Raw genomic sequence first — 72,089 nt, 5'->3', positions numbered from 1 at the left:
CCTCTCCGCTTTCTTCCCTCTGATCAATTAGCCCGCACTCACCTTAGTCCCAATCTGATGCTGCAGAAGCTGTGGAACGGTGATGTTCCCGCACCCCGTGCCCCCCTGTCCAATCAGAGGTCTGGATTTTCCCGCCCTCGGATCACCGCTCTGGTGACGTCACCGCAGTGGTTTATTGGACGTCCGCTTTCCGTTCTTCCCGCTATCCGCCCACTGACTCGTGTTTGTGTGTGTGTGGTTCCACTCGCGGTGGCTAAACAGCCCCTGCCATGACCATGCCATTACAATCCCAGGTCACAGCACCGCGGTGCTCTTCAGCCTCGGGGGTAGGTCGCCCAATTTCCCGGCTGCAGGAAACCATGAAGCTTGATCTCATTAGGGGCTTCTGGATAAAAACCTGTTGGCCAGGTGACCTTCCCTCCCGGCTCTACGTGGGGTGTGTGTGCATTCGTGTGATGGGCGCGCCACGTCGGCGCCGTCACTCCCCGGTGGCTGCGTCACGGCGGTGGGCACGGCCCCGATGGAGCGGCTCCGCTGCCGCGGCACCACAACCTCTGGGTCACTGAGCCGCTTCCAAACACCCCCCATGTCAAATACATAAGCAGGAACCTGTATCGTGAGCAGCAGCATTATTTGAATACTCTGCCAAAACAATTTGAATTGTGGAGTGGTGGCACAATTCCGCAATAGCTTTATCATATCTCTGGTGATAGGAAGAATTTCTACAAGACCGAGTTCTAGAGAACCCCTTTACGCGATGTTTTGGTCTACTCTTCCACACTGGGCGGATGTTTCAGTAGAGGAAGGAGTACCCACAATTTAACGCACCGCATCCACGGCCCCTCTCCTAAGTGGGCGTCCCCAGCCCGAATGCTCGCAGGAAGCCCTCCCAGCCTCCCTGCTCGACGAACCAGGCCCCGCACACGTTCACCAACAAGGCGGCCACCACGTCCGTCACGGCCAACTTCTCCGCGTCGCTCAGACGTACGCAGTCCACCAGCCTCTTCGCGAGGGAGGAGCGAGCAGAGCACCACCAGGACCACCACGCGGCCCCAGCTCGCAGAGCCATCGCGGATGACTTCCCAGGCCACGTCCATGAGCAGCCGGCGGTGCCCTCGGTGCTCCACCCACTCCGTGTGAGGAACAGGTCCCCCAGGCAGTTGACCACCTCCTGCACCAGCTGTGCTGGCTAAACCTTCTGCAGCTGCTGGACCTGCAGCTGCTCCTGCACCTGCAGCTACTCCGTCTGTGTCACCAGGTGAGCCATGTAGCCGACGATCAGATCCGCTGTCAAGACGGTCAGCAGCTGCAGCACCTCCTTTTCCTCCCCCTCATCTTCTTCCTCCTCCTGCCCGTGTCTCATTCCTCCTCCCCGTGTCCCACTCCCTCCCCCTGTCTCCCTCCACCTCCCTGTGTCTCCCTCCTACTGTAATGTTTTGCTTTTGCAAAACACGTACTAATTTGTCAGTTACTCCCGAGATATATGGTATTTTAATTGTTTTAACAATCTTATCGATTTCAGCATTGTTGCTTTGCCATCGTGATTTGGCATTCAATGCTCTGTTAATTTGAGCATTATTGTAGCCATTCTGTCGTAGTGCTTCTTTAACGTGTTTAATCTCTCTCACGAGACTTTCACCATCTGACACTGCTTTAGCCTGATATATCAGCGTCTTGATAAGAGAGGATGTCTGAGCTGGGTGATGATGTGATTCTGCATTCAAATAGCATCAGTGTGTGCGTTCGCTTTCTGTAAACGCTGTGTGCTATTTTACCATTTAGGCCATGTCCAAGCAAAATATCTAGGAATGGGAATGTGTTATTCACCTCCATTTCCATGGTGAACTGGATGGCCGGGTTTTGTGCATTGAGATGATTTAGAAAATCATTAAGTGTATCTTTACCATGTGGCCAGGCAACCAAAGTGTCATCCACATATCTAAACCAAAAACATGGTTTCAATGTGCTCGAGACAAGTGCTCTTGTTTCAGAGTTTTCCATGTGCATATTTGCTATAGCCGGAGATAAAGGAGAGCCCATTGCTGCTCCTTCCTTTTGTTTAAATAAATCACCTCCAAAAGAAGTAAGTGTTATTTAAACAATGATGAGCCAGTTTCAGAATATATTTTGGTAAACGTGTATTCTTTACTAGTGTATCAAGTAATTTAAGTGACTCGTTCACTGGAACCTTAGTGAATAGAGAAATCACATCAAAACTCACCAGAATATCATTAGGGTAAAGTTTAATATCTTTATTCACATTCACAAGATGTTCTGAATTTCTTATGTATGAAGATGTCCTCCCGATGTAGGGATGTAATTGTTTAGTTATATGTTTTGCTAATTTATATGTGGCAGAGCGAATTGTACTGACTATGGGTCGTAATGGGATGCCGATTTCATGAATCTTTGGTAGCCCATACAGTCTAGATGGTTCTGAGGCCCTTGGAATTATTCGGTATTGCTCATTCTTAGGGATTAATGAATTTGCAATTATTGCAGTAGTCTGACGTTCTAAAGTATTAATAGGATCTCGTTTAATTTTAATGTGGGTACTTTTCTCTAGTAAATCTTTAATTTTATTATCATAATTGGCTCGTGGCATCACCACAGTAGTGCGGCCTTCATCAGCTGCCAGGATTTTAAAATCTTTATTTAAATGAATCTCTCTTAAGGCTTTTGCTTCGTTCGAGCTAATATTTATTTTTGGTACTTTGCTATTTTCAATTATTTTGGCAACCTCGTGTCTAGTCATCTCTGCCTCATTATGTGGAAGGAGTCTAACTGCTGATTCTACCTCAGCAATTATCTCATCCACTGAAATTGTGCGTGGGGTAACGGCAAAGTTAAGGCCTTTAGAAAGGACAGAGATCATGTCACTGGTTAAAACAGTGTTAGTCAAGTTCATTACGGGTTTGTTTTTAAATTGTTCGTTTTAGTGGGTATTTGTTTATTATGAAGTCTAGATAATTTATTCATTTGGCTAGTTTTGGTTAGATTAAACACATTATCAGCCGATTGTTGTGTTATGGTCTCGATTATATTCCAATAATGCATTGATCTACTTGCTTATATCTAAGTGCAACTGCCTTAGAGATTCTGAAATGTAAGATAATTCACTCCTGTTGTGCTGTATTCTCTCTATTAATAATCATTTGCTAGCTTTGTGTAGTATTTGGTTAGCTTTAGCAGACTTTGTGATGTGTTATTTTAACTGCGTTTGGTATTAACTTCGAATCTCTGCACCTTTTGAGGAACGTCAGTGAAGATATCAATTCCATCCGCTTGATGTGGAGCTTCTCCAACTTTCTGGTTTTAAGAAAAGTATCCTCCCCATAGAGGTTAGTCAGTTTAACACGTAGGCTTTCGCGACCAATATTATTCATAATAAACGTGTTTGGGTTAGATCGCGTTATTAATAAATGTGTCGTAACCCTCCACCACCCGACACGGCCAATCAGTAAAAAAGTGTCATGTTGACAAAAGACAAAATAGTTCACTACTTTAGCCCACTGGTGTGTTGAAGAGTGAATCCACAACATTTACAATTTTTTAGTATGACGTTTCGCTGGTAATTACATCCAGCATCATCGGGCAATTCGCCAGAATGGTGAAGCCCTCACTCACTCGCGGTCTTAAATAGAGCAGCAGGGTGACATCATTTAACTCATTCAGGTGCAGTGATTTGAGGCGGAGTGGGGGGTATTTTAATTATATAATAGATTAGTAATCAGTCAAATGTTATGATCAGTAATAAGTTGTAGATTAGTAATTAGGTGTAATGTGTATTATTGTAATTATATACTACGTTAGTAATCAGTTAATTAGTATGTTTCCCCACAACGAGGGTATACAGCTGCTCTGACATGGGACGACCCTGTCGTACACCTCTTCTGAAGCTGACAGGGGCAGTGAGCGTACCGTTGACTTTGATTAGACACTGGACTTCAGTGTAGAGCAGGCGGTTCAGTCCCAGGAAGCTGGTCCCAAAACCAAACGCCCTCGGTGGTCCCATTAGGTACCCGTGGTCAAACGCCTTCTCTTGGTCGAGGGAGAGAAGCGCGAGTGGGAGCCCCCTTTCTCTCGAAGAGGGTGCTGAGGTCTCTGACGAGGAAGACGCCATCATGAATTGTTCTCACTGGGACCGTGTGGGCCTGGTCACTGCCCACCACCTGAGCCAATACAGTCTTCATCTTGGAGAATAGGGCTTTGGCCAGAATTCTTCTCTCCTTATAAACGTCTATGCCTGCCCAAGATGAAATCTGGAGAGACCTACCGCGCAGTCAGGGCCGCAGTCGCGACAGCAGCTCCCTGCGTCCCGGGAGCCGGTGCGGGTTGCCGGACCGCGTCACCGGCGCCGTTCGGAGCGCCGCGGGCGCTGTGTCGGGCGGAGTGGCGCAGCGCGTGCCCGTGGTGCCGTCGCCGGGCATTGCGCGCAAGCAGCATCACGTGTCGTGCAGTCAGGGCGGCATGGGTCGGTGGGTGGGTGTGTGGGTCGGTTTGGGTGGGTGGGTCGGTTTGGGTCAGTGGGTGGATGGGTGGGTCGGTGTGGGTGGGTGGGTCGGTTTGGGTCGGTGGGTGGGTTGGTCGGTCGGTGTGTGGGTCGATGGGTGGGTGGGTCGGTCGATGGGTGGGTGGCCACTCACATTGATTGACAAACATAGAAGCTGCAACCAATATCGGTGACTCTCATGTGGCCGGCCTGAGAGAGCATCACGTTGTCCTGGACGCACACGGGGAGGCAAGGGGAGGTCACGCTCAGAGGCTGCCCTGTGAGCGGTCAGCCAGCAGTGGATCGACCCACGAACAACGACAATTACAAAGGTCCCCTCGTGTAGCCGCTAGCAGGCTGTAGGGCCAAGTGCTGTTAGAAGTAGCTAGTAGCAGCACTGCCTATGCAAGCTGACAATGTGGCACACACAGAGGGAGTGGGTGGCCAGTACCACGGCCGGCCGCCTTTGTCTCCCCCATTGGGCGATGTTTACTACACACCACCGCTACAACAGGAGCGAGCGCGAGTGCGTCGTGGGGAGCGTGCGCGCCCCCAGAGTGCCCTCCGCTATCACCGGCTTTGATGACCGCGTGGACGATGCCGCGGGACTTGGTCTGGGCCAGGAAGTGGACGATTCCACTGGTGTATGACCTCAACGCGGCGTCGTTGATGCGCCAGATCACCGCTCGCTTGCTCAAGTCGTAGAGGCAATCCCGGCGGCGGCAGCAGCAGCAACGACGACGATAGCGATGATGACGGTAATGAAGATGATGATGACGATGATGATAATGACGATAATGATGACAATGACGATGGTGATAATCACGATGACGATGGTGATGATGACGATAGTGATAATGACGATAATGATGACGATAATAACAATGGTGATGATGCGTACTTCAACAGCTGCAGCACGAGGCAGTTGTGTCCGCGGAAGTGGAACGAGTGCAGGACGCGGATGACGCCGTGCAGCTCAGCACTGCCCTCCCCTGCAGCTCCGTGATCAGCTTCAGCTCCATCCTCTGCATCTCCATCTTGGTAGGGCTGCGTGCACACAGCAAGTCTGTGGGTCTCTGGGTCTCTGTGGGTCTCTGTGGGTTTCTACGTGTGTCTATGGATCTCTATGGGTGTTTGGGGGTCATAGTAGTTTTACGGAGGTTATTATTATGTTTTACTATTTTACTCATTATTTTGTAACCATGTATTTACTTCCATTATCTATTATTTTCTTCATTTATAATTATTACGACTGCGGCCGCTTTGTTAAGACCACCACCACCCACACCATTTCCAACCACACCAAAACACCACCACCCACCCACACCACCATCCCCATCACCCCTGCAACAACCCACTTGATGGGCAGTGCCAGCATCTTCACAGCCACCAGGAATCCCATCTTGTGGTCCACACACCGCAGCACTACTCCCTGCCCTTCCTCGCCAAATTATTCTCTCGCACCTCGAAGTGGTATTGGAGCTGCTCCTGGGGAATATAAAATGGAGCAGATGAGGCAGCAGCGCCGCCACAAGCCAGTCAGTCACAATCACGATGTGAATGTTTAACGCTTAGTGGTAGGAGCAGCAGTGGTAGTAGTGGTTAGTAGTAGCAGTAGTGTGTGTGTGTGTCTGTATGTGCGAGTCTCACAGGGATATAGTTGTGGGTCTCTGTGGGTGTCTCTGTGTCTGTGCGTCTCACTGGGATGTAGCTGTGGGTCTCTATTGGTGCCTCTTTGAGTCTCAATGGGTATCTGTAGATCTCTATGGGTGTCTGTGAGTCTCACAGGGATGTAGTTGTGGGTCGTTATGGGTGTATCTATGGGTGTCTCAATGGGTGTCTCAATGAGTGTGTCTATGAGTGTCTGTCTTTGTGAGCCTCACAGGGATATATTTGTGTTTTTGGTTGTCGTAGCCATCGTTGTTGATGCAACCGCGGGATTTGCCCTCGTCCATAGAGACAAAACAAACTTGACAGACGTCGGCCAGCTCCTCCTGTCGCTCGGTCAGGCGAGGCAGGAAGAGTGCCAGGATCACTGCACACCTGACAACAACTATGGGTTTTTTTTCTTTACCGACAGAACCAGAGTGTTTCTTACACACCAATAAGCCCAGTAAATTGGCACAGTAGGGGGCACAGGTGGTGCATCAGCCACTCGTCTCAGTCGGTCGACCCGTGGCACCTGTTGGGTCTGCCCCGTGACCTCCTGCCAGCGGGAGTTCGACACTTCACTTGGCTTAAAAGTGCACATAGCCTGGCACAAGCGTCGTTATGATGTCACCGCCACTTAGTGGCGAATGGCGGTTGTTGTGTGTGTGTGTATATTCAATCAGGCCAAGAATGTGTGCACCACAGAGTGAATCTCACTGCGGTACAGTGGACAGGCCATGCCGCGCCGCTGCAACTCGAAGATGCAGCGGCGGCACGTGGCAAGGTGGCCGCCGTCGCCGTGAACCAACGTGCAGCTACGCGGCTCACACTGGCACACCACGCACCCACCCACAACACCACCACTACCCACACCACAACCACCACCCACAACACCACCACCACCCACAACACCACGCACCCACCCACAAGACCACCACCATCAGCCACACCAACACCACCCACACCAACAACACCACCAACCACACTTCCAGCACCACCACCCATGCCACCACCACCTATACCAACACCCGCACCAAAACCACCCACACCACCAGCACCACCCACAACAACACCACCACCCACAACACCACCACCACCCACACCACCACCCACACCAACGCCACCCGCACCACCAACACCACCAACCACACTACCAGCAGCACTACCCAGGCCACAACCACCCATGCCACCACTACCTACATCACCACCACCCACACCACCACCACCAACCACACCACCACCACCACCCACACCACGCACCCACCCACAACACCACCACCCACACCATCACCACCACCCACACCACCACCGCTACCGGCTGGAGTGTAAGAAGGAGAGGCAGTGGTGGAGGTGGTGTTGACGCTGGCACCTGCTCGCCTGTTGTCGGCTGTCACTACGGAGAATATCTTCATGAGCAGCGCTAATACTGAGTGTCTGAGATCTCTGAGTGAGAATCCCTCCACACCAAACACCTCCCCCAGGGGGTCCCCCGCCACACCTCACCAGGTACTGCCTCTCTTCATCGTAAAGTCGCCTCCGCTTGATGTACTGTTCCACGTAGTGGAACACCTGCTCCACAGTGAATGTGTCGCCCTCGGCACCGACCGACTGCAGCAGTGGAAGCATCCGAGGCACCGGCTTCAGGAGTGTTCCTCCGAGCTTGTCAGAGACATGGACAATTCCATGCACTGTATGTGTTCTGTATTTGTACGTGGATAGTAACGACAGTGGATGTACATTCACTCCGAGTCTTTACTGGGTCGTTAAACAGCATGGGGTACACAATGACGTGAAACTTCACATCTACCCTACCTCCGTGCTCCATGCCGAAAAGCCACTGCAGTGGTAATAAAACTGCAACGTATTTTATTCATCAACCTGCATTTTCTTATTTTTCCCAAATTTTAACCCGGGTTGGGCTGTCGCCATCCTGCCCTGGAACCAATTATTCATTCGTGTCTCTAGCAGACCATTGCAAGCCTTGTGTTAGAGAATGGCTCACTGAAGCTGATATCACAGAGCTACTTCTGAGTACCCTTCAAGTGCCCTCTGGTCCACAGTAAAGAGCAGCACCCTCCCACCTGTCCTTTAAGTAGGAGTAACGTTGGTCATAACAATGTTCTTTTCGTTGAAATTTATCCAAATTAAGTGCAGAACCACATTGCAGCAATGTGATGGTTTATTTTGTGCTGTCAATGACGACAAGGCTGAGATCATTTACTCGCTATACTTGAGAACCCGTTTTAATCACTTGCGGGTGCCTGTATTCAAACCCAAGTACTCCGTGGTGCCAGTTCCGTGCTATGACCTCTTGGCCACTGGGCCGCCTCTAAACACCCCCCATGTCAAATACATAAGCAGCAACCTGTACCGTGAGCAGCAGCATTCTTTGAATACTCTGCCAAAATATTTTTTATCGTGGAGTGCTGACACAATTCCTCTCCTCAGTGGGCGTCCCCAGCCCAAATGCTCGCAGGAAGCGCCCCCAGCCTCCCTGCTCGACGAGCCAGTTCCCGCACGCGTTCACCAGCAGGGCGGCCAACGCGTCCGTCACGGCCGACGTCTCCTCCGCGTTGCTCAGACGTACGCATTCCACCAGCCTCTTCGCGAGGGAGGAGCGAGCAGACCACCACCAGGACCACCACGCGGCCCCAGCTCGCGGAGCCATCGCGGAGGACCTCCCAGGCCACGTCCACGAGCAGCCGGCGGGGCCCTCGGTGCTCCACCCGCTCCTCCGTGTAGCTCACCAAGTCCAGAACGGAGTCTCTGAACCGCGCGAGGGACAGGTCTCCCAGGCAGTTGACCACCTCCTGCACCAGCTGCGTTGGCTGAACCTCCTGCAGCTGCTGAACCTTCTGCACCTTCTGCAGCTGCTCCTGCACCTGCAGCCACTCCGTCTGTGTCGCTAGGTGAGCCATGAAGCCGGCGACCAGATTCGCTGGCAAGACGGTCAGCAGCTGCAGCGCCTCCTTCTCTTCCTCCCCCTCGTCTTCCTCCTCCACCTCATCATCTTCCTCCTCCCCCTCCTTAGACTCCTTCTCCTCTGTCTCCCTCTAACTCCCTGTGTGACCCTCCTCCCCCGGTCTCCTTCCTCGTCCCCGTGCGTCCCTCCTCCTTCCCCCGTCTCCCTCTTCCCTGTGTCTCCCTCTTTTTTCTTTTTGCTGATGAAGTTTTTTTTTTATTTCCACAAGGTGTAAACGCCGTATCCCTTATTTTGTAATTGTAATTCTGGGCCAAAGAGGTCCCACAAACGTAAACGTTTTGTATTTAAAATATAACACAACAACAATGAATGGCTTAGTGGGTAAAGTAAGACGCACGCCAAAACGGGTGAGTTAAATAAATCCAATCTCTCCTACCGGATTATAGGACGCAAACCAAACTTTGTTGTAACAAGAACATAAAAAAAACTGATTCTCTTAATCAGGTGAATACGGTAAAGGGGCTGAGTCTGTGGTTGCCGGTGTGGTGAGTCTGTGGGTCTCTGTGTGGTGACGATGTCTATGGGTCTCTGTGGTGATGGCAATGTCGGGTGGTGGCGGGTTTAACCACACAACATTTATATATTCACGCGATCTAACCCAAACAAAACCTGTACTACGGAGTCAACAACAACGACGTGAGGGCTCTCCGACGCGCGTCTCGGTTGGGGTGAGGGTGCTTTCTGTTGTATATGTAGGTTATGAAAATTTGATGTAAATAATAAAAATTAAATGAAATTTGCATAATAATCCGACATTATGCTAATTGATGTAAGTGCATAGACTATGCTAATTCGAGAGATAATCGTATTAATTTATGCTAGTGTATGTGTGATTATGCTACTGCGAGCCGTTATGATAATTAGGCCCCGCCTCGTTGACGAGGGTCGTTTATCAATCGGGATAATGCAATTAATCGTATGCAGTTATGCAGGTACTGTGAGCATGTCACATTAAACTCGGCTGTGTTGTTTAACTTCGTATTATCGATGGGTATAATACAATTATTCTCGCTTTAACATTTACTGAGTATGTGTTAGTGTGTTCAGCCAGGTCTCCAAGTTCAGATCTCAGCACAGAATACAGTTCTTATGCATAAATTTCAGGAAAGAACACACAACACTTCCGTGTTAATCAATTTTAATGACGATAGTGATAATGACGATAATGATGACGATGGTGATAATGATGACGATGGTGATAATGATGACGATAATAACAATGGTGATGATGCGTACTTCAACAGCTCCAGCACGAGACAGTTGTGTCCGCGGAAGTGGAACGAGTGCAGGACGCGGATGACGCCGTGCAGCTCAGCACTGCCCTCCCCCTGCAGCTCCGTGATCACCTTCAGCTCCATCCTCTGCATCTCCATCTTGGTAGGGCTGCGTGCACACAGCAATTCTTTGGGTCAGTTTAACACGTAGGCTTTCGCGACCAATATCATTCATAATAAAGGTTTTTGGGTTAGATCGCGTTTATTTATAAATGTGTCGCAACCCTCCACCACCCGACACGGCCAATCAGCAAAAAAGTGTCACGTTGACAAAAGACAAACAATTCACTACTTCAGCCCACCGGTGTGTTGAAGAGTCAATCCACATTTACAGTTTGAGTACGACGTTTCGCTGGTAAATACATCCAGCATCATCAATTGCTTGATGATGGTAAATACATCCAGCATCATCAATTGCTTGATGATGCTGGATGTATTTACCAGCGAAACGTCGTACTCAAACTGTAAATGTGGATTGACTCTTCAACACACCTGTGGGCTGAAGTAGTGAATTGTTTGTCTTTTGTCAACGTGACACTTTTTTGCTGATTGGCCGTGTCGGGTGGTGGAGGGTTGCGACACATTTATAAATAAACGCGATCTAACCCAAACACCTTTATTATGAATTATTTGGGTCTCTGTGGGTCTCTATGAGTGTCTAAGGGTGTCTATGGATCTCTATGGTTGTCTCTAGTTTATAGTAGTCTTAAGAGGGTTATTATTTTAGTGAGATAGTTTCAGTTTATATTTAGAGAGTTTTACGGAGGTTATTATCATTGCTGTTTACTATTATACTCATTATTTTGTAACCATGTTGTATTTACTACCATTTATGATCTATTATTATTTTATTCATGTATAATTATTACGACTGCTCCCACTGTGTTAAGACCACCACCACCCACACCATTTCCAACCACGCCACATCACCACTACCCACCCACCCCCCCACCAACCCCATCACCCCTGCCCCAACCCACTTTCCGTGCAGTACCAGCATCTTGACAGCCACCAGGAATCCCATCTTGTGGTCCACGCACTGCAGCACCACACCCTGCCCTCTCTAGCCAATCTTCTCTTGCACCTCGAAGCCCTATTGGTGCTGATCCTGGGGTATCTAAAAAGCAGCCGAAGCAGCAGCAGCGCCGCCACAGCCAGTCAGAGTCACAATCACGATGGGAATATTTAACGCTTAGTGGTAGGAGCAGCAGTGGTCGTAGTGGTTAGTAGTTAGTAGTAGCAGTAGTGCCTGTGTGTCTGTGTGCCTTTGTGTGTGTGCCTGTGTTTGTGTGTCTGTCTGTGCGAGTCTCACAGGGATATAGTTGTGGGTCTCTGTGGGTATCTCTGTGTCTGTGCATCTCACTGATATATAGCTGTGGGTCTCGATTGGTGCCTCTGTGAGTCTCTATGAGTGTCTCTGTGGATCTCTATGGGTGTCTGAATGGGCTCTGTGGGTGTCTCTGTGAGCCTCACAGGGATGTAGTTGTGGGTCGTTATGGGTGTTATCTATGGGTCTCTATAGGTGTCTCAATGGGTGTATCTATGGATGTCTGGGTCTCTGTGAGCCTCACAGGGATGTATTTGTTTTCTTGGTCGTCGTAGCCATCGTTGTAGATGCCACCGCGGGATTTGCCCTCGTCCATAGAGAAAAACCAAACTTGACAGACGTCGGCCAGCTCCTCCTCCTGGCGCTCGGTCAGGCGAGGCTCGAAGAGAGCCAGGATCGCTGCAGACGTGACAACAACAACTTAAATCATTAACTATGTTTTTTTTCTTTACCGAAACAACCAAAGAGTGTTTTTACACACACCAAAAAGCCCAGCAAGTTGGCGGTTGTTGTGTGTCTCACTCCGAATCAGTCGAGCGGCAATATCTTTTCATCGGTTGCGTAACGCTGTGTGGAAGCTACCTGGTCTGTCGCTCCGCACTAAGCTTCAGGTCTTCTCGGCCACGGTCATTCCCTCCCTTCTCTACGCTTGCGAAACGTGGACCCCCCTAATGGAACATCTTCGCCGGTTAGAAACATTTAGGCTGACCTGCCTACGATCCATCCTGGGTTTAACCAGACTGGATTGTGTGAGGAGCTCACAAATCCTTGAAAGATCTGGACAGGGTCCCATCGGTGAGCTCCTCCGGCAGGCAAGGCTGCGATGGCTGGGTCATGTAGCCCGCATGCCCAGCCACCGCATGCCGAAACAGCTTTTGTTTGGCCGGATTGAGGGGGCTAAGCGGGCGCGGCACGGGCTAGAGAAGAGATGGAGTGATGTGGTACAGGAGGATGTGGAGCTGAGTGGACTTGCCGATGACTGGTACCAGCGGTGTCAAGATCGGCCTCTGTGGAGGAGGCTCGTGAAGGATGCTACTGGGCAGTTGGAGGCAGTCGCCCTCCAACAACAACGGAGGGCGGAGGAGCGACGCTCACAACAGCGAGCGGAGCGCCGGGTGGCTAAAGCACAGCAGGTTGGCACAGTAGGGGGCACAGGTGGTGCATCAGCCAGTCATCTCAGTCAGTCGACCCGTGGCACCTGGGTCTGCCCCGTGACCTCCTGCCAGCGGGCGTTCGACACTTCACGTGGCCTCAGGGTGCACATAGCCTGGCACAAGCGTCGTGGTGACGTCACCGCCACTTAGTGGCGAATGGCGGTTGTTGTTGTTGTTGTTGTTGTGTTCTGTAGCGGTTAGCGCGCTGCGCTATGAACCTGGCGACCCGGGTTTGATTCCGGCTCACGGCCAACACCAGTGACGATTTTCTGAACCGGTCCCGGGCTTCCCCTAGGTCGACTCAGCCTCAAATGAGTACCTGGTGCGGTGTGTAAACATTGCCACTGGGGAGACAAAGGCGGTCGGGCGTGGTGCTGGCCACCCACCCCCTCGTGTACCGTTCCGGCCTTCATAGGTGCTCGCTAACAGCACTTGCCCCTACAGTCTGTTAAGGCTATATGGGGGATCTTTATCTTTGTGTTCTGTCAGACCAGGAATGTGTGCACCACAGAGTGAATCTCCCTGCGGCACAGGGGACAGGCCATGCCGCGCCGCTGCAACTCGAAGACGCAGTGGCGGCATGTGGCAAGGTTTTCGCTGTCGCCGTGAACCAACGTGCAGCTACGTGGCTCACACCGGCACACCACGCACCCACCCACAACACCACCACCACCCACAACACCACCCACAACACCACCAGCACCACCACCCATGCCACCACTACCTACACCACCACCAACCACACCACCCACACCATCACCATCCACCACCGCTACCGGCTGGAGTGTAAGAAGGAGAGGCAGTGGTGGAGGTGGTGTTGACGCTGGCACCGGCTCGCCTGTTGTCGGCCGTCACTACGGAGAATAACTTAATGAGCAGCGCTGCCACCGAGTGTCTGAGATCTCTGAGTGAGAATCCCTCCAGACAAAACACCTCCTCCAGGGGGTCCCTGCCACACCTCACCAGGTACTGCCTCTCTTCATCGTAAAGTCGCCTCCGCTTGATGTACTGTTCCACGTAGTGGAACACCTGTACCACCGTGAATGTGTCGCCCTAGGCACCGACCGAATGCAGCAGAGGAATCATCCGAGGCACCGGCTTCAGGAGAATGTTCCTGCGAGCTTGTCAGAGACATGGACAATTCCATGCACTGTATGTGTTCTGTATTTGTACGTGGATAGTAACGAGAGTGGATGTGCATTCACTCCGAGTCTTTACTGTGTCGTTAAACAGCATGGGGTACACAATGACGTGAAACTTTACATCTACCCTACCTCTGTGCTCCATGCCGAAAAGCCACTGCAGTGGTAATAAAACTGCAACGCATTTTATTCATCAACCTGCATTTTCTTATTTTTCCCAAATTTTAACCTGGGTTGGGCTGTCGCCATCCTGCCCTGGAACCAATTATTAATTCGTGTCTCTAGCAGACCATTGCAGGCCTTGTGTTAGAGAATGGCTCACTGAAGCTGATATCACAGAGCTACTTCTAATTACCCTTCAAACGCCCTCTGGTCCACAGTAAAGAGCAGCACCCTCCCACCTGTCCTTTAAGTAGGAGTAACGTTGGTCATAACAACGTTCTTTTCGATGAAATTTATCCAAATTAAGTGCAGAACCACATTGCAGCCATGTAATGGTTTATTTTGTGCTGTCAATGACGATTGGGCTGAGATCATTAGCTCGCTAGAATTGAGAACCTGCTTTGATCACAGGCGGTGTGGATTCAAACCCAAGTACTCCGTGGTGCCTGGTCAGTGCTATGACCTCTGGGTCACTTAGCCGCCTCCAAACACCCCCCATGTCAAATACATAAGCAGCAACCTGTATCGTGGGCAGCAGCATTCTTTGAATACTCTGTCAAAAAATGTTTATTGTGGAGTGGTGGCACAATTCCGCAATTGCTTTCTCATACCTCTGGTGACAGGAAGAATTTCTACAAGACGGAGTTCTAGAGAACCCCTTTACTCGATGTTTTGGTCTACTCTTCCACACTGGGCAGATGAAGAGGAAGTAGTACCTACACTTTAACACACCGCATCCGCAGCCCCTCTCCTAAGTGGGCGTCCCCAGCCCGAATGCTCGCAGGAAGCCCTCCTAGCCTCCCTGCTCGACGAGCCAGGCCCGCACGCGTTCACCAGCAGGGCGTCCACCGCGTCCATCACGGCCGCCGTCTTCTCCGCGTCGCGCAGACGTATGCAGTCGACCAGCCTCTTTGCGAGGGAGGAGCGAGCAGAGCACCACCAGGACCACCACGCGGCTCCGGCTCGCAGAGCCGTCGTGGAGGACTTCCCAGGCCACGTCCACGAGCAGCCGGCGGGACCCTCGGTGCTCCACCCGCTCCTCCGCGTGGCTCACCAGAACGGAGTTTCTGAACCGCGCGAGGAACAGGTCTCCCAGGCAGTTGACCACCTCCTGCGCCAGCTGTGCTGGCTGAACCTTCTACAGCTGCTGGAGCTGCAGCTGCTCCTGCACCTGCAGCTACTCCTGCACCTACATCTACTCCGTCTGTGTCGCCATGTGAGCCATGTAGCCGGCGATCAGATTCGCTATCAAGACGCTCAACAGCTGCAGCGCCTCCTTCTTTTCCTCACCTTCCTCCTCCCCCTCGTTTTCCTCCTCCCCCTCCTCCTCCTCCTCCCCCTCCTCCTCCACTTTCAAAACAAAGAGTGAGGACATAATATCAATAACCCGGGAATTTTATAGTGACCTCTTCTTTCCTGATAAAACGTCTATGCCTGCCCAGAATTTCCTAAAGAGCTCGGTGAAAGTACTGTCCTCCAGCAGGGCGTTGTTGAAGTGCCAGTAGGCCTCACCACTTGGTGTTCCACGCAGCCTGAGGTCCAGCAGGATCAGGCTGTGGTCTGTTAGTGATGCAGCCCCTGATGTCAGCAGTCAGAATGCTCGAGACAAGACTTCTGGAGATGTAGAAACGGTCGATCCTGGACTGTGTAGCTGGTTCATTGCCCCGTGTCCGCGTGAAGGTGAAGCTTCGCCGCCTAGGGTGGTGAAGCCGCCACACGTCCACCAGATCGGAGGCGTCCAGAAGGGCTTGGAGCTCTCCCCGGAGATTGGCGTTGCAGTGCCCCTTCCCTGTGTGGTCGAGAGCATCCAGCGTGCAGTTGTAGTCACCTCCCGTGACCACAAACTCGTCCCCTGGAATGCCACCGAGGTGGTTCCGCAGAAGTTGCAGGAACCCGGGTCTCTCACTGTCAGTGGTGGGAGCGTACACGTTGACGAGGTGGATGGCGGTGACGCCGACCTGCACCGTGAGGTCCAGGATCCTCCCCTTGATCACCTCCACCTGGCTGACGGTGTCGGGGGAAAAGTTTGGTGACAGCACGGTTGCTACTCCTGAGGAGGTGTTGCTGAAGTGGCTGATGAAGGGCTTCGCTCTCCACTCCGTCCTCCAGGCAACGTCATTGTCCATGGCGAGATGGGTCTCCTGCACGAATAGCACGGAGACCTTATGCTGCTTTGCAAGGTATCCTACGTAGTATATTCTCAGCGCCCCTCTGCACCCATTCATGTTCAGGGAGGCGTTGCGCAACGTCATTGTGAGTGAGTCGCCCGCCTGTTCCAATGAGTCACCTTGCTGAGGAGACTCCTTACCCTGGACGTCTCCAGGTCTCTCGATTGTTTTCCTTCCTGCTGGAGCTCTGTGAGGATGCGTCAGAGGGAGACCTCTATGGCGTCTGGCTCGCCATCTTGTCAAGGCCTCCATCACCTTGTTTGGTTTCCTGGGGGTCTCTTTGAAGAATCTCCACAGGTCTTCCTGGCAGAAGATGGGTGCCCGCGAAGATGACCTCTTTGAGACCTGGTTGGTTTCGCTACCCACACGGAGGTCATCATCCGAGTCCCCCTTCTTGCTTCCATGCCCTGCATGTGGGGGCCAAGAGTCGGGGGCCCATGGTTGGCTCCATGTGGCCTCCCCCAGGGGCCGTGGCAGGTGGAATGCCACCGCACGCCTCTTCCACATTAGCAGGGCACTCTGCGAGGCTTGCAGGGTGTCCTTATTCTGTCTTTTTAATTCTGGGCCAAAGAGGTCCCATAAACGTAAACGTGTTGTATTTAAAATATAACACAAACAACAGCAATGAATGGCTTAGTGGGTAAAGTAAGACGCACCCCAAAACCGGTGAGTTAAATAAATCTGATCTTTCCTATTACCGGATTATAGGACGCAAACCAAACTTTGTTGTAACAAGAACATAGAAAAAACTGAGTCTCTTAATCAGGTGAATACGGTAAAGGGGCTGAGTCTGTGGGTGTCAGTGTGGTGAGTCTGTGGGTTTCTGTGTGGTGAGTCTGTGGGTCTCTGTGTGGTGATGGCCATGTCGGGTGGTGGCGGGTTTAACGACACAAAATTAATATATTCACGCGATCTAACCCAAACAAAGCCTGTACTACGGATTCAACAACAATGACATGAGGGTTCTCCGACGCGCGTCTCGGTTGGGGTGAGGGTGCGGTCGCGCCGTCTCCTCCGTACGGATTGTTTCTTCCTTTCCCAACTGCGATGTTCTCGCTCTCTCCTCTCTTTTTGTCTCCACCGTCGCCAACCGTCGGAGCTCGGCATCCGCGGCCCCTCTCCTAGGTGGGCGTCCCCAGCCCGAATTCTCGCAGGAAGCCCTCCCAGCCTCCCTGCTCGACGAACCAGGCCCAGCACGCGTTCACCAGCAGGGCGGCCACCACGTCCGTCACTGCCGCCGTCTTCTCCGCGTCACTCAGACGTACGCAGTCCACCAGCCTCTTCGCGAGGGAGGAGCGAGCAGAGCACCACCAGGACCACCACGCGGCCCCAGCTCGCGAAGACGTCACGGAGGACCTCCCAGGCCACGTCCACGAGCAGCCGGCGGGGCCCTCGGTGCTCCACGCGCTCCTCCGCGTGGCTCACCAGAACAGAGTCTCTGAACCGCGCGAGGAACAGGTCCCCAGGCAGTTGACCACCTCCTGCACCAGCTGTGCTGGCTGAACCTTCTGCAGCTGCTGGACCTGCAGCTGCTCCTGCACCTGCAGCTACTCTGTCTGTTTCGCTAGGTGAGCCATGAAGCCCGCGATCAGATTCGCTGTCAAGACAGTCAACAGCTGCAGCGCCTCCTTTTTCTTCCTCCCCCTCACCTTCTTCTTCCTCCTCCTCCACTCATAAAACAAAGAGTGAGGACATAATATCAATAACCTGGGAATTTTATAGTGACCTCTTCTCTCCTGATAAAACGTCTATGCCTGCCCAGAATTTCCTAAAGAGGTCGGTGAACGTACTGTCCTCCAGCAGGGCGTTGTTGAAGTGCCAGTAGGCTGCAGCACTTGGTGTTCCACGCAGCCTAAGGTCCAGCAGGATCAGGCTGTGGTCTGTTAGTGGTGCAGCCCTGATGTCAGCAGGCAGAATGCTCGAGACAAGACTTCTGGAGATATAGAAGCGGTCGATCCTGGACTGGGTAGCTGGTTCATTGCCCCTTGTCCTCGTGTAGGTGAAGCTTCGCCGCCTCGGGTGGTGAAGCTGCCACACGTCCACCAGATCGGAGGGGTCCAGAAGGGCTTGGAGCTCTCCCCAGAGCTTGGCGTTGCAGTGACCCTTCCCTGTACGGTCGAGAGCATCCAGCGTGCAGTTGTAGTCACCTCCCATGACCACAAACTCGTACTCTGGAATGCCACCGAGGTGGTTCCGCAGAAGTTGCAGGAACCCGGGTCTCTCACTGTCAGTGGTGGGAGCGTACACGTTGACGAGGTGGATGGCGGTGTTGCCGACCTGCGCCCGGACGTCCAGGACCCTCCCCTTGATCACCTCCACCTGGCTGACGGTGTCAGGAGTGAAGTTTGGTGACAGCACGGTTGCTACTCCTGAGGAGGTGTTGCTGAAGTGGCTGAAAAAAGGCTCCCATTTTCCACTCCGTCCTCCAGGCAACCTCATCGTCCATGGCGAGATGGGTCTCCTGCACGAACAGCACAGAGACATTATGCTGCTTTGCAAGGGACGCTGCGTAGTATCTTCTCAGCGCCTCTCGGCACCCATTCATGTTCAGGGAGGCGATGCGCAGTGTAATTGTGAGCGAGTGGCCCGCCTGTTCCAATCAGTCACCTTGCTGAGAAGGCTCCTTACCCTGGACCTCTCCAGGTCTCTCGATTGTTGTCCTTCCTGCTGGAGCTCCCCTAGGATGCGTCTGAGGGAGACTTCTATGGCGTCTGGCTCGCCATCCTGACAAGGCCTCCATCACCTTGTTTGGTTTCCTGTGGGTCTCTTCGAAGAATCTCCACAGGTCTTCCAGGCAGAAGATGGTGCCCGCGAAGATGACCTCTTTGAGACCTGGCTGGTTTCGCTACCCACACGGAGGTCATAATCCGAGTCCCCCTTCTTGCTGCCATGCCCTGCATGTGGGGGCCAAGAGTCGGGTGCCCATGGTTGGCTCCATGTGGCCTCTGTTGTATATGTGGGTGTGTGAAAATTGATGAAAAATAATTAAAATTAAATGAAATTCGAAATTTGCATAATTAATCCGAAATTATGCTAATTTGTGTACTTATGCGTGTAACTATGCTAATTAGAGAGGTAATCGTATTAATTTATACGAGTGGGTGTGGCTGTGTTAATGATAGCCTTTATGATAATCAGGCCCCGCCTTGTTGACGAGGTTGGGTTATCAATCAGGATAACGCAATCAATCGTGTGCCGTTACGCTAGTGTCAATTCGGCCTCGTTGTCTAACTTCGTATTATTGATCAGCATAATACAATGATTCTCGCTTTAACACTCCCCGAGTGTTCATATTTTAGGTCCCATGTTCACATCGTTCGTTTTAGTTTAATGAGTGTGGATTGGTGTGGTTTTATAGTTTAGGTTCCCGAGTTCATATCTCGTCGCAGGATACAGATCTTATGCAAAAACTTCAGGAAAGAATCACACGACCACTTCTGTATTAATCAATTTATTTTCTAATTAAACCTTAACTATAATATGTATGTGACTCTCAATCTCGGAACTTCAAAACGGTATCCACAAGGTATCAAGACAGTATCATCAACGACTGTACGATTTCACTTTGATAACACATGGACCCCGCATAAAGCGATTGCTGTTAGTGAGAGAGAGAGTCAGAATATGCAAATGCTATGTTACACAAAAGCTTATACATTATAATATGAACGATCAGTATGCTTGAAATAGTCAGCACATTATCACAGGTGACTGATTAACATGCAACGGTATTCATATAAAAAAGACAATCAAACAGTTATTATTTCCAAAGGCATGAATGTAACAACAGATCCACCGGACAGACTATAAGATTATCGAAATGGCTTAGTGTGAGGGTATTCGGCGGAATGTGTTATCTCACGGGAGATTAATTAATTAATTCGTGAATAAGAATGTATGATCAGAAAATCGGTTTAGCACGATTCCTCTCCGGGAGCGTAGCTCCGTGGCGAAGGTGCCAAGGGTTAATTCGTATTGATGGATCGGTTGGTAACTTATGCGATTAGAAGTACAGTCCAAAACAAAATATTAAAGAGGGAAATTATGAATATACTTATAAATGACGGACTGTTATCACACGATCGATGCTTCCACAGCCAGATGGTTCACGGACTTGAGTGTTCGCTTCTGGTTAAGGACCTGTATATGTTTGAGTGATATGAATTGTTTTGAATAGTCAGTGTTTGGAATTAATTATTTGCGTTGCCATATGCTGAAGTTGGCATCGCTTGTAGGAGAAGTAGCCTCGCTCCCTTTAGAGCGGTGAGGTGTGTGGGAGTGCATCATACGAATCGCCGCCCTCCTCCACGCAGCAGCCAGCCTCTGTCCACGGGGGAGAGTTGCTTGATCGCTCTCAGTTCTGCTCAGTGGACACCTCTCTCCACTGCTGGATGAGCTGCGCGATCACGCTCGTGCTGGTTCGCTGACAGCAGTTTCTCTCCGCTGTTGGATGAGCTGCATCGGCACGCTCCCTCTCTCTGGGTGGAGAACTCGAACGTGCTCGTTGCTGGTTTGCTGAAAGCAGGTTTTTCTCCACTGCTGGATGACTCAAGTCGCACGTGCTCTTGCTCTGGTTTGCAGAAGCTCTTGCTTGGTGCGTCGGTCGCTCTGCAGCTGGACTCAATGTAGAATAATCTTTCAGCAATACTCTGTCTTTCAGCTCTTGGAAATCACACTAGGTGACGCCTCACTACCTTGCGAGTCTTGCCAACGTCAGTGGGTAGCGACGGGGCCACTTTGGCTTCTGCTCGCCGCCCCCTGCTCTGCAGCTCGCCGGCTGGCGACCTGTTGCTCTCGTTCCCGATTGGAACTGCTCCTGAGCCGGCCCACTGGTCGAACTCCCCGCGTTCCGACCTCCTCCGATTCGAACTCCCCGAGTTCCGATCCCCCTGGTAGAACTCCCCGAGTTCCGACCCCTCCGAGTCGAACTGTCTCCCGAGAGTCGACCCCCCCCGGTCGAACTCTGGTGAGCCGACCCCCCCCGGGTCGAACTCTTCCGAGTTGCTCCTCCGAGGCGAACTGTCTCCCGAGAGTCGACCCCCCGGTCGAACTCTGGTGAGCCGACCCCCCCGCCCCCCCCCCAGTCGAACTGAGGTTTCAATGCTCAGGATCCTCTTTTTATGCCCAAAAATCCTGCCCACAAGGCGAGGTTTCTTTCGATTTTTGCTGTGTCAGGGTTTGTCCGTATGTATCTGCGTCCGTGTGTGTGTCCGTACATGTGTCAGTGTGTGTCCTTGTGTGGATCACCCACGGTATATTCCGTTGTCATACTCCTACCATAAAACCCACAATTAAAACAATCAAATGTTATAAATTGTCTCGAAGGCGCCTCTCTGTCTGGGTGCACAACCTGAGGGAGGGGCGATATTCCCTCCGACTTTCACCGACGCACAAAGAAATGGTTAAAAAGTTTTAAGTTAACATTTCATTTCATCAGAGTTCCATAGTTATGATTCTGTATTAATCCAAGGTCTGAGTCAGCTTCTCGTTGTGGTGTTTGACTCGTGTTTCCCCAAGCGTATACACACTCCTACCCCGCGCTGCAGGGATACAAAGACGGTCGGGATTTGTCTTTCTCTCCGACCCTGGGTTTAACATCACCCTTTGCTTACGTTGCAGTTTTGCTGTGTGCTTGCATTTCTTTTCCTCTCTACTCTTACTTTAACCCTGCATATTATTTGCGTATGGGTGGAGGCTAGAGCATTTATGTTGACTTAGGAAAACCTGATTGTTATAGGCTTCGGGTCAAGTCGTATAGACATTATTAAAATATGGAAATACATTTCATATTAAATTAATAGACGGGTGATGGTTACATTGACGTAGCTTGTGGCAGGGTTCAATTGAAGTGGGTGTGAAGATCAATAACTTTAGCCTACCCTGTCGTTAAATTCCGACTTTAAGTTACTTTAATAGTAATGCAGAACCAATTAGCTTTTTTTGACTTAACTAGATCTAGGCTAACGCAACCTCCCAGTGACCCTGGCTTTGTGTTTACGTCAGCCCTTTGCAATCCACTGCGCTCTGCTCTCTATCTGCTCCCTCTGACCCTGGGAGGGCTCTGAACGTCAAAATCGTGTTAGTGGGTCAAGGTAAATATGACCCCCACATGCCATGCTGAGGCCTGGTTTGGTGTTTTTATTCATTATTAAAATTAAAAGAAACAATAGAAATATGTATCTATATGTATTGAAAAATTACTTGTTAATATTAAGATGGAAAAGGTGCCTAGATACAACATTCCGCCCTTTTAAAAATGATCGGTGGTCAATTGGCCACGGGTCATTTTTAAAACAAAGAATCTATGCACTTTTCCATCATGAATCATCAATATTACTCAAGTAATTTTTCCTTACAACGCGCGCACATCACAACTTATGATTACATTTGAAATAAGAAAAGAAATACTAAAAGGAAGGTAAAACAAGGGGAAATTGTTTAACTGGCTACATGTTATAGGAGATGTCGTTATTCCATGTACCCACGTTCAATACTGTCCGCAATCGAAATACATTTTCGGGTTTGACCAGTGGGAAATTCAACAAAAATCCCACCTGTCCGGTCTGGGAGTCCCCATGTATGGGTGTGGCTGTACCCATTTTAAAGTCAATTTGTACCTGTGTTGTACTGATTGTTTCCAGGGATGCTAATGGTATCACATTTTTTTTTAGTGTTGGAGTTACCAGATATGAAGGAAATTGTCCTTGGAGAAGATCACTGATGCTGCCGCTGGTGCAATGCAACAAGTCTTTGGATCAACTATTGAATTTGCTGTCGAGTATTCTCTTCTTCGTACAGATCTCGGATTGCGAAACCCAATTCTTGGATTGTTAAGTTAACCATGGCGGAGTGCAGGTTAACGAGAACCACGGTGTCTCTCTGACTTTCTCATGTTACCTCTCTGCCACCTTGTACCAAGTCATTGATAACCTGACTGACTCTTTTAGTCACGAGTGTATCATATCTCTCATGGCCAGGTATCTTAGAGTTACCGATGACCCTTCCATGCAACATCATCACATCATCGTCCCGGCTCATCGTCGTGATGGCTTTGGCCTAATGAACATGGCTCACTGGTTCGTATCGGTAATTTATTTTATCACTCCCTTTCCATGTGAGATTGTGTGGCGTGAAGTTATGCTGTGCGTAACCAGGATCAACATACACCACGAGTTTCCGTACTCGACTGTTGGGGTCATTTGTATTCTCCGCAGCCCTGTGCACATCTGCTGCCTCTGGGAGTCGATTTGACTCTGGGCCACGATTCCCTTCTGCGCTACGATTCGATTCCGTGCCACGATTCGATTCTGGGTCACGATTCGATTCCGTGCTTTTGAGTATGCTGTGTTTCAACACAATTCCCGATCCGTCACGGATATTCTTCTCCTCCACTTCAACACTCTGATCTCCATCCCTCCTTAGTGTGCCCGAGCACAATTTAACATCCAAAGGCTGATGTCTGCATTCATCTGCCTCTTCCACAGTACACTCACGCACTTCCGCGACACAAGGGATGGCATTTATATTTACCAGACAATCAGGTTTTCCTTCCCCTCCCTGCGGTTGGTTATCATCTCCTGTAGGATCACACTTTAATGCAGTTATGTTTCCCTGCTCGATAGGTGTGTCAATTACGGGAGCAACACTTGCGCTCTCCACCACATTATCAGAACTGGTGCCCGACGCATTTATTGTTTCCCAATCATTGGGACCCTCCTGGTTTACCTTGTCAACCGCAGCCTGCTTAATTTTTTTAACGGGTCCATAATTTCCCTGCAGCTCCACGGACACCACTCTCACTGAAAGCTCCCTCTCAACCAATGTGATTGATTCATCACGTGCCCGTGTCATTTTTTGTGTCTCAGCCAAGCTCACGCCTGTCTCCCTATTCCTCATGCCTCTGCTCTCTCCTGGTAAAACTGGTGGGGGAATCGATCGGAAGTGGGCCGATTGTGTTTGATCCCTCGTGTGTCGTGGCATTGGGACCCGGCATGATTCTGCTCTTGGTCTACACACACCGCGATTCTCGCAAATATGCGTCCCTGCACACTGCGATCGCTCCCAGCCTGCGGGCCATTGCCTCGCTGGTGGTGCTGTGTTTCTGCTCACGTGATTTTTATTTCCCTCTGAAACGCTGGTTACATCATCCCTCTCTCTGGGTGTCGTAGAACTATTGTCTTTAGCTCTGTACAGCCAAGCTCTGTGCGCCTTATCCTCTATATGGTGTAAGGAGGCTGTTTCTGGATTCAATACCATTCCCACAATTTCTGTAATCTCTGGACTCAAAGACCCGAAAAACATAACTTTGAACCTTTTGTCACCTTCGTGATACTGATCCACATCACCCGCGTAGTACGCTCTTTTAAACCGTAGGAGGTAATCTCGCGGATCCTCGTCTGCGCACTGGGTCATAGATTTTGCAGCATTAAATCCCTCAGACCATGTTAAATATTCTCCAAACTTCCGGCTCACTGCCAGGCTCAGCTTTTTGAAATCGTTCCGAACCTTGTATGAAAGCGACTTTACCCATGGTATAGACTGCTCGTGCAAGCTTCGTCTCAGTAAACTGGCTTTCTCATTCGTTTTCCTCAAACCCCTGATCACTGCTTCTGCTTCTACCGTTGCGATGTGAGCGTGTATGTCTCTGTTCCTATCGTGTGGATCAAAGTAGGGAATTCTGACGAGAGCCTTGTCCATCAATTTCAGAGTTTTACTACTGAATGAGTATTCGGACAGTTGATCATCGTCAGAGGCGTCTGTTCCTGAGGAGTGCTCACTCGAGCTGTCACCATCACGGTGGCGCTGCTTAACATAACTTTTGTAGTGCCTTTTGCACCTGTAACGTGAGTCAACTTTGCTCGGTGACTCCTGCTTATCCCATGGCTCATGCTTGTGTGATGTGCGTCTTTCTGGAAAGTAATCTCTGCCATAGGTTCCACGTCGGTCGTGCTTGCGTGGAATGTGTCTACCAAATGAGCTGTCTCTGTCATGTCGCTCGTCTTGCCCCAGCTCCGCCCTTTTTTGCTCGATCAGTACAGAATATCCTGCTGACTTAGTGTTAATATTTTTTTCCTCTCTACCCTCGAAGTTGTCAGTCCTATGTTTTCCTATTTTCATCCGTATCTCTCCCTCCCCTCTCTCGAGTCGCGAGGGGGAATCTCTGTCAAAACCACTTTGATTGGTAGCCACACCTCCTGTGTGACCTGTCTCTGGTTTACGTCCGCGTGGCTCGGAGTGTGGTAAACTGTTACTCCCGTATGTGTTATGTGTATCAACATCTGGGGGTTTCGCTGGTGCATTCAGCGCCGACTCTTTTTCTCTCACGAGGGCGTGCAGACGCTCAACCTCCCCTATTAGGGACAGTTTCTCCTTCCTTTCCCTGTCAAATTTTTCCCCAGTCCATAATCTTTCTCTGTATGTCTGTGTGAGGAGATACGAGTCTAACCTTGCTATTTCTGCAATTTTTACGTCACGTTTGGCTTTGCTACATTTCATCACATCCTTAAGTAGTTTCCTCCTATGTGCCTTAACATCTTCTATATGTCTCCCCTCCCATACGTCTCTCTGCTCTGTCTGCTGTCTAGCAGTCCGTCCAGTACGTTTTAACACAAATTCACGATATTGTTTTTCCATAGATTCTATCTCCTCCTCGGAGGTCCATTCTGTATCAGTGTTATGCGTTGGGATGTCACCCTCAGAACGTTGCGGGTCATGTGCCATCTCTATTACGTAGTGTAGTTAATAGACCTAAGAGTGTATCTTAACTCTAGTCTCTTATGTGTGGCGTGAGTTACTCTGGAATTCCACTTCAGAGTACATATAAAAACATTCGTATCACAGGATGTGTTGGTTCAACTCGAGCAAATAATCTTACCCCCACTGTCTTTGTTATCCACTGCTACTCTGGTATTTTCCTTCAGAGTGCGTTTTTTTGTTTGTTTACACCGTTTACAGTCACAGGGCAATGTTAGTTCACAATACCTTGATTAATACAACAGTGATTCGTTCCTTAATTTAAGCATAAACTGTCTGCGAGAGATCCCGGATACGAGCCCCCAATTTGTTGTATATGTGGGTGTGTGAAAATTGATGAAAAATAATTAAAATTAAATGAAATTCGAAATTTGCATAATTAATCCGAAATTATGCTAATTTGTGTACTTATGCGTGTAACTATGCTAATTAGAGAGGTAATCGTATTAATTTATACGAGTGGGTGTGGTTGTGTTAATGATAGCCTTTATGATAATCAGGCCCCGTCTCGTTGACGAGGTGGGGTTATCAATCAGGATAACGCAATCAATCGTGTGCCGTTACGCTAGTGTCAATTCGGCCTCGTTGTCTAACTTCGTATTATTGATCAGCATAATACAATGATTCTCGCTTTAACACTCCCCGAGTGTTCATATTTTAGGTCCCATGTTCACATCGTTCGCATTAGTTTAATGAGTGTGGATTGGTGTGTTTATAGTTTAGGTTCCCGAGTTCATATCTCGTCGCAGGATACAGATCTTATGCAAAAACTTCAGGAAAGAATCACACGACCACTTCTGTATTAATCAATTTATTTTCTAATTAAACCTTAACTATAATATGTATGTGACTCTCAATCTCGGAACTTCAACACGGTATCCACACGGTATCAAGACAGTATCATCAACGACTGTACGATTTCACTTTGATAACACATGGACCCCGCATAAAGCGATTGCTGTTAGTGAGAGAGAGAGTCAGAACATGCAAATGCTATGTTACACAAAAGCTTATACATTATAATATGAACGATCATTATGCTTGAAATGGTCAGCACATTATCACAGGCGACTGATTAACATGCAACGGTATTCATATTAAAAGACAATCAAACAGTTATTATTTCCAAAGGCATAAATGTAATAACAGATCCACCGGACAGACTATAAGATTACCGAAATGGCTTAGTGTGAGGGTATGCGGCGGAACGTGTTATCTCACGGGAGATTAATTAATTAATTCGTGAATAAGAATGTATGATCAGAAAATCGGTTTAGCACGATTCCTCCCCGGGACCGTAGCTCCGTGGCGAAGGTGCCAAGGGTTAATTCGTATTGATAGATCGGTTGGTAACTTATGCGATTAGAAGTACAGTCCAAAACAAAATATTAAAGAGGGAAATTATGAATATACTTATAAATGACGGACTGTTATCACACGATCGATGCTTCCACAGCCAGATGGTTCACGGACTTGAGTGTTCGCTTCTGGTTAAGGACCTGTGTATGTTTGAGTGATATGAATTGTTTTGAATAGTCAGTGTTTGGAATTAATTATTTGCGTTGCCATATGCTGAAGTTGGCATCGCTTGTAGGAGAAGTAGCCTCGCTCCCTTTAGAGCGGTGAGGTGTGTGGGAGTGCATCATACGAATCGCCGCCCTCCTCCACGCAGCAGCCAGCCTCTGTCCACGGGGGAGAGTTGCTTGATCGCTCTCAGTTCTGCTCAGTGGACACCTCTCTCCACTGCTGGATGAGCTGCGCGATCACGCTCGTGCTGGTTCGCTGACAGCAGTTTCTCTCCGCTGTTGGATGAGCTGCATCGGCACGCTCCCTCTCTCTGGGTGGAGAACTCGAACGTGCTCGTTGCTGGTTTGCTGAAAGCAGGTTTTTCTCCACTGCTGGATGACTCAAGTCGCACGTGCTCTTGCTCTGGTTTGCAGAAGCTCTTGCTTGGTGCGTCGGTCGCTCTGCAGCTGGACTCAATGTAGAATAATCTTTCAGCAATACTCTGTCTTTCAGCTCTTGGAAATCACACTAGGTGACGCCTCACTACCTTGCGAGTCTTGCCAACGTCAGTGGGTAGCGACGGGGCCACTTTGGCTTCTGCTCGCCGCCCCCTGCTCTGCAGCTCGCCGGCTGGCGACCTGTTGCTCTCGTTCCCGATTGGAACTGCTCCTGAGCCGGCCCACTGGTCGAACTCCCCGCGTTCCGACCTCCTCCGATTCGAACTCCCCGAGTTCCGACCCCCCTGGTAGAACTCCCCGAGTTCCGACCCCTCCGAGTCGAACTGTCTCCCGAGAGTCGACCCCCCCCGGTCGAACTCTGGTGAGCCGACCCCCCCCGGGTCGAACTCTTCCGAGTTGCTCCTCCGAGTCGAACTGTCTCCCGAGAGTCGACCCCCCGGTCGAACTCTGGTGAGCCGACCCCCCCCCCCCCCAAGTCGAACTGAGGTTTCAATGCTCAGGATCCTCTTTTTATGCCCAAAAATCCCTTCACTCGGATCCTGCCCACAAGGCGAGGTTTCTTTCGATTTTTGCTGTGTAAGGATTTGTCCGTATGTATCTGCGTCCGTGTGTGTGTGTCCGTACATGTGTCAGTGTGTGTCCTTGTGTAGATCACCCACGGTATATTCCGTTGTCATACTCCTACCATAAAACCCACAAGTAAAACAATCAAATGTTATAAATTGTCTCGAAGGCGCCTCTCTGTCTGGGTGCACAACCTGGAGGGAGGGGTGATATTCCCTCCGACTTTCACCGACGCACAAAGAAATGGTTAAAAAGTTTTAAGTTAACATTTCATTTCATCAGAGTTCCATAGTTATGATTCTGTATTAATCCAAGGTCTGAGTCAGCTTCTCGTTGTGGTGTTTGACTCGTGTTTCCCCAAGCGTATACACACTCCTACCCCGCGCTGCAGGGATACAAAGACGGCCGGGATTTGTCTTTCTCTCCGACCCTGGGTTTAACATCGCCCTTTGCGTACGTTGCAGTTTTGCTGTGCGCTTGCATTTCTTTTCCTCTCTACTCTTACTTTAACCCTGCTTATTATTTGCGTATGGGTGGAGGCTAGAGCATTTATGTTGACTTAGGAAAACCTGATTGTTATAGGCTTCGGGTCAAGTCGTATAGACATTATTAAAATATGGAAATACATTTCATATTAAATTAATAGACGGGTGATGGTTACATTGACGTAGCTTGTGGCAGGGTTCAATTGAAGTGGGTGTGAAGATCAATAACTTTAGCCTACCCTGTCGTTAAATTCCGACTTTAAGTTGCTTTAATAGTAATGCAGCACCAATTAGCTTTTTTTACTTAACTAGATCTAGGCTAACGCAACCTCCCAGTGACCCTGGCTTTGTGTTTACGTCAGCCCTTTGCAATCCACTGCGCTCTGCTCTCTATCTGCTCCCTCTGACCCTGGGAGGGCTCTGAACGTCAAAATCGTGTTAGTGGGTCAAGGTAAATATGACCCCCACATGCCATGCTGAGGCCTGGTTTGGTGTTTTTATTCATTATTAAAATTAAAAGAAACAATAGAAATATGTATCTATATGTATTGAAAAATTACTTGTTAATATTAAGATGGAAAAGGGGCCTAGATACAACACCTCCCCCAGGGGCCGTGGCAGGTGGAATGCTACCACACGCCTCTTCCACAGTAGCAGAGCACTCTGCGAGGCTTGCAGTGTGTCCTTATTCTGTCTTTTTAATTCTGGGCCAAAGAGGTCCCATAAACGTAAACGTGTTGTATTTAAAATATAACACAAACATAACAACAATGATGAATGGCTTAGTGGGTAAAGTAAGACGCACCCCAAAACGGGTGAGCTTAATAAATCCGATCTCTCCTATTACCGGATTATAGGATGCAAACCAAACTTTGTTGTATCAGTGTGGTGAGTCTGTGGGTCTTTGTGTGGTGACGATCTCTCTGGGTCTCTGTGTGATGATGGCCGTGTCGGGTGGTGGCGGGTTTAACAACACAACATTATGAGATTCACGAGATCTAACCCAAACAAGACCTGTACTACGGAGTCAACAACAACGACATGAGGGCTCTCCGACGCGCGTCGCGGTTGGGGTGAGGGTGAGGTCGCGCCGTCTCCTCCGTACGGATTGTTTCTTCTTTTCCCAACTGCGACGTTCTCGCTCTCTCCTCTCTTTTTGTCTCCACCGTCGCCAATCTTCGGAGCTCGGCATCCGCGGCCGCTCTCCTAGGTGGGCGACCCCAGCCCGAATTCTCGCCTGAAGCCCTCCCAGCCTCCCTGCTCAACGAGCCAGGCCCCGCACGCGTTCACCAGCAGGGCGGCCACCGCGTCCGTCACGGCCACCGTCTTCTCCGCGTCGCTCAGACGTAAGCAGTCCACCAGCCTCTTCGCGAGGGAGGAGCGAGCAGAGCACCACCAGGACCACCACGCGGCCCCAGCTCGCGGAGCCATCGCGGAGGACCTCCCAGGCCACGTCCACGAGCAGCCGGAGGATCCCTCGGTGCACCACCCGCTCCTCCGTGTGGCTCACCAAGTCCAGAACGGAGTCTCTGAACCGCACGAGGAACAGGTCTGCCAGGCAGTTGACCACCTCCTGCACCAGCTGTGCTGGCTGAACCTCCTGCAGCTGCTGAACCTTCTGCACCTTCTGCAGCTGCTCCTGCAACTGCAGCCACTCCGTCTGTGTCGCTAGGTGAGCCATGAAACCGGCGATCAGATTCGCTGTCAAGAAGGTCAGCAGCTGCAGCACCTCCTTCTCTTCCTCCCCCTCATTTCCCTCCTCCTCCTCCTCCCCCTGTCTCCCTCCACCTCCCTGTGTCTCCCTCCTCCCCCGGTCTCCTTCCTGCTCCCCGTGTTTCCCTCCTTCTCCCGTCTCCCTCCTCCCTGTGTCTCCCTCCTCCTTTTCCTTTTTTGCTGATGAAGTTTTTCTATTTCCACGAGGTGGTAACACCATATCCCTTATTCTGTAATTGTAATTCTGGGCCAAAGAGGTCCCACAAATGTAAACATTTTGTATTTAAAATATAACACAAACATAACAACAATGAATAGCTTAGTGGGTAAAGTAAGACGCACCCCAAAACGGGTGAGTTAAATCAATCCGATCTATCCTACTACCGGATTATAGGACGCAAACCATACTTTGTTGTAACAAGAACATAAAAAAACTGAGTCTCTTAATCAGGTGAATACGGTAAAGGGGCTGAGTCTGTGGTTGACAGTGTGGTGAGTCTGTGGGTCTCTGTGTGGTGACGATGTCTATGGGTCTCTGTGTGGTGATGGCCGTGTCGGGTGGTGGCGAGGTATAACAACACAACATTTATATATTCACGCGATCTAACCCAAACAAAACCTGTACTACGGAGTCAACAACAACGACATGAGGGCTCTCCGACACGCGTCACGGTTGGGGTGAGGTTGCGGTCTGTTGTATATGTAGGTTATGAAAATTTGATGAAAATAATAAAAATTAAATCAAATTTGAAATTTGCATAATTATCCGAAAAAATGTTTATTGCTGTAATTTATGCGCATAAACTATGCGAATGCGAGAGATAATCGTATTAATTTATGCTAGTGTATGTGTGATTATGCTACTGCGAGCCGTTATGATAATTAGGCCCCGCCTCGTTGACGAGGGTCGGTTTTCAATCGGGATAATGCAATTAATCATATGCAGTTATGCAGGTACTTGAGCATGTCAGATTAAACTCGGCTGTGTTGTTTAACTTTGTACTATCGATCAGTATAATACAATTATTCCCGCTTTAACATTTACTGAGTATGTGGTAGTGTGTTCAGCCAGGTCTCCAAGTTCAGATCTCAGCACAGAATACAGTTCTTATGCATAAATGTCACGAAAGAACACAACACTTCTGTGTTAATCAATTTTAATGACGATAGTGATAATGACGATAATGATGACGATGGTGATAATGATGATAATGATGACAATAATAACAATGGTGATGATGCGTACTTCAACAGCTCCAGCACGAGACAGTTGTGTCCGCGGAAGTGGAACGAGTGCAGGACGCGGATGACGCCGTGCAGCTCAGCACTGCCCTCCCCCTGCAGCTCCGTGATCACCTTCAACTCCATCCTCTGCATCTCCATTTTGGTAGGGCTGTGTGCACACAGCAAGTCTGTGGGTCTCTGTGGGTCTCTAGTTCATAGTAGTTTTACGACGGTTAATTTTTTAGTGAGATAGTTTCAGTTTATAGTTAGAGATAGTTTTGCAGAGGTTATTATCATTGTTGTTTACTATTATACTCATTATTTTGTAACCATGTTGTATTTACTTGCATTTATTATCTATTATTGTATTCATTTATAATTATGACCATGGCCGCTGTGTTAAGACCACCAGCACCCACCCACACCACCACCACCACCAACCCCATCACCCCTGCCCCAACCTACTGGATGGGCAGTGCCAGCATCTTGACAGCCACCAGGAATCCCATATTGTGGTCCACGCACCGCAGCACCACTCCCTGCCCTCCCTCGCCAATCTTCTCTCGCACCTCGAAGCGGCATTGGAGCTGCTCCTGGGGTATCTAAGAAGCAGCAGCAGCAGCAGCGCCGCAACGGCCAGTCAGAGTCACAATCACGATGGGAATGTTTTACGCTTAGTGGTAGCAGCAGTGGTAGTACTGAGTAGTAGTTAGTAGCAGTAGTGTCTGTGTGCGCCTGTGTGCCTGTTTGTGTGCGCATCTGCGTGTGTGTGTGTCTGTCTGTGCGAGTTTCACAGGGATATTTCTGCTTGCAAGCTTTGACTTTAACATAGCCATTTCTGTGACCAGACACAAGCTAATCACTCAGCAATTTCAATGCTAAATTATCCTGTTTGATTTGTACTAGGTGCCTCTGTGGATGTGTAGGCTTTGACTTTAACATAGCCATTTCTGTGACCAGTCACAAGCTAATCACTCAGCTCTTTCAATGCTAAATTTTATGCTAATTCGTTTGTCAAGGCGCTCTGTTTCTTCTCACACAGCTTAAAGGTCGCGGTCTGAGCTTGGCTGTGTTCACTCCAGCGCTTTCCTCCAGACAGTCTCGTCCCTTCACCTGATGAAGGCCGCTTGTGTTGTGGCCGAAACGTCGTGAGAATTTTATTGTGTTATTTTATTTGATCAATGTATTATTTTATTCTCATTCTACGCTACTTTACCGAAAGAACCAAAGAAGATGAATCCTTGCAGCCAAGATAGCTTTAAATCGAAATTTAACAGAATGGTATTGAACCTTTTTCTTTACAGGGTGGCCCTGGGGCTTGCCACGTGGCAGGTGTCGTCCATTGTCCATACCAGACCCCTCCAGCTCTCTCACCCTGGGTCAGCTGCCCCTTCCATGTCCTGGAAACCATGGCAAGGTCATCCTATGAGGACTGCCTGGATGAAAACCAGCATGGAAGGGGCCCAGGGTGGGACCGGCTATGCTTTTGGGCTAGTCCCGTTTGTGTGTGGTGTGCGGTGTCTTCGTAGCAATCGTTCTCCACTGTAGTCCTGGCATCTGCTGCTCAGCTTCATTCCACAGCTGTGGTTCCAGTGGCGCGGTCTCTCCGGGGACCCATGTGGTGTGTGTGTGGGTGTGACATGTATCACGGGGTGGGTGGATAGTATCGTGATAGTGGTCATGGTAGGCACCGATCCACGACCTCCATCACCCCTACTGAGTGGTGGACATGCCACCACAAAGCAGCATGCGGCGGAGGAGTGAGGTGACCGCCCTCGCCTCACGAGCGAGGCCCTCTCGCTTCCTCTTCATTCCCTGCATCACCACCTCCATCTCCTCCTTTGTCTCATCCTCCTCCACCTCCTCTTAATCCTCCACCACCATCTTCTCCCCCTCTTCTGTTTTCTCCATTCTCTCTTCATGCTCCTCAACCTCCGAGGTGGCGTCGGTGGCATCGGTGGTGGCAGCGGAGGTGCTGGAGGTGATGGCCGTGGTGGCGGTGGCAATGGTGGTGATGGTGGCAGCGGAGGTGGCGGTGGCGGCAGCGGTAATGGCGGTGGCGCCAGCGGTGGTGGGGCGGAGGTGGCAGCGTTGGTGGTGGTGATGGTAGTAGTCCTGGCGAGGCACCGCTCTTCCTCCATGAGGCGCTTCTCCTCCTCGACGCTCTTCACGTTGGCGAGACACTTCTCCTCCACCAGACGCTTCTCTTCCGTGAAGCACTTCACTTTAACGAGGCGCTTCTTGAGGAAATAGTCTCTGAAGCAGTTCTCCTCTGTGCGGCGCTTCACCCTGGCAAGGCGCTGCACCTCAAAGAGGTGCTCCTCTACCATGTGGCGTTTCTCTGTCGCATGGTCCTTCTCCTCCTGGAGATGCTTCACCCCGCTGAGATCCTTCAACTCCCCAATTATCCTCTGTTCAAGCAAAGATAATCACATGAATATACAGACATGCAAGCAGAAATTCATTTAAGTTTTTCAGATTCATTTATTTGGTATAACCCTGTGAGCTATGTTGCTCTTGACTCGGGTGCAACCGCAACAAACAAAAACATGATCAAGGAATATCTTAAAGCGACTACACGCAACAGAAAAATCCAGGAAAAGACAGCAAAGTCTTCCAGAAAAGCACCGTATATCAACACTGTGTGCAAAAATCCCGGTGGGATGCAAGTCGAATAATAACAATCATAAGACAATTTAGATTAAAGTTATCAGGCTAACTCTGTACTACAAAAAACAAACATGGCTAAACCAAAACGTTTTCAAAATCACCAAAATAAAGCTATAAAAACAATGTAACAGTGATCATAGGAACTGTGATTCAAATTTAACAATTAACGATATATACATAACATGTACGACCAAACTTTGCAGCCATAGCTGGCTGTATGAGTCACTCCATAACAGCAGGATTATGAGTCGCAGTATGTAAAAAAATATTCAATACACCTTTAAAGATCAGCACACTATTCAAGTGTACATCTATGGTACAATTTATTGAAAATAAGTTTTGGGAACAGAAACTTATTTCTTTTAAACAACAGACAAATATTAACAAGCACTGTTTATTACATTAACTTTGTTTAACTTTTTTGGTCCCAGTTGAGACATTCAGAACTATGACAAAACAAATAATTGTGCTCTGATCTAATGTGCAATCTGTGGCATATGAATTTGTTAAGGTAATGTTGTCCGGTCCTGTACATATCAAGTACAGTGAGGGAAAAAAATATTTGATCCCCTGCTGATTTTGTACATTTGCCCACTGACAAAGAAATGAACAGAATATAATTTTAATGGTAGGTTTATTTGAACAGTGAGAGGCAGAATAACAACAAAAACATCCAGAAAAACATGTCAAAAATGTTATAATTTGATTTCCATTATCCTCCTAGCGAGGCCACGCTAGGAGGATAAAAGGGGACCCCGGGCAAAGGTTTGGGGCTGTTGCTTGGAGTGGAATCTCGTCGGACTGCTGGAGTCATCGTCACCATCTGCATTTTCTCGGCGGTGTCAGACAGGCAGTCTGTTAGCTCTCTTGACTGAAAGTGTAGTGACCCCTTGTACCCTGTGAAGGCTATAATAAATAGAGTACCTCCTGCTCCTCGTGTCTCTGCGTGTATCGCTAGACGTGGATCATAACGACAGTAGATGTACACTCACTCTGAGTTTTTACTCAATGACGTTAAACTTCACATCTACCCTACCTCCATGCTACATGCCGACAACCCACTGCTTTGGTAACCAAACTGCAACGTATTTTATTAGTAAACCTGCATTTTCTAATTTTACCCAAATCTTAACCTCGGTTGGATGTTGCCATCCTGCCGTGGAAACAACGAATCATTCGTGTCTCGAGCAGAAGATTGCAAGCCTTGTGTTAGAGAATGGCCCACTGAAGCTGTAATCACGGAGCTACTTCTGAGTACATTTCAAGTGCCCTCTCATCCACGTAATAAAGAGCAGGATCCTCCCTCCTGTAACGTTGGTCGTAACAATGTTCTTACTTCTTTGTGCTGTCAAGGACAACCGGGCTCACCTTGGTCTGTCTCACTGTCACACTCACCTCTATTCGTACACTCACTCATCTGGGTCTGTCTCACTGTCATACTCACCTCATCCACACGCACTGACGTAGGTCTGTCTCACTGTCACACTCACATCACTAGTCACACTCACCCACCTGGGTCTGTCTCACTGTTACACTCACCTCTCTACCACACTCACCTGGGTTTGTCTTACTTTAACACCACATTCCACAGACACTTACATTGGTCTGTCTCAATGTCACACTCACCTCTACCCACACACACTCACCAGAGTCTGTTTCACTCTCTCACTCATTTGTCTTCCTACACTCACTCACTTGGGTCTGTCTTACTGTCACACTCACCACTCTACCCACACTAACCTGGGTCTCACTGTCTCACCTCTCTTCAAAAACACTGAATTCCTGCTGAACAACACGCGGTTCAACCCACAAGCACTTGGGAGAGCTACAGGGCTCACATGCCATGTCCTTCACAGTCCTGTAATTCGTTTTATTATTATTGCCATAATTGAGTTTGGCAAAAGCCTGTGCGAGACTTTGAACAATGTACACACAGGACCGTCCATAAGGGTGCTAGGCCAGGGGAAAATCCCAGCATGTGGGCCTCCGACGCGTTCAAATTCCACCGCAAGTATTACATCTGACACCCCCGTGACATTGAAGCGCAGGGCCCCCCCAATGCCCGCGGACCTGGGCGGTCGCTCCGATTCTCCGTATCCAAGGGGCGATTCTATGTGCACAATGCAGACCTTCTTGTAAAAACATGGTTTTACGAGGGCCTCCTCACGCAAATTAAGTAGAGAACCACATTACTGCCATGTGATGGTTTATGTTTCGCAGTCATTGACGACCAGGCTGAGATCATGAACTCGCTAGACTTGACAACCCACTTTGATCACAGGCGGGTGCCTGGATTCAGACCCAGTTACTCCGTGGTCCCACTTCAGTGCTCTGACCTCTCGGTCACTGGGCCGCCTCTAAACACCCCCCATGTTAAATACATAAGTAGCAACCTGTATCGTGAGCAGCAGCATTCTTTGAATACTCTGCCAAAACAATTTGAATTGTGGAGTGTTGACCCAATTTCGCAATTGCTTTATCATACCTCTGGTTGCAGGAATAATTTCTACAAGACCGAGTTCTAGAGAGCCCCTTTACACGATGTTTTGTTCTACTCTTCCACACTGAGCAGATATTTTAGAAGATGGAGTACCCACACTTTAACACACCACATGCACCTTGCTGCTCGATTGTGGCTTACCCATTTCTACCGATTGGTGGACAGAGGCAGGGGGGGTTAAGAAACTCAAACGTTTGTTTCAACTGCTGTTACAGAAGGGGAACAGATGGGCAGTGGAGCAGGGAGGTAGAGGGGCAGTGGAGTAGAAGGGCAGTGGAGCATTGGAGTAGTTGAGCAGTAGGGCAATTGAGCAGATGGGCAGTGGGACAGCGGAGCAGAAGAGCAGTGGGCCAAATGGGTAGTAGGGCAGTGGAGTAGTGGAGCAAAGGGATAGTTGGGCAGAGGGGCAATGGATCAATTGAGCAGTGGGACAGTGGGACAGTGGGGCAGTGGAGCAGTGGATCAGTGGGGCAGTGGAGTAGAGTGGCAGTGTTGTGAAGGAGGCGAATCACCTGAATATCTTTTCCCACCGACATTTGTATGTGCTCTAAAGAAGGACCATCTCTCAAAACGGCGATCATTCTATATTTGTCCTTGTACCTCCACACACAGCTGGAAAACCGCACACCTGAGCCAAGGCACATTTAACCAACTCAGGCAGCACTTGCAAGCAATTCAAATATATTTTTTGTCATCATGGGTTTATTTCAAAGAGTTTATAGTACCAATAAGAACAATGGTATTTAACCGTATTATTTGCAGGGTGGCCCTGGGGCTTGCCATGTGGCAGGTGTCGTCCATTGTCCGATCCAGACCCCTCCAGCTCTCTCACCCTGGCTTTTCTGCCCCTTCCATGTCCTGGAAACCATAGCAAGGTCATCCCATGAGGACTGCCTGGATAAAAACCAGCATGGAAGGGGCCCAGAGTGGGGCCGGCTATGCTTTTGGGCTAGTCCCGTGTGTGTGTGGTGTGCGTGGTGTCTTGGTAGCAATCGTTCTCCACTTCAACAGCTGTGGTCCCAGTGGCAACGTTTCTCTGGGGAACCGTGTGGTAAGTGTGTTTCATGTATCACGGGGTGGGTGGGTGTGGCATGTATCACAGGGTGGGTGGGTAGTATGGTGATAGTGGTCATGGTTGGCACCAATCCACGACCACCACCATCACCCCTACTGAGTGGTTGACATGCTACCACAAAGCAGCACGCGGCGGAGGAGTGAGGTGATCGCTCTTGCAACGCGAGCGAGGCCCCCTCGCTTCCTCTTCTTTCCCTGCATCACCACCTCCACCACCTGCACCTCTTCCATCTCCTGCTCCTTTGTCTCGTCCTCCATTTCATCTTCATCCTCCACCACCATCGTATCCCCCTTCTCTGTTTTCTCAATTCTCTCCTCATCCTCCTCAACCTCCTCGTCCTCGGAGGTGGCAGAAGTGGTGGCAGTGGTGTCGGTGGTGGTGGTGTTGGCTGAGGTGGCAGTGCTGGTGGTGTCAGTGGCGGTGGTGGTGGCGGTAGTGGTGGTGTTGGTTGCGTTGGTAGCGGCAGAGGTGGTGGTTGCCATGGTGGTGGCAGTGGTGGTGGCGTTAGCGGCAGGGCGGTCGGTGGTGATGATGGCGGTGGACGTGGTGGAGTTGGTGGAGGTGGTTGCGGTAGCGTCAAAGGTGTCGGTGGTGGCGGTGGCAGCAGTGGTGGTGGCGCTGGCAGTGGAGTAAGTTGTGGTGGTGGCAGAGGTGGTGGTTGCCGCGGTGGTGGCGGTGACGGTGACGGTGGCGGTGGTGGCAGTCGTGTCAGTGGTGGCAGTGATGGCGGGGGTGGCAGCGGTGGTGGTGGTTGCAGCGTTGCTGGCAGTGGTGGTGATGGCAGCGGTCCTGACGGGGCACTGCTCCTCCTCAAGGTACTTCTCATCCTCCTCCAGACGCTTCTCCTCAAGATGCTTCATCTCACGAAGTCGCTTCTCCTCCGCGAAGCACTGCACTATAACGAGTCGCTTCTTGAGGAGATGGTCTCTGAAGCAATGCTCTTCTGTGCGGCACTTTTCCCTGGCCAGGCGCTGCACCTCAAAGAGGCGCTCCTCTACCAGGAGGCGTTTCAGCGTCCCAAGGTCCTTCTCCTGAAGACGCTTCACCCCGCTGAAGTCTTTTAACTCCCCAATTATCCTCTGTTCAAGCAAAGATCACCACATTAATATTCAGACATGCACATGCAAACAAAAATTAATACCCACATGCATGCAAACATAAACGTGCACATAAACCCAACACAAATGCATACTCACACATCTTTGTACAGATGCAGACATCCACGTTCACTCATTCAAACTCGCTTTTTACACTCGCATGAATATACACAGTCAAGAAAATTTCAAATCAAGATTGAATATATAAAATCACCTGATAACATAACACCTTATCCATCAATACTTTTATCACATTGTACGTGTAGCCCTAACCCTTAATAATCCCAACCCCTACATAATCAAAATACATGTTACATCCTCATATATCCTCACACACCCCATACATGCACTTAAGTCTGTGATCGACTGGGAATATTTCATAGCAATTGTTGGCAACAATCATCACTGGCAATAGTTTCCACAGAATGTTACATTATAAAGATCTCGTAGCCCATAATCTCGACAAATTGCACGCAGTGCCCATAGTGGGCAACTGGAATGGCTACTTCCAATCAACTGAACTAGCAGACGTAATTAATGTGACTGATTTATATCATTTCGTCCTCAATGGTAATAAATGACCAATGCATGAGTGGGATGGTGGAGAGATTGGCTGATGGTGTCTGGAGCTGGTTTTGATATACAGAGAGGTGAAGCAGAGGAATGTTCCAGAGAGATGGTGTCTTGTGATGTTATAGATTCATGATAAGGCTATATGATGGTCTATTTAATTGGTGGTGGTGTGGTGAGAAAGGTAATGTGGAGAGATGGTGTGCCAGTTTTGTAGATAATGTGTATTTGACCCCCACAGACCCCATACACACCTTTGGGGAGCGATGCTTGTAACCTTGGCCTGGGAAAGGGTCCACTTTATCCATAATGTCACCCCAGGTGGTCGACTGGCGCGACGATTCCCGGCCTGCGAAGAGCAGACAGGTAATTCAAAGGACGAGTAATGAATTAGAGAACGAAGAACATGGAGTTTCACAGAACGAATTTTAAGATCCCTGTAATTAGCTCTTTCCACACAACAGGAGCTGCTATTGAGAAATATTCATCACATGGCAGTAAAACTTTACAAGTCATGTTTTTGTGGGCATGCTGAGACCATTAATTCCATAAGCTTGAGACCCCAGTTTAAACAAAAATGGCTGAAATTCAGATATAAACCCATCGTTTCTGGAACACTCGATCATTACGTCTTCCCATCACAACCAAGCCATGTCTTCTCAAAGTAATTGATAAAGGAGCCTCCTTCTCTGTATATAAGCCACGTGATGCAGGTATCTGGGACTTACCCTCATAGTCATCCACAATCTCAGCCCACTTGATATGGCTATCCATGTTGTTGGGAAAGAGTAGATTCTGCGTGAAGTTGGATGGCCTGTGGAGTTTGGAACAACGCTAAGATTTAGCAACAATTTGAATCACTCATCCTCTAAAATATTACATATTTGGCCACTCACTGTACCAATCCCATCACTTCCATGCCTGTTGCTTTCAAGCCAATGCCCGCACTTGTTTGCCACTCATACGTGCTTCTGATCACTCACTCATCGATCCACACAAACATGTTTATTCCACCAGCCTATTACATTAAACATAATCGCCAAACTTAATGATATTTAATCCACACATGCATGTTAATGTACAGCCCATTTGCATTAATCGAATTCTTGATAAACACCCCCCCCCCCCCCCTATGCCTTGTAGGTCATGAGGGTCATATGACCTTACTTAAATTATTTGTTATAAACCGAGCATGACGTCGTGGGTCACGTGATGTCAGAGACACCACCCATGTGGCTGTGACATCACAGATTAGAGACAACTATGGCAGCAGCAGGGTTCTGAACAAGAAGGCAGACTCCTCCCCAATGTTGAATAACATTCAATACATAAAATGTAGGGCACAATTGTGCCAGCAATCAGAAAACAATAATTGTAGACATGTTATTCATACTCTGAGATTTAAACAAGTTAGTTATTAATTTTAAAATGCTGACTCGCTTATGTCTAAACAGTGACAGTAAAAGCAACATATCAGGGCATGCCAAGTAACCTATCTAGCAGTCCTAATTTGATTGCAGAAAATAAAAATACCAACATATCAACAATAATGAGGCTTAATTTGCGGTCAAAATGTAAAATAAAGATAAACAACACTCATAGTCAACAGGGACGCTCACCTCGTTGAGGATTCGCTCTCCAACGTCGTCTGCAGCTGCTCCCTCGTGCGCATTCCTCTCGACTGGCGGTGGAGGCGTGGCTATGACGTACCAGAAATGACGTCACTTCCGCGAGGCTCCGCCCCCACGCGCACAGCTGCCGCACCACGTGGTGCAGTGCGGGTGGTGGCCGTGGGTGGTGATGATGATGGGTGATGATGATGGGTGGTGGTGGTTGATGATGGTGGGTGGTGATGATGGTTATAGATGACGATGGGTGGTGATTATGATGGGTGCTGATGGCTGTTGATGATGATGGTTGATGGGTGATGATGTGTGTTGATGATGGTCGGTGGTGGTGGTGTTGATAGGTGGTTGATGATGATCGGTGGTGATGATTGTGATAGATGGTGATAATGATGGTTGGTGATGATGGTGGGTGTTCATGCTGATAATTGGTGTTAATGATGTAAGGTGGTGATCACGATGGGTGGTGATTATGATGGGTGATGATGCTGATTTGTGGTGAGGATAATGATGGGTGATGGTGATGTTGGGTGGTTGGTGGCAATGATGATGATGGTGGTCCGTGATAATGGGTGGTGGTGATGATTAGTCATGGTGATGATCATGGTTTATGGGTGGTGGTTATGATAGGTAAAAGTGATGATGGGTGGTGCTGATGATTGGTCATGGTGATAATGATGGTTGATTGGTGGTGGTTTTGATAGTTGGAAGTGATGAAGGGTGGTAGTGATGAAGGGTGGTGATCATGATGGGTGGTGATGATGGGTGATGATGATGATTGGTGGTGATTGGTGGTGATTGGAGATTGGTGGTGATTGGAGATTGGTGGTGATTGGAGATTGGTGGTGATTAGTGGTGATTGGTGATTGTTGTGATTGGTGGTGATTGGTGATGATTGGTGATTGGTGGTGATTTGTGATTGGTGGTGATTGGTGATTGGTGGTGAAAGGTGATTGGAGATTGGTGGTTATGGATGGTGTTTGGTGGTGATTGATGGTGATTGGTGATTCATGGTGATTGGTGGTGATTGATGGTGATTGGTGATTCATGATGAGTGGTGGTGATTGGTGATTGTTTTTGATTGGTGATTCGTGGTGAATGTTTGTTATTGGTGTTTGGAGATTGGTGTTGTTTGGTGGTGATTGGTGATTAACAGTGATTGGTGGTGATTGGTGTTTGGCGGTTGGTGGTTATTGGTTGTGATTGGTGGTTAACGGTGATTGGTAATTTGTGGTATTTAGCGATTAGTGGTGATTGGTGGTTCTTGGGTGGCGGTTGTGGTTGCTTGGGGGTGGTGGTGGGTGGTGGTGGTTGGAGGGTGGTGGTGGGTGGGTGGTTGTGGGTGAGTGGTTGTGGGTGGTGGTGGTGGTTGGTGGTGGTGGTTGGTGATATTGGGTGATTGATCATGATGGGTGGTGGTGATGATGGGTCTGTGGTGGTGGTGATGATAGGTGATGGGTGGTTGTGATGAAGGATGCTGGTCATGATGGGTGGTGATGTGTGACGATGATGTTGGGTGGCGATGATGATGGATGATGATGATGGATGATGATTATGTGATGATGAGGGGAGGTGGTGGTTGTGGTTGGTGGTGGTTGTAGTTGCTGGTGGTTGTGGTTGGATGAGTTGGTCGTTGGTTGTGGATGGTGGTTGGTGGTGATTGGTTGTGGGTGGTGGGTGGGGGTGGGTGGTGGTGGGGATGGGTGGTGGTGGGTGGTGGTGGGTGGTGGTGGTTGGTGGGTGGGGATGGGTGGTGGTGGGTGGTGGTGGTTGGTGGGTGGTGGTGGTGGTAGTGTTTGGTGGGTGGTGGTGGTTGGTGGTAGGTGGTAGTTGGTGGGTGTTTGTGGGTAGTGGTGGTTATGGTGGTTGGTGGGTGGTGGTTTGTGGGTGGTGGTTTGTGGGTGGTGTTGGTGGATGGTAGTGGTTGGTGGGTGGTGGTGGTGGGTGGTGGTGGTTGGTGGTAGGTGGTAGTTGGTGGGTGTTTGTGGGTAGTGGTGGTTATGGTGGTTGGTGGGTGGTGGTTTGTGGGTGGTGGTTTGTGGGTGGTGGTTGGTGGATGGTAGTGGTTGGTGGGTGGTGGTGGTGGTTGGTGGGTGATGGAGGTGGTTGGAGGGTGGTGGTGGTGGTTTGTGGGTGGTGGTTGGTGGATGGTAGTGGTTGGTGGGTGGTTGTGGTGGTTGGTGGGTGGTGGAGGTGGTAGTGGGTGGTGGTGGGTGGTTGGTGGATGTGGGTGGTTGGTGGTTTGGTGGTGGTGGGCGGTGGGTGGTTGGTGGAGATCGGTGGTGGGTGATGGTGGGTGGTGGGTGATGGTGGGTGGTGGGTGGTGATGCGTGGTGGTGGGTGGTGCTGGGTGGTGCGTGGTGCTAGGTGGTGGTGGATGGTGGTGGGTAGTGGTGGGTGGTGGGTGGTCGTGGGTGGTGGTTAGTGGTGGTGGGTGGTGGGTGGCGGGTGGTGGTGGAGGTGCGTGGTTGGTAGTGGGTTGTCGTGGCTCGTGGTTGGTGGTGGGTGGTGGTGGGTGGTGGCTAGTGGTTGGTGGGTAGTGGGTGGTGGTGGTGGTTGGTGGTGAGTGGTGGATGGTGGAGGTGAGTGGTGGTGGGTGGTGTTGGGTGGTGGTGGGTGGTTGGTGATGATGATTTATAATTGGTGCTGTTGATGATAATGATGATTGGTGCTGGTGATGATGATTGCTGCTGGTGATGATGATGATTGGTGCTGGTGCTGGTCATAACGCTGATTCGTGCTGGTGCTGGTGATAATGATGATGATTGGTGCTGGTGATGACGACTGATGATTGGTGATGACAATGATGATTATTGGTGATGCTGGTGATGATGATTGGTGCTGGTGATGATGATTGGTAATGAAGATGATGATTGTTGCTGGTGATGATGATTGGTGCTGGTGATGAGCATGATGATGAGTGCTGGTGCTGGTTATGATGATGATGATGATTCGTGCTGGTGAAGATGATCATGATTGGTGCTGGTGATGATGATTATTTGTGCTGGTCATGATGATGATGGTTCGTGCTGGTCATGGTGATGATGATGATGATTGGTCCTGGTGCTGGGGATGATGATGATGATTGGTGCTGGCCATGATGATGATTATTGGTGCTGGTTATGATGATAATGGTTCGTGCTGGTGCTGGTGATGATTATTGGTGCTGGTGATAATGAAAGGTTGGGTTCATAATTGCCCGGTAGAATGAGTATATAATGGCCAGGTAGGGTGGGGTCACTCTCCAACTCATCCACTCATCTTGTGTGTGGTGATCCACCAACCCCCGCCTAGATTTCAGGCGCCTTCCCAAAACCGCAATTCAATCACTCACGCACCCACTCCTTTACTCACCCACCCCCTCATTCACTCACCCACGCACTCATTCACTCGCCCATGCACTCATCAACGTACACACCCACTCATTCACTCACCCATACACTCATCAACTTACAGACCCACTCATTCACTCGCCCACGAACTCATTCACTCACTCACCCACTCATTAACTCACCCACCCACTCATTCACTCACCCACCCACTCACTCATTCACTCACCCATACACTCATCAACTTATCCACCTACTATTTCACTCACCCACTACTCATCCACTCACTCACCAACTCGTTCACTCACCCATTAATCATTAACTCACCCACCCACTCATTCACCCCCCCCCCCCCCACTCATTCGCTCACCCACCCACCCACACATTCACTCACCCAACTATTCATTCACTCACCTACCCACTCATTCACTAACTCAACCACTCACCCACCCACTCATTCACTCACCCACCCACTCACTTATTCACCAACCCATCCACTCATTCACACAACTGCCCTTCTGTTCACTAACCCACCCTATCCACTCATTCACTCACCCACCCATTCACTCACCCACCCTTACACTCACACACCCATCTACTCATTCACCATCACATCTACTCATTAACTCAACCACCCACCCATTCACTCACCCAACCACTCATCCACTCACTCATTCACCCACCCACTCATTCCTCGACATCAGGAGGAAACAAGGAGGTGGAAAGGTGCTGATGCAGGCCGTTTTAAAAGTCTTTGACGACCGCTTTTGTTGCAATCGAAACGTCGTAGTTTTTTGTTATTTTTTGCTACTTTCTCTGAACCTATCTACGTGGTGACTTTACCGAAAGACCCAAGAATACAAATACAACTTATTGGGTAGTCAGAATTCATCAGCACCAACCTGTATGTTGAACCTCTTTCGCACCGTACGTAGCCAACCGTGCAAATCTGTAGGTCTTTCTGGGTGTCTATAATGAGTGACCCATTGTTACTTAAAACAATTTTGGCAATGAAGTGATACGTGATATAATTGAATAGATTTTAAGCACTACAATTTTGAAAAAAAAAATATTGAATAAATTAAAAATAAAGAATAAAAGTAAGTACATGGTAATAAAAGCAACAGTTAAAATGTGTTGGATTTAGTAATAGCATGCCAAATGATGAGTTATTTAGCCTGAAAAATAGTGCAAATACAAATAGATTTTACACGGAAAAGTGATTTATATTTACTAAATGTCTGAGCAATGGTAATTTAGATTTACTAAATATTTGGAGGAATCTGATTAATATTTATTAATGATCTGGCTGAAATTGATTTACATGTACTAATTGCCTGGGTGAAATTGATATAAGCTTACTAAATATCTGGTTCAATGATTTGGATTTACTAAATAAAATACTTATATTGAATGTCTGTTGCCATAACATTTATATTTCTAATCCACCCAATAGCATGCCTTCATGGTGCCACAATTCACTTACGTTAAGTCAACCGAGCACCATCAAAAAGATAAGAACTATGAAAAGGAACAGCAGATTGACATGTATTTGTGCAATTTTGTCTCAACATGTTTATCCAACATATTACAAGTACAAAAGAAAGAGGGGCTATGAAAAAACAAAGACAGAAACCATGTATCTGTACAATAGGGATACAATACCTGAAGTCTATTAATAATTTGTGGGCATTACAGGCACAGATTCCTTTTTTGGATGTGATTCAAGGTTTTAGTCTTGTTAGTGCATTTAAATTACGACAATTAAAAAAAAAATATGTAAAGATACTTTCATAATATTTCTTTCTTATGTGCGCAAATTGAAATCCTAAGGGCCAATATGTTTATAAAACAGCTAAAATAGATTAAAACATCACGTGAATTGATCCACAATCCAGGTGGACCTATCTTTTTTAACATGCACAATTACAAGCATGGCTTCCTAACAAGTAAACTAGCACAGCCTTCAGATGTTCCATGCATCTTACATCTATTCCTTTCGAAACGTCGTGAGAATTTTTATTGTTTTATATATATTTATTATTTTATTGTTTCCCTTCAACGTGACTTTACCGAAAGAGCTAAGAATATGAATTACTGCAGTCACGAAAGCTTTAAATGAAAATTTTACCGCCTCTACGGGGAGGGTTTCCACGTCACTTTAAGATCCTTCAACAAACTCCGGGATAAGAAGGCTCAGCTGATCGAGTCTCTCACCTTTCTGAAGAGATGCCGCGACTCTGGGGTAATTCCAATCGCATTTACACTGACCTCTGCTGCTGTAACTTCTTCTAATGCGAAACGAATTCTTTTCAAAACTAGCTTAGCTCTTATCTCAGAGAAAATCAGACTTATACGCACCGAACTAGATCAGTTAGACAAGACACTCTACAAATCACACTTATCATTGACGGCAACAATGTCCAGGTGACCGTCCCTCCCGCCTCTACATGGTGTGTGCGTGCATTCGTGCGAGGGGGGCGCCGCGTCGGCGCCGTCACTCCCAAGTGGCGGCGTCACGGCGGTGGGCACGGCCCCGACGGAGAGGCTCCGCTGCGGCAGCACCACAACTGTGTAGAGGCTAAACAGCGGACGTCTGCGAGAGCACCGGCCTCGGGAGAGTGGCGGGAAATCCGAGGCACCGGTGGCGGCGTCACGGCGGTGGGTATGGCCCCGACGGAGTGGCTCAGCTGTGGCAGCACCACACAGCCCCCCGAGGTGTCAGTCCTCGTCCCGGGTTGACTGGAGCACCTCGCCTGGGTTGCCCCTACAAGGTAGCGCCGCGGGGTCCGCGGGACTCGTTCGGCTCTCGTGGCTGGCCTTGGCGGTGGTGGCTCCACCTCTCGGGGTTCCGGCGGCGGTCTCCTCCTCCACTCCAGTGGTTCTCACCGGTCCTGGGTACGTGCGAGCTGGAAGACAAACTCGGTAGCGGTAGGGTGCAGGGGCCATCGTACCCGTCTCTCCTGGCTCGGGTCGGGACCCCCTGGGGCCCGGGGCTCCGTGGGGCCCATACACTGTGCAAGGACCCCGGGTATGGGGGGGGGGTGTGGGGACCCCGGGGTATCAGGGTCCTCGAACGGCGGGGTTCTCCCTCGCTGGGGCCGCCCTCCATGGTTTTATTCGCCGGACATTGACCACCATCTCCCGGCCTCTCTCCCCCCCTTGAATCAGTACCGTCCAGGGGGAGATCTGTCGCCCCACGGTCCAGGGTCCCCGCCAGTAGGTGGTTAGCTTCCCCATCTGTCCGGCCCCGACGCGAGGGGTGTGCAGCCACACCTTGGAGCTCGCCGAGTAGAAGGGGGCTCCATCCGGGGTCGGGCGCCCTGCTCCTGCCGCTGGTGTGCGGCCTCGCCTTGCAGGTAGGCCCGGACCCTAGCTCCGCATAGGGTCGAACTCACTACCCTGGTCAGTAATGACTCGTTCGGGGATCCCGTGCTTAAGTACGTAGTGTTCCACGAATGTTCGGGCCACTATGAGGGTTGTCTTATCGGGGATGGCCACCGCTATGGGATAGCGTGTGAAGTACAACACCGCTACAAGAATATATCGGTTGCCCCGGTGGGATCGCGGGAATGGCCCCTGCAGGTCGATCCCAACCAGCTGATTCGTCCGACTGACGCGGAACGGTCTCAGGGGGACCTGGTATCACGCTGGTTTGGGCCCGCATTACTGACACGCGCGGCAGCCCTGCACCCAGGCGGCCACGTCTTGTGCTAACTTGGGCCAGAGATATTGGCGATGCAGGGTCTCCCCGTCGTGGCCCCCGAGCAGGTGGTCATGCACTAGTCTTAGCAGCTGGGGTCGCACCTGGGCGGGAACACAGATGCACCCAGGCTGGCCGGCTTCGGTGAGCTCCCGTACCACCCCGTTCTGCATGCACAACCGGGCGTACAAACCACGCCAGGGTCCTGGTAGGGTGTCCCTCTTCTCCCGTAGGGCCGCTTCCACCGCCGCCAGATCTGGATCCTCGCAGCTGGGTCCGTCTCAGCTACTCGTCGTCCAGGCCTGGGAAGGCGCAGCCGATGTTCTCCTGGATCCGATTGGGTGGGGTTAAGCGACCCGTTGGGCCCCGGGGCGTGGGCTCCGCGTCCGCCGGGTGGTCCCCCGGTTCCCTGGTTCCCCCTGCCGGGGTTTCTGTGGCACATATTGCACTCTCCCCCGCGAGGGGGGGTTTTAGTTTCGGCGCGCCCTCGGTGGTCCGCTGTTTGCTGGCAGCGTCCCCCCGTGAAGCACGGGCAGACTTCCTCCGCCCTTGTCTCGGCGCACACCGCGGGTCGCCTCGACAAGGCGTCCGCGTTTGCATGTGTACGCCCAGCTCTGTACTCGATTTGCAATTTGTACTCATGCAACTCCGCTAACCATCGGGCCATCTGCCCCCGTGGTTCCTTGAACGTAAGGAGGAAATGCAGGGCATGATGGTCGGTGCGCACCCGACATTTCCTGCCATACATATACGGTCGGAACTGTTTACACGCGAAGATCACGGCATACAGTTCTTGACGGGTCACGCAATAATTCAGCTCGGCCCCACTCAGGGTCCGACTGGCATATGCGATGACCCGCTCCGTCCCACCCTGCACCTGCGACAGCACCGCGCTCAGCCCACTGCTGCAGGCATCGGTGTCTAAAATAAAATTAGTGGTGAAATTGGGGAAAGCTAGAGTGGGGGTGTGGGCGAGGTGGTCTTTGAGGGTGGTGAAGGCCGTCTGGCAGGCCTCCGTCCACTGATAGGGTTTCTTAGGGGAGGTGAGTTGGGTGAGGGGGCATGCAATCTCGCTGAATCCCTTTACAGATCGACGATAATAGGTGGCGAGCCCCAAGAATGATCTCCGTCAGGTTCCTTGGCCGTGGCCATTCCACTACGGCGCGTACCTTCTCCGGATCGGTGCACACCCCGCCTCGCTGACTCGGTGTCCGAGGTATGCCACCTCGCACTGCGCAATGTAGCACTTACGCGGCTTGAGCTTGAGATGGGCTGCTCGCAATCGCTGGAACACCTCTCGCAGCCTGGACCAGTGTTCCGACAGATCTACTGAACACTGTCACCTCGTCCAGGTAAATCAGGCACTGTTCCCACTGCAAGCCCCGCATCACCAACTCCATCAATCGCTGGAACGTTGCGGGCGCGTTAGTGAGTCCGAACGGAAGCACTCGAAACTCGAACAGTCCAATTGGGGTGGTGAATGCGGTTTTTGGCCGATCCTCCTCTGCCATCTCCACCTGCCAGTACCCGGACCCCAGATCGAGGGTGGAAAAATACTGTGCTATTGCGAGGCTGTCAGAGGTGTCGTCGATGCACGGTATGGGGAAGGCGTCGCCGAGGGTGACTGCGTTCAACTTTCGGTAATCAACACAGAATCGGGTCGACCCATCCTTTTTCGTCACTAGCACTACCGGGGAAGACCAGGGGCTCGCCGAGGGCTGGATTATGTTATCACGTAGCATATCCGCGACTGCCTCTTTGATCTGGGTCCGATCAGGCGCGCCCACTCGGTATGCGGGGAATTTGATGGGTCGGGCTGCACCTGTGTTAATTTGGTGCTTAACAAGGTCTGTCCGGCCCATATCTGAATCGTGCTCACTAAACACGTTGGCGTGCTCCTGCAACAATCCGCACAGTTGATCGGCCTCCCCCTTAGGTAAATCTGCCCAAGGCACATGTAACGCATCATGCAAGGGAACGATCTCGGCTCGGGGGATCGGGCCGACTCGCCAGGCCAGATCCTGGTTGTCCTCGGGGCAGCCAGGGTCTTCCGCCCAGAGTGCAAACACCGAGTCGTTAGAATGGCGCGCGTGCAGGGGGTGTATGGTGGCTACCGTGGTGCGTCGTCGTAGAATTTCCGGGGTACTGTGTGGGTTAAACACCCGCATAAACAGTCGGCCCTCATCTGCGTTTACCAGTGTGGCTGACCCCACAACTCCGTACCGGTCCGCCAGCTCCGGGTGAGGAGTTAGCATTACCTCGCCCGATGGTCGGTGTGTGGGGTCGGCGGAGGGTGTTGCTACGGGCACCAGCATCTCGGCAAGCGGGCCGATGGTGACGGCCGACACCAGGGTGGCGGCCATGGGTGTGAAGTGAGGGCGATTCCGTTCTTGTCCCAGGAGCGGGATCCTCTCCCCGCTGTCCTCCACGGTGGCGCATCGCTGGCCTGGCTAGTCGTTGAGCCCCAGTTTCTCCAGGAGGTCCGTACCCGCAATACACTCATGGCACAACACACTCGAGACATAGAATTCCTGTGTACACACCTGGTGTCCGAGACGGACCTCGAGGAAGATCCTTCCCAGCAACCCCATCCCGGCTCTGCTCGCTGTGTGCCTGCAGGCGGCTCACGTCAACCCCGAGCACGCTGCAGTGTGTGGCGCTCACGAGTGAAGCCACTGCCCCCGTGTCGAGTAGGATCCAGGTGCGCTGCCCGTTCACCTGTCCTACCAGTGATGTGGCCCCCGTGATCGCCGCCACCAGCTCCCATAGCCAGTCACCTGTCCTCACCGCGTCCTTGGGTGTTGTGGTCGGAATCTGTGCGGGGGTCACTCGCTCACCATTATTACTATCGTTGTTTTGTTTTGGGACCTCGTCGATTGCACCCTTAGGTGGTCCACTCTCTAGGGGGCGTTGGCGTTTAACCCTGGCGCCTGTCTAGTGCGGGCGATTTGAGGACAGTCTCTCACGAGGTGCCCGCGGCGGTCGCACAGGTAACACGCTCGGGGAAGGGCGGTGGCCCCGTAGGAGCTTCCCCGCACGCTCCCTCTTTCCCCTCCCGTACGCCGCTGCCCAGACTCTGCCTCTAGTCGGGCCACCCTCCCGGCTAGCCCCCCTACCGTGGAGCGCATTTCCCCCATTTCCGACTGAATGGTCTCCACTGTGGACTGTAGTTTGGTGATATGGCCACCAACTTGGGTCACCTGGCCGACTATATCACCCATGCCGGTCTGTAGCCCTGCTACCCATCCCGGGGTTGTCTCGCGGGCTACCGGGGGCTCCCTTTCCCGACCCCTTACCGTCGTGGTGAGCTCCTGTTCCTCCTCTTCCTACTCTAACGACAGGCTTGCGATGGTGCGCTCTCTTCCCAGCCCCCGGAGCTGCGCGCGTTCGCTGGAAATTCCTTCACATTTACGCGCGCGCTCGACAAGGGCGTTAAAGGGGAGACGTGTATAGCTCATGTCTGGCTGCCACCACGACGTGCGAGTCAAGTATCGCTGGATCTTCTCAGCGGCAAGCTCCTCAATCATCTCTGTCGTGTATCCCAGGTGTGCGATCTTTGTTAGCTCGCGCACATCCTCGGCATAATCACGCAGGTCCTCGCCGGGTTGGCGGTAGCGTGCCTCTAAGGCTGCTTTTGCCTACTCCTCATCACGCGTACCGAAACGCAGATCAAGTCGGCGCATCAGTTCCTCTAGCTGTGTCTGCGCGCTTGTGGGTAGGGCTTCCACAAAATTGGCTGCCCGCCCATCCAGGTTCATAATAAGTTGGCGTAACGCCTGCGCGTCCGTCCACCCATTAATCTCTTTAGCCCCTATGACGTTGCGGGCGAATGCCTTCCACCAAGGAGCCCCCCGGCTGGTAAATATATGCCATATTTTTGCGTGGGGTAACGCGGGGGTTCGTACCGCTTCTGACGCCAAACTGTGGGGGCTGCCGTCCCCCGCCATCACTGAATTGTCGGGGCCGTTGCCCCCTGACTCCCCCATTACATTTGTACTACTACCACCTGGCAGTTCTGTAGGGTTCGGGTTAGCGACCTCCAACTCCTCGCCCCCCGGGGCCCCTGACTTTGTTACCGACCGCGTTGGCATGGCTCAATTAGTGGGCTTGTACGCTTTACTCTTGCGGCGCGCTACGCGGGTTCAGTGGCGGCGTGCTGCGGTGAGCGTGCTCGCGAAGCAAGACTCTGTCCCGTACGTAAAAAAATGGGTACGGCGCACTGATGCGTGACTCACGTACGTAAACAAATGGGTACGGTGCGCCGACGAGTGATTTCAGTACGTAAACAAATGGGTACGGTATGCTGACGCATGACTCCCTCACACACACGCTCTACGCGCCTAGGCAATAACAAACCCAACACCGCTACCTGCCCTGCCCCATACACCAATCACACGCGAGGGAGTTGGGTTCGGGGGTGAGAGGGCAGGGGTGTCTGCCGTGCGCGCGCCGCTTATTGGAGGGAGTCACTCCGCTCTGATTTAAAAGGGCCGTTTAAACAGCCGCGCGTGTACGCGCACACCAGGCGCTTAGCTCTCTGCTTCGCTAGAAACAACCGCGCATGCACGCGACCGCAAGACACTCCCGTAAATAGTCGCCCAGGTATGCGAACGCTAAGCACTCCCGTAAACAGTCGCACAGGTACGCAAGCGCTAAGCACTCCCGTAAACAATCGCCCAGGTACGTGAACGCTAAGCGCTCCCGTAAACAGCCGCACGGGCACGCGAATGCTAAGCACTCCCGTAAACAGTCGCCCAGGAACGCGAACGATAAGCACTCCCGTAAACAGTCGCCCAGGCACGCGAACGCTAAGCACTCCCGTAAACAGTCGCCCAGGTACGCGAACGCTAAGCACTCCGGTAAACAGTCGCCCAGGTACGCAAATGCTAAGCACTCCCGTAAACAGTCGCCCAGGTACGCAAACGCTAAGCACTCCGGTAAACAGCCGCACGGGCACGCGAACGCTAAGCACTCCCGTAAACATTCGCCCAGGTACGCAAACGCTAAGCACTCCGGTAAACAGCCGCACGGGCACGCGAATGCTAAGCACTCCGCCTTCCTCTTCACACTCACAAAGACCACACGACACAGTTTATCCCCCTACTAGCTGTTTTATTCACCGCGAGTAACCCGCTAAACTACTCGTGATTGTGTGGGTCAGCAGACTTTAGCTTATCCCTCGGGGATCCTGGGCTGAACTTATCCTGCCTGCCTCTCCGCTTTCTTCCCTCTGATCAATTAGCCCGCACTCACCTTAGTCCCAATCTGATGCTGCAGAAGCTGTGGAACGGTGATGTTCCCGCACCCCGTGCCCCCCTGTCCAATCAGAGGTCTGGATTTTCCCGCCCTCGGATCACCGCTCTGGTGACGTCACTGCAGTGGTTTATTGGACGTCCGCTTTCCGTTCTTCCCGCTATCCGGCCACTGACTCGTGTTTGTGTGTGTGTGGTTCCACTCGCGGTGGCTAAACAGCCCCTGCCATGACCATGCCATTACAATCCCAGGTCACAGCACCGCGGTGCTCTTCAGCCTCGGGGGTAGGTCGCCCAATTTCCCGGCTGCAGGAAACCATGAAGCTTGATCTCATTAGGGGCTTCTGGATAAAAACCTGTTGGCCAGGTGACCTTCCCTCCCGGCTCTACGTGGGGTGTGTGTGCATTCGTGTGATGGGCGCGCCACGTCGGCGCCGTCACTCCCCGGTGGCTGCGTCACGGCGGTGGGCACGGCCCCGATGGAGCGGCTCCGCTGCCGCGGCACCACAACCTCTGGGTCACTGAGCCGCTTCCAAACACCCCCCATGCCAAATACATAAGCAGGAACCTGTATCGTGAGCAGCAGCATTATTTGAATACTCTGCCAAAACAATTTGAATTGTGGAGTGGTGGCACAATTCCGCAATAGCTTTATCATATCTCTGGTGATAGGAAGAATTTCTACAAGACCGAGTTCTAGAGAACCCCTTTACGCGATGTTTTGGTCTACTCTTCCACACTGGGCGGATGTTTCAGGAGAGGAAGGAGTACCCACAATTTAACGCACCGCATCCACGGCCCCTCTCCTAAGTGGGCGTCCCCAGCCCGAATGCTCGCAGGAAGCCCTCCCAGCCTCCCTGCTCGACGAACCAGGCCCGGCACACGTTCACCAACAAGGCGGCCACCACGTCCGTCACGGCTGACTTCTCCGCGTCGCTCAGACGTACGCAGTCCACCAGCCTCTTCGCGAGGGAGGAGCGAGCAGAGCACCACCAGGACCACCACGCGGCCCCAGCTCGCAGAGCCATCGCGGATGACTTCCCAGGCCACGTCCATGAGCAGCCGGCGGTGCCCTCGGTGCTCCACCCACTCCGTGTGAGGAACAGGTCCCCCAGGCAGTTGACCACCTCCTGCACCAGCTGTGCTGGCTAAACCTTCTGCAGCTGCTGGACCTGCAGCTGCTCCTGCACCTGCAGCTACTCCGTCTGTGTCACCAGGTGAGCCATGTAGCCGACGATCAGATCCGCTGTCAAGACGGTCAGCAGCTGCAGCACCTCCTTTTCCTCCCCCTCATCTTCTTCCTCCTCCTGCCCGTGTCTCATTCCTCCTCCCCGTGTCCCACTCCCTCCCCCTGTCTCCCTCCACCTCCCTGTGTCTCCCTCCTACTGTAATGTTTTGCTTTTGCAAAACACGTACTAATTTGTCAGTTACTCCCGAGATATATGGTATTTTAATTGTTTTAACAATCTTATCGATTTCAGCATTGTTGCTTTGCCATCGTGATTTGGCATTCAATGCTCTGTTAATTTGAGCATTATTGTAGCCATTCTGTCGTAGTGCTTCTTTAACGTGTTTAATCTCTCTCACGAGACTTTCACCATCTGACACTGCTTTAGCCTGATATATCAGCGTCTTGATAAGAGAGGATGTCTGAGCTGGGTGATGATGTGATTCTGCATTCAAATAGCATCAGTGTGTGCGTTCGCTTTCTGTAAACGCTGTGTGCTATTTTACCATTTAGGCCATGTCCAAGCAAAATATCTAGGAACGGGAATGTGTTATTCACCTCCATTTCCATGGTGAACTGGATGGCCGGGTTTTGTGCATTGAGATGATTTAGAAAATCATTAAGTGTATCTTTACCATGTGGCCAGGCAACCAAAGTGTCATCCACATATCTAAACCAAAAACATGGTTTCAATGTGCTCGAGACAAGTGCTCTTGTTTCAGAGTTTTCCATGTGCATATTTGCTAAAGCCGGAGATAAAGGAGAGCCCATTGCTGCTCCTTCCTTTTGTTTAAATAAATCACCTCCAAAAGAAGTAAGTGTTATTTAAACAATGATGAGCCAGTTTCAGAATATATTTTGGTAAACCTGTATTCTTTACTAGTGTATCAAGTAATTTAAGTGACTCGTTCACTGGAACCTTAGTGAATAGAGAAATCACATCAAAACTCACCAGAATATCATTAGGGTAAAGTTTAATATCTTTATTCACATTCACAAGATGTTCTGAATTTCTTATGTATGAAGATGTCCTCCCGATGTAGGGATGTAATTGTTTAGTTATATGTTTTGCTAATTTATATGTGGCAGAGCGAATTGTACTGAATATTGGTCGTAATGGGATGCCGATTTCATGAATCTTTGGTAGCCCATACAGTCTAGATGGTTTTGAGGCCCTTGGAATTATTCGGTATTGCTCATTCTTAGGGATTAATGAATTTGCAATTATTGCAGTAGTCTGACGTTCTAAAGTATTAATAGGATCTCGTTTAATTTTAATGTGGGTACTTTTCTCTAGTAAATCTTTAATTTTATTATCATAATTGGCTCGTGGCATCACCACAGTAGTGCGGCCTTCATCAGCTGCCAGGATTTTAAAATCTTTATTTAAATGAATCTCTCTTAAGGCTTTTGCTTCGTTCGAGCTAATATTTATTTTTGGTACTTTGCTATTTTCAATTATTTTGGCAACCTCGTGTCTAGTCATCTCTGCCTCATTATGTGGAAGGAGTCTAACTGCTGATTCTACCTCAGCAATTATCTCATCCACTGGAATTGTGCGTGGGGTAACGGCAAAGTTAAGGCCTTTAGAAAGGACAGAGATCATGTCACTGGTTAAAACAGTGTTAGTCAAGTTCATTACGGGTTTGTTTTTAAATTGTTCGTTTTTAGTGGGTATTTGTTTATTATGAAGTCTAGATAATTTATTCATTTGGCTAGTTTTGGTTAGATTAAACACATTATCAGCCGATTGTTGTGTTATGGTCTCGATTATATTCCAATAATGCATTGATCTACTTGCTTATATCTAAGTGCAACTGCCTTAGAGATTCTGAAATGTAAGATAATTCACTCCTGTTGTGCTGTATTCTCTCTATTAATAATCATTTGCTAGCTTTGTGTAGTATTTGGTTAGCTTTAGCAGACTTTGTGATGTGTTATTTTAACTGCGTTTGGTATTAACTTCGAATCTCTGCACCTTTTGAGGAACGTCAGTGAAGATATCAATTCCATCCGCTTGATGCGGAGCTTCTCCAACTTTCTGGTTTTAAGAAAAGTATCCTCCCCATAGAGGTTAGTCAGTTTAACACGTAGGCTTTCGCGACCAATATTATTCATAATAAACGTGTTTGGGTTAGATCGCGTTATTAATAAATGTGTCGTAACCCTCCACCACCCGACACGGCCAATCAGTAAAAAAGTGTCATGTTGACAAAAGACAAAATAGTTCACTACTTTAGCCCACTGGTGTGTTGAAGAGTGAATCCACAACATTTACAATTTTTTAGTATGACGTTTCGCTGGTAATTACATCCAGCATCATCGGGCAATTCGCCAGAATGGTGAAGCCCTCACTCACTCGCGGTCTTAAATAGAGCAGCAGGGTGACATCATTTAACTCATTCAGGTGCAGTGATTTGAGGCGGAGTGGGGGGTATTTTAATTATATAATAGATTAGTAATCAGTCAAATGTTATGATCAGTAATAAGTTGTAGATTAGTAATTAGGTGTAATGTGTATTATTGTAATTATATACTACGTTAGTAATCAGTTAATTAGTATGTTTCCCCACAACGAGGGTATGCAGCTGCTCTGACATGGGACGACCCTGTCGTACACCTCTTCTAAAGCTGATAGGGGCAGTGAGCGTACCGTTGACTTTGATTAGACACTGGACTTCAGTGTAGAGCAGGCGGTTCAGTCCCAGGAAGCTGGTCCCAAAACCAAACGCCCTCGGTGGTCCCATTAGGTACCCGTGGTCAAACGCCTTCTCTTGGTCGAGGGAGAGAAGCGCGAGTGGGAGCCCCCTTTCTCTCGAAGAGGGTGCTGAGGTCTCTGACGAGGAAGACGCCATCATGAATTGTTCTCACTGAGACCGTGTGGGCCTGGTCACTGCCCACCACCTGAGCCAATACAGTCTTCATCTTGGAGAATAGCGCTTTGGCCAGAATTCTTCTCTCCTTATAAACGTCTATGCCTGCCCAAGATGAAATCTGGAGAGACCTACCGCGCAGTCAGGGCCGCAGTCGCGACAGCAGCTCCCTGCGTCCCGGGAGCCGGTGCGGGTTGCCGGACCGCGTCACCGGCGCCGTTCGGAGCGCCGCGGGCGCTGTGTCGGGCGGAGTGGCGCAGCGCGTGCCCGTGGTGCCGTCGCCGGGCATTGCGCGCAAGCAGCATCACGTGTCGTGCAGTCAGGGCGGCATGGGTCGGTGGGTGGGTGTGTGGGTCGGTTTGGGTGGGTGGGTCGGTTTGGGTCAGTGGGTGGATGGGTGGGTCGGTGTGGGTGGGTGGGTCGGTTTGGGTCGGTGGGTGGGTTGGTCGGTCGGTGTGTGGGTCGGTGGGTGGGTGGGTCGGTCGATGGGTGGGTGGCCACTCACATTGATTGACAAACATAGAAGCTGCAACCAATATCGGTGACTCTCATGTGGCCGGCCTGAGAGAGCATCACGTTGTCCTGGACGCACACGGGGAGGCAAGGGGAGGTCACGCTCAGAGGCTGCCCTGTGAGCGGTCAGCCAGCAGTGGATCGACCCACGAACAACGACAATTACAAAGGTCCCCTCGTGTAGCCGCTAGCAGGCTGTAGGGCCAAGTGCTGTTAGAAGTAGCTAGTAGCAGCACTGCCTATGCAAGCTGACAATGTGGCACACACAGAGGGAGTGGGTGGCCAGTACCACGGCCGGCCGCCTTTGTCTCCCCCATTGGGCGATGTTTACTACACACCACCGCTACAACAGGAGCGAGCGCGAGTGCGTCGTGGGGAGCGTGCGCGCCCCCAGAGTGCCCTCCGCTATCACCGGCTTTGATGACCGCGTGGACGATGCCGCGGGACTTGGTCTGGGCCAGGAAGCGGACGATTCCACTGGTGTATGACCTCAACGCGGCGTCGTTGATGCGCCAGATCACCGCTCGCTTGCTCAAGTCGTAGAGGCAATCCCGGCGGCGGCAGCAGCAGCAATGACGACGATAGCGATGATGACGGTAATGAAGATGATGATGACGATGATGATAATGACGATAATGATGACAATGACGATGGTGATAATCACGATGACGATGGTGATGATGACGATAGTGATAATGACGATAATGATGACGATAATAACAATGGTGATGATGCGTACTTCAACAGCTGCAGCACGAGGCAGTTGTGTCCGCGGAAGTGGAACGAGTGCAGGACGCGGATGACGCCGTGCAGCTCAGCACTGCCCTCCCCTGCAGCTCCGTGATCACCTTCAGCTCCATCCTCTGCATCTCCATCTTGGTAGGGCTGCGTGCACACAGTAAGTCTGTGGGTCTCTGGGTCTCTGTGGGTCTCTGTGGGTTTCTACGTGTGTCTATGGATCTCTATGGGTGTTTGGGGGTCATAGTAGTTTTACGGAGGTTATTATTATTTTTTACTATTTTACTCATTATTTTGTAACCATGTATTTACTTCCATTATCTATTATTTTCTTCATTTATAATTATTACGACTGCGGCCGCTTTGTTAAGACCACCACCACCCACACCATTTCCAACCACACCAAAACACCACCACCCACCCACACCACCATCCCCATCACCCCCGCAACAACCCACTTGATGGGCAGTGCCAGCATCTTCACAGCCACCAGGAATCCCATCTTGTGGTCCACACACCGCAGCACTACTCCCTGCCCTTCCTCGCCAAATTATTCTCTCGCACCTCGAAGTGGTATTGGAGCTGCTCCTGGGGAATATAAAATGGAGCAGATGAGGCAGCAGCGCCGCCACAAGCCAGTCAGTCACAATCACGATGTGAATGTTTAACGCTTAGTGGTAGGAGCAGCAGTGGTAGTAGTGGTTAGTAGTAGCAGTAGTGTGTGTGTGTGTCTGTATGTGCGAGTCTCACAGGGATATAGTTGTGGGTCTCTGTGGGTGTCTCTGTGTCTGTGCGTCTCACTGGGATGTAGCTGTGGGTCTCTATTGGTGCCTCTTTGAGTCTCAATGGGTATCTGTAGATCTCTATGGGTGTCTGTGAGTCTCACAGGGATGTAGTTGTGGGTCGTTATGGGTGTATCTATGGGTGTCTCAATGGGTGTCTCAATGAGTGTGTCTATGAGTGTCTGTCTTTGTGAGCCTCACAGGGATATATTTGTGTTCTTGGTTGTCGTAGCCATCGTTGTTGATGCAACCGCGGGATTTGCCCTCGTCCATAGAGACAAAACAAACTTGACAGACGTCGGCCAGCTCCTCCTGTCGCTCGGTCAGGCGAGGCAGGAAGAGTGCCAGGATCACTGCACACCTGACAACAACTATGGGTTTTTTTTCTTTACCGACAGAACCAGAGTGTTTCTTACACACCAATAAGCCCAGTAAATTGGCACAGTAGGGGGCACAGGTGGTGCATCAGCCACTCGTCTCAGTCGGTCGACCCGTGGCACCTGTTGGGTCTGCCCCGTGACCTCCTGCCAGCGGGAGTTCGACACTTCACTTGGCTTAAAAGTGCACATAGCCTGGCACAAGCGTCGTTATGATGTCACCGCCACTTAGTGGCGAATGGCGGTTGTTGTGTGTGTGTGTATATTCAATCAGGCCAAGAATGTGTGCACCACAGAGTGAATCTCACTGCGGTACAGTGGACAGGCCATGCCGCGCCGCTGCAACTCGAAGATGCAGCGGCGGCACGTGGCAAGGTGGCCGCCGTCGCCGTGAACCAACGTGCAGCTACGCGGCTCACACTGGCACACCACGCACCCACCCACAACACCACCACTACCCACACCACAACCACCACCCACAACACCACCACCACCCACAACACCACGCACCCACCCACAAGACCACCACCATCAGCCACACCAACACCACCCACACCAACAACACCACCAACCACACTTCCAGCACCACCACCCATGCCACCACCACCTATACCAACACCCGCACCAAAACCACCCACACCACCAGCACCACCCACAACAACACCACCACCCACAACACCACCACCACCCACACCACCACCCACACCAACGCCACCCGCACCACCAACACCACCAACCACACTACCAGCAGCACTACCCAGGCCACAACCACCCATGCCACCACTACCTACATCACCACCACCCACACCACCACCACCAACCACACCACCACCACCACCCACACCACGCACCCACCCACAACACCACCACCCACACCATCACCACCACCCACACCACCACCGCTACCGGCTGGAGTGTAAGAAGGAGAGGCAGTGGTGGAGGTGGTGTTGACGCTGGCACCTGCTCGCCTGTTGTCGGCTGTCACTACGGAGAATATCTTCATGAGCAGCGCTAATACTGAGTGTCTGAGATCTCTGAGTGAGAATCCCTCCACACCAAACACCTCCCCCAGGGGGTCCCCCGCCACACCTCACCAGGTACTGCCTCTCTTCATCGTAAAGTCGCCTCCGCTTGATGTACTGTTCCACGTAGTGGAACACCTGCTCCACAGTGAATGTGTCGCCCTCGGCACCGACCGACTGCAGCAGTGGAAGCATCCGAGGCACCGGCTTCAGGAGTGTTCCTCCGAGCTTGTCAGAGACATGGACAATTCCATGCACTGTATGTGTTCTGTATTTGTACGTGGATAGTAACGACAGTGGATGTACATTCACTCCGAGTCTTTACTGGGTCGTTAAACAGCATGGGGTACACAATGACGTGAAACTTCACATCTACCCTACCTCCGTGCTCCATGCCGAAAAGCCACTGCAGTGGTAATAAAACTGCAACGTATTTTATTCATCAACCTGCATTTTCTTATTTTTCCCAAATTTTAACCCGGGTTGGGCTGTCGCCATCCTGCCCTGGAACCAATTATTCATTCGTGTCTCTAGCAGACCATTGCAAGCCTTGTGTTAGAGAATGGCTCACTGAAGCTGATATCACAGAGCTACTTCTGAGTACCCTTCAAGTGCCCTCTGGTCCACAGTAAAGAGCAGCACCCTCCCACCTGTCCTTTAAGTAGGAGTAACGTTGGTCATAACAATGTTCTTTTCGTTGAAATTTATCCAAATTAAGTGCAGAACCACATTGCAGCAATGTGATGGTTTATTTTGTGCTGTCAATGACGACAAGGCTGAGATCATTTACTCGCTAGACTTGAGAACCCGTTTTAATCACTTGCGGGTGCCTGTATTCAAACCCAAGTACTCCGTGGTGCCAGTTCCGTGCTATGACCTCTTGGCCACTGGGCCGCCTCTAAACACCCCCCATGTCAAATACATAAGCAGCAACCTGTACCGTGAGCAGCAGCATTCTTTGAATACTCTGCCAAAATAATTTTTATCGTGGAGTGCTGACGCAATTCCTCTCCTCAGTGGGCGTCCCCAGCCCAAATGCTCGCAGGAAGCGCCCCCAGCCTCCCTGCTCGACGAGCCAGTTCCCGCACGCGTTCACCAGCAGGGCGGCCACCGCGTCCGTCACGGCCGACGTCTCCTCCGCGTTGCTCAGACGTACGCATTCCACCAGCCTCTTCGCGAGGGAGGAGCGAGCAGACCACCACCAGGACCACCACGCGGCCCCAGCTCGCGGAGCCATCGCGGAGGACCTCCCAGGCCACGTCCACGAGCAGCCGGCGGGGCCCTCGGTGCTCCACCCGCTCCTCCGTGTAGCTCACCAAGTCCAGAACGGAGTCTCTGAACCGCGCGAGGGACAGGTCTCCCAGGCAGTTGACCACCTCCTGCACCAGCTGCGTTGGCTGAACCTCCTGCAGCTGCTGAACCTTCTGCACCTTCTGCAGCTGCTCCTGCACCTGCAGCCACTCCGTCTGTGTCGCTAGGTGAGCCATGAAGCCGGCGACCAGATTCGCTGGCAAGACGGTCAGCAGCTGCAGCGCCTCCTTCTCTTCCTCCCCCTCGTCTTCCTCCTCCACCTCATCATCTTCCTCCTCCCCCTCCTTAGACTCCTTCTCCTCTGTCTCCCTCTAACTCCCTGTGTGACCCTCCTCCCCCGGTCTCCTTCCTCGTCCCCGTGCGTCCCTCCTCCTTCCCCCGTCTCCCTCTTCCCTGTGTCTCCCTCTTTTTTCTTTTTGCTGATGAAGTTTTTTTTTTATTTCCACAAGGTGTAAACGCCGTATCCCTTATTTTGTAATTGTAATTCTGGGCCAAAGAGGTCCCACAAACGTAAACGTTTTGTATTTAAAATATAACACAACAACAATGAATGGCTTAGTGGGTAAAGTAAGACGCACGCCAAAACGGGTGAGTTAAATAAATCCAATCTCTCCTACCGGATTATAGGACGCAAACCAAACTTTGTTGTAACAAGAACATAAAAAAACTGATTCTCTTAATCAGGTGAATACGGTAAAGGGGCTGAGTCTGTGGTTGCCGGTGTGGTGAGTCTGTGGGTCTCTGTGTGGTGACGATGTCTATGGGTCTCTGTGGTGATGGCAATGTCGGGTGGTGGCGGGTTTAACCACACAACATTTATATATTCACGCGATCTAACCCAAACAAAACCTGTACTACGGAGTCAACAACAACGACGTGAGGGCTCTCCGACGCGCGTCTCGGTTGGGGTGAGGGTGCTTTCTGTTGTATATGTAGGTTATGAAAATTTGATGTAAATAATAAAAATTAAATGAAATTTGCATAATAATCCGACATTATGCTAATTGATGTAAGTGCATAGACTATGCTAATTCGAGAGATAATCGTATTAATTTATGCTAGTGTATGTGTGATTATGCTACTGCGAGCCGTTATGATAATTAGGCCCCGCCTCGTTGACGAGGGTCGTTTATCAATCGGGATAATGCAATTAATCGTATGCAGTTATGCAGGTACTGTGAGCATGTCACATTAAACTCGGCTGTGTTGTTTAACTTCGTATTATCGATGGGTATAATACAATTATTCTCGCTTTAACATTTACTGAGTATGTGTTAGTGTGTTCAGCCAGGTCTCCAAGTTCAGATCTCAGCACAGAATACAGTTCTTATGCATAAATTTCAGGAAAGAACACACAACACTTCCGTGTTAATCAATTTTAATGACGATAGTGATAATGACGATAATGATGACGATGGTGATAATGATGACGATGGTGATAATGATGACGATAATAACAATGGTGATGATGCGTACTTCAACAGCTCCAGCACGAGACAGTTGTGTCCGCGGAAGTGGAACGAGTGCAGGACGCGGATGACGCCGTGCAGCTCAGCACTGCCCTCCCCCTGCAGCTCCGTGATCACCTTCAGCTCCATCCTCTGCATCTCCATCTTGGTAGGGCTGCGTGCACACAGCAATTCTTTGGGTCAGTTTAACACGTAGGCTTTCGCGACCAATATCATTCATAATAAAGGTTTTTGGGTTAGATCGCGTTTATTTATAAATGTGTCGCAACCCTCCACCACCCGACACGGCCAATCAGCAAAAAAGTGTCACGTTGACAAAAGACAAACAATTCACTACTTCAGCCCACCGGTGTGTTGAAGAGTCAATCCACATTTACAGTTTGAGTACGACGTTTCGCTGGTAAATACATCCAGCATCATCAATTGCTTGATGATGGTAAATACATCCAGCATCATCAATTGCTTGATGATGCTGGATGTATTTACCAGCGAAACGTCGTACTCAAACTGTAAATGTGGATTGACTCTTCAACACACCTGTGGGCTGAAGTAGTGAATTGTTTGTCTTTTGTCAACGTGACACTTTTTTGCTGATTGGCCGTGTCGGGTGGTGGAGGGTTGCGACACATTTATAAATAAACGCGATCTAACCCAAACACCTTTATTATGAATTATTTGGGTCTCTGTGGGTCTCTATGAGTGTCTAAGGGTGTCTATGGATCTCTATGGTTGTCTCTAGTTTATAGTAGTCTTAAGAGGGTTATTATTTTAGTGAGATAGTTTCAGTTTATATTTAGAGAGTTTTACGGAGGTTATTATCATTGCTGTTTACTATTATACTCATTATTTTGTAACCATGTTGTATTTACTACCATTTATGATCTATTATTATTTTATTCATGTATAATTATTTCGACTGCTCCCACTGTGTTAAGACCACCACCACCCACACCATTTCCAACCACGCCACATCACCACTACCCACCCACCCCCCCACCAACCCCATCACCCCTGCCCCAACCCACTTTCCGTGCAGTACCAGCATCTTGACAGCCACCAGGAATCCCATCTTGTGGTCCACGCACTGCAGCACCACACCCTGCCCTCTCTAGCCAATCTTCTCTTGCACCTCGAAGCCCTATTGGTGCTGATCCTGGGGTATCTAAAAAGCAGCCGAAGCAGCAGCAGCGCCGCCACAGCCAGTCAGAGTCACAATCACGATGGGAATATTTAACGCTTAGTGGTAGGAGCAGCAGTGGTCGTAGTGGTTAGTAGTTAGTAGTAGCAGTAGTGCCTGTGTGTCTGTGTGCCTTTGTGTGTGTGCCTGTGTTTGTGTGTCTGTCTGTGCGAGTCTCACAGGGATATAGTTGTGGGTCTCTGTGGGTATCTCTGTGTCTGTGCATCTCACTGATATATAGCTGTGGGTCTCGATTGGTGCCTCTGTGAGTCTCTATGAGTGTCTCTGTGGATCTCTATGGGTGTCTGAATGGGCTCTGTGGGTGTCTCTGTGAGCCTCACAGGGATGTAGTTGTGGGTCGTTATGGGTGTTATCTATGGGTCTCTATAGGTGTCTCAATGGGTGTATCTATGGATGTCTGGGTCTCTGTGAGCCTCACAGGGATGTATTTGTTTTCTTGGTCGTCGTAGCCATCGTTGTAGATGCCACCGCGGGATTTGCCCTCGTCCATAGAGAAAAACCAAACTTGACAGACGTCGGCCAGCTCCTCCTCCTGGCGCTCGGTCAGGCGAGGCTCGAAGAGAGCCAGGATCGCTGCAGACGTGACAACAACAACTTAAATCATTAACTATGTTTTTTTTCTTTACCGAAACAACCAAAGAGTGTTTTTACACACACCAAAAAGCCCAGCAAGTTGGCGGTTGTTGTGTGTCTGTGTGTGTGTCTGTGTGTGTGTTCTGTAGCGGTTAGCGCGCTGCGCTATGAACCTGGCGACCCGGGTTTGATTCCCGCTCACGGCCAACACCAGTGACGATTTTCTGAACCGGTCCCGGGCTTCCCCTAGGTCGACTCAGCCTCAAATGAGTACCTGGTGCGGTGTGTAAACATTGCCACTGGGGAGACAAAGGCGGTCGGGCGTGGTGCTGGCCACCCACCCCCTCGTGTACCGTTCCGGCCTTCATAGGTGCTCGCTAACAGCACTTGCCCCTACAGTCTGTTAAGGCTATATGGGGGATCTTTATCTTTGTGTTCTGTCAGACCAGGAATGTGTGCACCACAGAGTGAATCTCCCTGCGGCACAGGGGACAGGCCATGCCGCGCCGCTGCAACTCGAAGACGCAGTGGCGGCATGTGGCAAGGTTTTCGCTGTCGCCGTGAACCAACGTGCAGCTACGTGGCTCACACCGGCACACCACGCACCCACCCACAACACCACCACCACCCACAACACCACCCACAACACCACCAGCACCACCACCCATGCCACCACTACCTACACCACCACCAACCACACCACCCACACCATCACCATCCACCACCGCTACCGGCTGGAGTGTAAGAAGGAGAGGCAGTGGTGGAGGTGGTGTTGACGCTGGCACCGGCTCGCCTGTTGTCGGCCGTCACTACGGAGAATAACTTAATGAGCAGCGCTGCCACCGAGTGTCTGAGATCTCTGAGTGAGAATCCCTCCAGACAAAACACCTCCTCCAGGGGGTCCCTGCCACACCTCACCAGGTACTGCCTCTCTTCATCGTAAAGTCGCCTCCGCTTGATGTACTGTTCCACGTAGTGGAACACCTGTACCACCGTGAATGTGTCGCCCTAGGCACCGACCGAATGCAGCAGAGGAATCATCCGAGGCACCGGCTTCAGGAGAATGTTCCTGCGAGCTTGTCAGAGACATGGACAATTCCATGCACTGTATGTGTTCTTTATTTGTACGTGGATAGTAACGAGAGTGGATGTGCATTCACTCCGAGTCTTTACTGTGTCGTTAAACAGCATGGGGTACACAATGACGTGAAACTTTACATCTACCCTACCTCTGTGCTCCATGCCGAAAAGCCACTGCAGTGGTAATAAAACTGCAACGCATTTTATTCATCAACCTGCATTTTCTTATTTTTCCCAAATTTTAACCTGGGTTGGGCTGTCGCCATCCTGCCCTGGAACCAATTATTAATTCGTGTCTCTAGCAGACCATTGCAGGCCTTGTGTTAGAGAATGGCTCACTGAAGCTGATATCACAGAGCTACTTCTAATTACCCTTCAAACGCCCTCTGGTCCACAGTAAAGAGCAGCACCCTCCCACCTGTCCTTTAAGTAGGAGTAACGTTGGTCATAACAACGTTCTTTTCGATGAAATTTATCCAAATTAAGTGCAGAACCACATTGCAGCCATGTAATGGTTTATTTTGTGCTGTCAATGACGATTGGGCTGAGATCATTAGCTCGCTAGAATTGAGAACCTGCTTTGATCACAGGCGGTGTGGATTCAAACCCAAGTACTCCGTGGTGCCTGGTCAGTGCTATGACCTCTGGGTCACTTAGCCGCCTCCAAACACCCCCCATGTCAAATACATAAGCAGCAACCTGTATCGTGGGCAGCAGCATTCTTTGAATACTCTGTCAAAAAATGTTTATTGTGGAGTGGTGGCACAATTCCGCAATTGCTTTCTCATACCTCTGGTGACAGGAAGAATTTCTACAAGACGGAGTTCTAGAGAACCCCTTTACTTGATGTTTTGGTCTACTCTTCCACACTGGGCAGATGAAGAGGAAGTAGTACCTACACTTTAACACACCGCATCCGCAGCCCCTCTCCTAAGTGGGCGTCCCCAGCCCGAATGCTCGCAGGAAGCCCTCCTAGCCTCCCTGCTCGACGAGCCAGGCCCGCACGCGTTCACCAGCAGGGCGTCCACCGCGTCCATCACGGCCGCCGTCTTCTCCGCGTCGCGCAGACGTATGCAGTCGACCAGCCTCTTTGCGAGGGAGGAGCGAGCAGAGCACCACCAGGACCACCACGCGGCTCCGGCTCGCAGAGCCGTCGTGGAGGACTTCCCAGGCCACGTCCACGAGCAGCCGGCGGGGCCCTCGGTGCTCCACCCGCTCCTCCGCGTGGCTCACCAGAACGGAGTTTCTGAACCGCGCGAGGAACAGGTCTCCCAGGCAGTTGACCACCTCCTGCGCCAGCTGTGCTGGCTGAACCTTCTGCAGCTGCTGGAGCTGCAGCTGCTCCTGCACCTGCAGCTACTCCTGCACCTACATCTACTCCGTCTGTGTCGTCATGTGAGCCATGTAGCCGGCGATCAGATTCGCTATCAAGACGCTCAACAGCTGCAGCGCCTCCTTCTTTTCCTCACCTTCCTCCTCCCCCTCGTTTTCCTCCTCCCCCTCCTCCTCCTCCTCCCCCTCCTCCTCCACTTTCAAAACAAAGAGTGAGGACATAATATCAATAACCCGGGAATTTTATAGTGACCTCTTCTTTCCTGATAAAACGTCTATGCCTGCCCAGAATTTCCTAAAGAGCTCGGTGAAAGTACTGTCCTCCAGCAGGGCGTTGTTGAAGTGCCAGTAGGCCTCACCACTTGGTGTTCCACGCAGCCTGAGGTCCAGCAGGATCAGGCTGTGGTCTGTTAGTGATGCAGCCCCTGATGTCAGCAGTCAGAATGCTCGAGACAAGACTTCTGGAGATGTAGAAACGGTCGATCCTGGACTGTGTAGCTGGTTCATTGCCCCGTGTCCGCGTGAAGGTGAAGCTTCGCCGCCTAGGGTGGTGAAGCCGCCACACGTCCACCAGATCGGAGGCGTCCAGAAGGGCTTGGAGCTCTCCCCGGAGATTGGCGTTGCAGTGCCCCTTCCCTGTGTGGTCGAGAGCATCCAGCGTGCAGTTGTAGTCACCTCCCGTGACCACAAACTCGTCCCCTGGAATGCCACCGAGGTGGTTCCGCAGAAGTTGCAGGAACCCGGGTCTCTCACTGTCAGTGGTGGGAGCGTACACGTTGACGAGGTGGATGGCGGTGACGCCGACCTGCACCGTGAGGTCCAGGATCCTCCCCTTGATCACCTCCACCTGGCTGACGGTGTCGGGGGAAAAGTTTGGTGACAGCACGGTTGCTACTCCTGAGGAGGTGTTGCTGAAGTGGCTGATGAAGGGCTTCGCTCTCCACTCCGTCCTCCAGGCAACGTCATTGTCCATGGCGAGATGGGTCTCCTGCACGAATAGCACGGAGACCTTATGCTGCTTTGCAAGGTATCCTACGTAGTATATTCTCAGCGCCCCTCTGCACCCATTCATGTTCAGGGAGGCGTTGCGCAACGTCATTGTGAGTGAGTCGCCCGCCTGTTCCAATGAGTCACCTTGCTGAGGAGGCTCCTTACCCTGGACGTCTCCAGGTCTCTCGATTGTTTTCCTTCCTGCTGGAGCTCTGTGAGGATGCGTCAGAGGGAGACCTCTATGGCGTCTGGCTCGCCATCTTGTCAAGGCCTCCATCACCTTGTTTGGTTTCCTGGGGGTCTCTTTGAAGAATCTCCACAGGTCTTCCTGGCAGAAGATGGGTGCCCGCGAAGATGACCTCTTTGAGACCTGGTTGGTTTCGCTACCCACACGGAGGTCATCATCCGAGTCCCCCTTCTTGCTTCCATGCCCTGCATGTGGGGGCCAAGAGTCGGGGGCCCATGGTTGGCTCCATGTGGCCTCCCCCAGGGGCCGTGGCAGGTGGAATGCTACCGCACGCCTCTTCCACATTAGCAGGGCACTCTGCGAGGCTTGCAGGGTGTCCTTATTCTGTCTTTTTAATTCTGGGCCAAAGAGGTCCCATAAACGTAAACGTGTTGTATTTAAAATATAACACAAACAACAGCAATGAATGGCTTAGTGGGTAAAGTAAGACGCACCCCAAAACCGGTGAGTTAAATAAATCTGATCTTTCCTATTACCGGATTATAGGACGCAAACCAAACTTTGTTGTAACAAGAACATAGAAAAAACTGAGTCTCTTAATCAGGTGAATACGGTAAAGGGGCTGAGTCTGTGGGTGTCAGTGTGGTGAGTCTGTGGGTCTCTGTGTGGTGAGTCTGTGGGTCTCTGTGTTGTGATGGCCATGTCGGGTGGTGGCGGGTTTAACGACACAAAATTAATATATTCACGCGATCTAACCCAAACAAAGCCTGTACTACGGATTCAACAACAATGACATGAGGGTTCTCCGACGCGCGTCTCGGTTGGGATGAGGGTGCGGTCGCGCCGTCTCCTCCGTACGGATTGTTTCTTCCTTTCCCAACTGCGATGTTCTCGCTCTCTCCTCTCTTTTTGTCTCCACCGTCGCCAACCGTCGGAGCTCGGCATCCGCGGCCCCTCTCCTAGGTGGGCGTCCCCAGCCCGAATTCTCGCAGGAAGCCCTCCCAGCCTCCCTGCTCGACGAACCAGGCCCAGCACGCGTTCACCAGCAGGGCGGCCACCACGTCCGTCACTGCCGCCGTCTTCTCCGCGTCACTCAGACGTACGCAGTCCACCAGCCTCTTCGCGAGGGAGGAGCGAGCAGAGCACCACCAGGACCACCACGCGGCCCCAGCTCGCGAAGACGTCACGGAGGACCTCCCAGGCCACGTCCACGAGCAGCCGGCGGGGCCCTCGGTGCTCCACGCGCTCCTCCGCGTGGCTCACCAGAACAGAGTCTCTGAACCGCGCGAGGAACAGGTCCCCAGGCAGTTGACCACCTCCTGCACCAGCTGTGCTGGCTGAACCTTCTGCAGCTGCTGGACCTGCAGCTGCTCCTGCACCTGCAGCTACTCTGTCTGTTTCGCTAGGTGAGCCATGAAGCCCGCGATCAGATTCGCTGTCAAGACAGTCAACAGCTGCAGCGCCTCCTTTTTCTTCCTCCCCCTCACCTTCTTCTTCCTCCTCCTCCACTCATAAAACAAAGAGTGAGGACATAATATCAATAACCTGGGAATTTTATAGTGACCTCTTCTCTCCTGATAAAACGTCTATGCCTGCCCAGAATTTCCTAAAGAGGTCGGTGAACGTACTGTCCTCCAGCAGGGCGTTGTTGAAGTGCCAGTAGGCTGCAGCACTTGGTGTTCCACGCAGCCTAAGGTCCAGCAGGATCAGGCTGTGGTCTGTTAGTGGTGCAGCCCTGATGTCAGCAGGCAGAATGCTCGAGACAAGACTTCTGGAGATATAGAAGCGGTCGATCCTGGACTGGGTAGCTGGTTCATTGCCCCTTGTCCTCGTGTAGGTGAAGCTTCGCCGCCTCGGGTGGTGAAGCTGCCACACGTCCACCAGATCGGAGGGGTCCAGAAGGGCTTGGAGCTCTCCCCAGAGCTTGGCGTTGCAGTGACCCTTCCCTGTACGGTCGAGAGCATCCAGCGTGCAGTTGTAGTCACCTCCCATGACCACAAACTCGTACTCTGGAATGCCACCGAGGTGGTTCCGCAGAAGTTGCAGGAACCCGGGTCTCTCACTGTCAGTGGTGGGAGCGTACACGTTGACGAGGTGGATGGCGGTGTTGCCGACCTGCGCCCGGACGTCCAGGACCCTCCCCTTGATCACCTCCACCTGGCTGACGGTGTCAGGAGTGAAGTTTGGTGACAGCACGGTTGCTACTCCTGAGGAGGTGTTGCTGAAGTGGCTGAAAAAAGGCTCCCATTTTCCACTCCGTCCTCCAGGCAACCTCATCGTCCATGGCGAGATGGGTCTCCTGCACGAACAGCACAGAGACATTATGCTGCTTTGCAAGGGACGCTGCGTAGTATCTTCTCAGCGCCTCTCGGCACCCATTCATGTTCAGGGAGGCGATGCGCAGTGTAATTGTGAGCGAGTGGCCCGCCTGTTCCAATCAGTCACCTTGCTGAGAAGGCTCCTTACAGGTCTCTCGATTGTTGTCCTTCCTGCTGGAGCTCCCCTAGGATGCGTCTGAGGGAGACTTCTATGGCGTCTGG

This window comes from Petromyzon marinus, chromosome 79 (assembly GCF_048934315.1).
Source record: "Petromyzon marinus isolate PM22_M1 ecotype Great Lakes invasive population chromosome 79, UKy_Petmar_22M1.pri1.0, whole genome shotgun sequence".
Classification (NCBI taxonomy): domain Eukaryota; kingdom Metazoa; phylum Chordata; class Hyperoartia; order Petromyzontiformes; family Petromyzontidae; genus Petromyzon; species Petromyzon marinus.
This window is presented reverse-complemented; position numbering follows the sequence as displayed.